The sequence below is a fragment of the Nelumbo lutea genome, chromosome 1 (assembly GCF_056320005.1).
Source record: "Nelumbo lutea isolate HS-2025 chromosome 1, American lotus-T2T, whole genome shotgun sequence".
Taxonomy (NCBI): domain Eukaryota; kingdom Viridiplantae; phylum Streptophyta; class Magnoliopsida; order Proteales; family Nelumbonaceae; genus Nelumbo; species Nelumbo lutea.
Window position 1 is genome coordinate 130,953,403 of NC_142684.1, and position 72,089 is coordinate 131,025,491.

The window sequence follows — 72,089 nt, forward strand, 5'->3', positions numbered from 1 at the left end:
CATGGGGTGCCTGGGTGTTACAAGGTGGCTTGGCCTAGGGACCATTTAGGGTAAGTGTTGGGTCCATAGAGCCCATATGATGGGTTTCAGGGGGTGCACTGTCCATAACAGTGTATTCGGTCAGGCCTTGTAACAAAGGCTGGGTCGAACCCATGTGGCTGATTTGTAGATTAATGCTTGGGTCCCACGCCATACAAGGAAGCCCAACTGGGCAACAGTTAGGAAGGTTAAGTGAGCACATAACCTTAATGGGCCTAAAGCCCTTTTTGAACTGGGTTAATTTAAGTAGTTAAATATGGGGCGAATTTTGGAATGAATTAGCAGATAGGATAGGGTCTTAACCCTATCTACTCAGAGAGTCTAGATCTGAATGTGATTCAGATATGGAAACCTCCTAATGAGATTAGGAGAAGGCTGATCTGATCTACAGATAAGATAAGAGTTTATCCTTATCACCTAAAGGGATATCTGATCCAAATAAGATTTGGATCAGCAACTCCTAATGAGATTAGGAGCTGATCCCTTAAGGTTGTAGAAGAAGGAAGGGGCGGCAGCCTTTAGATTATCACAAGATCATCAGATCACTACAAGTCTTTAGAGTTGAACTCATAGAAGAGAGAATTTAGCATACCTGCGAAAATACTCTCTTGTCGCCTCCTTCCTGCCGTTGCCTCACCTGCCAGTTTGACCTCCTCTTCAGTGGGAGAAATCAAGATTCGATCTTGATATCAGTTCCTTGTGAAGGGATTGATAGAAAGTTGTGCTCATGTGCCATCCTGCTATTTCTTGCGAAGGACTAGGTTTTTGGAGAAGAACACTACTAATTCTGCTCCATCCTACACTGTGCCATCTTCAGTAGAAGCAGTCTTTGGATCCTTCTTTGGGCGTGTACACCTTCGTTGGGAGATATTATTTCTCCATATCAGGTATAATCCTCTCCTATTGCTTTTGTTCAGATCTGGTTCAGTTTATGGTTCAAGATTAATCATTGAAAATATGATTTTCTAAATAGGGAATGCGATTCCCATTTGAAGGGGGAGAAAAATTTTTGAAATTCGCCCACCTAATTCCGCCACTTTTGGGCGTCCATACGATGGATCTCTCATCCCTTCATATGATTTCCAGTTGGAAGAAAGGCAAGAAATTTTTCAAATTTGCCCACCCATTCCATACCCTTTTGGCATCCATATGATGGATCTTACCATTCTTTCGGGGTTAACTCGATGTCATAGACCCCAAACAAAAATCTAAAAGAATTCGGCATCAACTACACCAACAATACTCGATACCATCCAAATACCCTGGCTACCCCTTCGTTTAGAGGAAACCTCAGCCCAACTTCCAAGCTGCTCTCATACACGCACACCTCACCTGGCAGAGCATCTGTTGGCCTCTCGTTAGCCTATGGACACCTCATCCCGAACTCCTTGGGGATGTCATAGATGGCCCGAATCCGAGCCAGGTCCCTAGGAGCCAAAACACAGGGGGTGGTCCTGAACCGACGACTAGTTTGCATGGGAAGCTCTACCTCCACTCTAGAAGGGAAACCTCAGCCTCCTCAACCTCGACGGACTCAAAGTCCCCGACCTCAGACTCATAGTTAGAGCCACTAGAACTAGAAGAGGAACTAGAAGAAGAAGAAGAGGAATGGGATGATGGAGAAGACATCTTACCGAACTTGAAGCCGCAGAATCAGAGTGAAAGCCAAACAACGCCAACAACCGCTCATCAAGCTATCTAAGCAATTCCTCTCGCAAATGGCGAAGGAGAAATTCCCTTCCACCCCTTCTTATAACCTTTAGAAGCGCGAACCGAAGCCAGATCAATGGTGGAGATCAAGCGTAGCTTTGAAGATGCTCGAAAAGATCAATCGACGCGACTATCATTGCACGCACGAAGCCTCGGGAACCGAAGCGACGATCTTGACAAGCAACGGTAAGGACATTAAGTGCACCGGTCCACCTTGAAGCGCTGGTCCAACCAACTCTACGGACACTTGCGATCTGCCTATGACCATCGGTTCAACTGACCCTTTGGGTCTCCTCAAGACGCCCAATGCGGACCCTGACTAAAGGAGCCCACGCTACACCCTAACCGGGCACTCCACTCTTCGACTTCGGAACTAGGGGAGTGGTGTTCAGATTCCGAAATTTCAAGCACAAGTTCCTCAGACGAAGAACGAAGAGCCTTTTTGCGGCGCAGCACCACCAAACATCAGAGAGGCCTAGACTTCGGAGCCCAACTCAACTCCTCGATGCTTGGTCGGACTAAATGACCGCACAATACCTCGGCCAAGCAGTCCCTTGATCGAGCACTTCATCCCTTGACTTCAGAACTGGGGGAGTGGTGTTTGGGTCATGGTTGAGCTGGCCTTAGGCGACACGTGGCCCGGCCAACTCCACGGCATACACCAACTCTGCGACCCCGGCCGCGCTATGCTATTACTCTAGCCCCCATCTTATCTACTTAGCCATGTCAGTTACACATCACGCGAATAAGCACGACCAAGGACAAGAGGAGGGATGATGACAACTCTGCTGGGAATAGGACTCTATCCCAGAAACCGCGGCGGTTAACCTCATCCTGACAACCCCGGAAGCCCAATCTGACTAGGACATGGATGTCTAGCTATAAAAAGGTATCTCCCGCTCAAGGTAAGGGATTTTGACTTCTAGCACCCATACTGTTACTTTGCTCGGACCAGTACCCTTATTACTCGACCTGACCATTCACAACCTTCTACTGACTTGAGTTTCGGAGTGCCTATCCGGGGATAATTCCTCGGGCCTCTGACTTTCCTTTTTGGATCACAAGTCTTGAAGCACGGCTCCGTCCTACCACCTCGACTCCACTTTGTTGACAAGGACTATCCAATTGCCTTTCTCGATTCATGCACCACCTTAGATCGAGCAACATCACATATAATATTGCAATGGAGGTTTTGATGAAATAGATATTAATTAACTCATCATTTTTATTTTATATTTATTACTTATTTATATTTTACACTCTAGATCTATTTAAATGTTGGTAGCTATATTCCATATGAGATTTAAACTTTAAAGCCACACTTGTAAGAGGGTCTATAGGAGATTTTTGTGAGAGCCACATAACAAACGGTAGCCCAAGTCAACCTTTATGGAAGCAAAATCATGTTTTCATTTAAAAAAAATTAGCATTTTCTTGTTTGGTTTAGAAATTGAGACTCTTTTTTTTTTTTTTCAAATCAAAATCGATTTCTTTTCATGTTTTTTAGAAAAAAAAGGGTAAAAGACTTAAACCTCCCCAAAATTTTAAAATAAATACTAATACCTTCCTTCTAATTTCTAATAGGACTTAAAGAGTCCTCCATTAAAATCCGAAGGAAATTACATCAAGAGGGACTAAAACTCATTCAAGACAAAACCTTCACTCTCTAAAAAAGAAACCAATATATGAGTAAGTTTATTGTATCATGACTAATATGATGAAAAACGCTAGCTACATAAAAATGATGAAACGCTAAACTGAGTAATAAGAGATTTAGAATCAACAAAAAGAACAATTCGATCACGAATATGCATACTCTTGCTTGTTTGAACCTGATAACAATATGATTTTTTCTAGTCATTAGAATGCATTTGTCCATAAACTTCTGCAGACTTTGAAGAGTTGTATACACTGCATATGCCACAACTACTTCTACATCAATCGGCAATAGGAGCAGGATGCACCCAGGACTGGCAGTTTTTCAACCCAATCCACGAACCCGCCCAACCCAACCATTAATTTACGGGTTGGGTTGTAACCATTTAGTCTCGGGTCACTGTGGGTTGGATAACCGAATAATGGGACATTTAATGGGTTGGGTGGGTTGGGTCATGGTTATCCAACTGTTAATCCAATAATTTTTTATATTTAGACTTCCCTCTTTGAATAATCCTAATTCGAACCCTAAACAACCAAATTTAGCAGCAGAGAGTACTGAAGCTTTTAGTGAAGGGATCAGATGAACTCTGCGACTCCTAATAAGATTAGAAGGTGAGTGTTTTTGAAAAGGATCCTTCGATGTTTTCACTGCTTCTCGGCATTCATGGTCTCTGCTCTTTGCTCTCACTCACATTCTCTTAGGCGGCAACGCCACCGACTTTGCCCAAGGATTAGAGCCTTCACAGCCTATTCCATCAACGTTGTAGTAGAAGCAATATCCAGAGTTTTCACTCCTTGAAGCTAAATCATGTCATCTTTGCCATATTGACAATTGTCTTGGTTGCAATTTTTTTTGAAACTTCATTGTGGTTGTCGTCCACCAAGCCTGTAATTGGCATCAAGCAATTCATCTTGCTCTAGTATCGGCGTCAAGACTGTAATCGATGGTCAATCTGTGAAAGGGATTGGTTCCAGGTTCATCTAGGAGTGTTATGGCATCAAGCCTGCAATCGACGTTGAGTCTAATCGGTGATAAACCTCAAGGCCAGGGCTGCATAGAACTAACATCGAGTTTAATGACTGATCGCTTGGTGGAAGAAAGCAAAGTCTGCATGCTAAGTGTTCGATAAAAGGCTTAACTTTAGGGCTGGAGATCAGCTGACTGTATGAGGCATGGGTGAGTCAACTCACCTACCTAACTCGAGTAGTGAAGAAAAATGATTTTGGTGTTGTCCAATGGTATTTCATGTTTCAATCCTTTTTTTTTTTTGAATTTCTTCATTTGCATTTAAGAAAATTAGCTGCTAAAATTTTGCTTGAAAACTCAGCTATGTTTCTTATTATTCTTTATCTTCCTTCATTATATTCGATCACCAAATCATGTTAGAATTTTCATTTTTCAGACTTTGTTTTGTTCTTTTAACCCAATTATCTTCTACTACGCCAGATGTAAAGGATTATTTAATCGTCAAATGAGTTGTCAATCTCTTTAACTTATTATTTTAGTCACAAAAATATCGATCCTACCTCATATTTTGTTGTGGAATGATTCTCAAATCTTGCTGAAAGCCAAAGTACAAGTGAAGAGAATTTCGAATTGCAGACAAAGTTGTATCTTCTTAAATTTTTGTTTTTTTAATATTTTTTTGTAATTTTTGTTGGTAATTTTCTGCGTTTTTTAATACATTTTCCTGTAATTTAAAATTTTTGTTATGTTTCTACGATTTGTATTTCTTTTCATTTGCCACATTTTCTATAATTTTTTGTTATATTTTATTGTAATTTTAAATATTTTTGTTCATTTGTTTGTATTTTAATAATTTAAAAAATTAATGGGTTGGGCCAAGGTGGGCTTGGACAAAATGAAAGCCGCAATATTTGTTTTTTCAAAATTTTATGTAATTTCTATTAATTTTGTGCATTTTTGTGTTTTTGTTTAATTTCTATTTTATTTTCTGCAATTTCTATTATTTTTGTATAATTTTCATTATTTTATCTAAATGAGTTAGATTGGGTTCAGGTGGGTTTGAGTTAAACCTAACACATTTAATTCTATCTAATTGGGTCATTAATGGATTGGCGGATTAGATGAATTGGGTTGAAACTCAACCCAAATCGAACCCAACCCAACCCGTCCAATTGCCACCTCTTGATGCACCCAACCTCCAAAAACTTCATCTACCAACCAATAATCACCCATGCAGTCAAAAGGTATTTCTCCATTCAATGAACCATCATATAGTAAACTGTTGTATCGGTATGATGTACAAATCCATCTCTTAACCTTTTGCCAAAATTATTCAAATTCTCAATCCTGGTACGTTCAAACACAAACTTATTTATTTATTTATTTTGGATAATGATTAAACTAACGGCATAAATCAGTGCAGACAACCTCCAAAATAGCGTTGTGCAGCCATTCTATCAACAAGCCAGATGCAACCATGTCTGGCCAATATCCAAGTCTCAACCCAAATGAGCAAAGCGGCAATACCGTGTGCTGGTGTTGCTGATGAGATGCAATTCTTTGTGGATTGCAGATGTTAGAAGTTGGGTGCAAGGTTTAAAGTATCATTACGTATTGGCCCGTATTGGTTGGTATGTATCATTCCAGGACCTTTTCGATACGCCCCTACAGTGGGTGTATCAGGGGTCTGACCGGTTCAAGGGATGGAGGGGTCCTAGACTGGCTCCCCTGAACCAGTTTTGAAAAAAAAAATAAAAAAATAAATAAAAAATAAGTAACAAAACTCCCGATATGCCCCTATCGGCATATCGGGCATATCAATATTTTGAACCTTGGTTGGGTGGTACAGAAAATGCAGACCTCTATCACGTTTTGGGGTATGTAACATACTGGCACACTGAGAACAGTGCAATGAACAATAAAAGACAGGATGCTTAATTGTTTGAAAGGAATACAAATATAAATATGTACAGTGCAAATACATACAAAATAATACAAAATTCAAGGTTTTGCTCTCTACAAATTTGCATTTGTACTCCTTCCAAACTGAGCCTAGGAAAAAATAACTCCCACTTGATGTCAAATGCTAATGGGTTTGGATATAATGTTAACATAGGGGAGTCTTTTGTCTTATGATGTCACAAAGCATGGGAGGTCTTAGTCCAATTTGAAAAAGGCAGGATGCTTAATTGTTTAAGTATTTGAGGATAAAAATGAAGGGAAGTTTAAATCATTTACAAAAAAAAAAAGGGTTTGATTATGATATGGAAAAGATATGATATCAAAAAAATAACTGACCAATAAACTGGAATCATAAACGTGATAGTGAATCAGGTGATATTTTTCAAAATCCATGGATGGGTTTAAATTGGTCAAAACTCTTTCCATATCATATCTTTTCCGTATCATAGATTTTCCCCCCAAAAAACACCAAAAACGTACTTTTCTTCATGGAGGCTGTGGCATTTGGTAACAAGAAAAGAAAAACGAAAACATTTTCAAGAGCACCCCCCTTAATTTGCCATCAGATAAAAATTGCCATCAGGTTTATGATTCATTGATCATCATTCTTTGAGAAATGACCAAAATTTAATTTCAGGAGAATCCGGATGCCAAAATATGATACCTATTATTGCATATCCAGGCCTATGAACATTGGCATCAATGTTAGAGCCACCTTACATTGTCAGTCTTATCCCAACCAAGGTTCAAAGTATCAACACGTATCGGCCGATACGTATTGTTTTGGGACCCCACCGATACTTCCCTATAATGAGTGTATCGGGGGTCTGACCAGTTCAGGGGATGGAGGAGACCTAAACTGGCCTCCCTGAACTGGTTTCAGAAAAAAAAACTAAAAAAAAAATAATACTGATATTTTGAACCTTGATCCAAACTATATACGGTTGGTGGGTTATAGGGTTAGGGTCAGGTACATAAATCATGTTTTGTCATTCTGTTTTGTGCTATATCCAAACCCACTGATTGGTTAACACCCCCTCCCCATTAAGATGAAAATCCACTGATTTGTTACCATCTTTTTTATCTGAAAAAATTGGTTATCACTTTTATGATGCCAGTTGATTGTTATTGTATCATGTCCTTTCAATATCATAGTCAAACCCTAAATTATGAGCTTTTAAATCATGGGGAAATCTATCATGTCAGAAACACGTGATATGAGCTTTAACCAGTCACCCCAGTTGAATTTTGATAAATACCACCTGATTTGGTTACCAGTTTTATGATACCGATACCCATTCATTGGTTATAAGTTTTTCTGGTATCATGTCTTTTAGAAAGGGAACCCTTAATCATGAGAACAAGAGGTTAAAAGTGAGTCTTTCAAGGTAAGAGCACTCCTTCCCTATTGGATTGTAGATGGCAATTTTAATATCAACCATTTATATTGCTTCTATTGAATACATAAGGATCCAACTAATGCAGGTTATGGTGGATGATCTTATCAACAAGGAAAATGATTAAACAACTCAATTAATGGTTCAGATTAAGGGCAAGATAGCATTTGGGGCAACAGACTTGGCGACTCTGAAATTTGGTTAATGCTCCAGAAAGGCAGGTGGCCGTTGATACACAACTGATGCAGCACGGATCAAGATCCCAGCAGTCAAACCCCAGATTACGTAATTCTTATTGTCCTCCGTTTCATAATCAAAGAAATGGATCAGACGCTTTTTACCTAACCATTGTATCTCTTGTTCTCTCCGGTTCTCATTCTGATTTCACTGCATTTGGTTAACAATTTCCATAGAAGAAAGAAAAGAAAAGGACAGACTAGAATAAATAGACAAGGAACACAGACACAACCTTGATAAACATTTCCAAGGGAGCATCAAAAATTGCTTCCGCATTTCGAGTGGGCTTGAATGCTTGTCTATTGTTTAGTAAACCAATCACAGGAACCACTCTCAAAAGGTGCTGCAAAGCAAACATAACCATCTTTTCAAGATCAGAAGATATAAATAAATAAAGAAAGCAAAGCAAAGCACATGCAAGGTGGAAAAGCAATCAATTTTATGCTTGGGTTCATTCTCCAATCCATGGAGGGTAAGGCCATGTTTGGTTCAATTCTCATTCTTTCTCATTCTTACCCAAGATGAAATTCCAAGATGGAAAAAAATAAGTAAAAATGGGAAGAACGAGAAAATATTGCTACGAACCAAACACTCTTTTTCCAAAATATGATTTTTTTTTATGGCAAGAATGAGAATAAATTTGTAACCTGTTTGGTTACAAATTTCATTCTCATTCATTTTTTCATTAATCAAAATAATAATATAAAGGTGTCAATGGACCGGTTTTAGATTGGACCCCATCCAATCCATAATCAATTTAGATGGGTTGGACGAACCAACAAAACATATTGGATCGGACCAATCTGGTCCAAAATATTTATCAAATTGGATTGGACCATCCAGGCCGTCCGTAATAAAATTTATGTTGGATTGGGTTGGATTAAGCCAATATCTGGTCCATCGATCTAAGGTAAGAATATAGGTGCCTATGGACCGAGTTTGGGTTGAAACCAGTCTAAATCAAAACGAATTTGAACAGATTGGACGGTCTAGAACCAGAACGGTCTATTTCCTTGTCTTCTCTCCAATGAATATATATGCTTTCAATACAACATAGGAAAGACCATGGTCATTCAGATTCCTGTTTGAGATAAGCAAAAGGTCTACCAAGTGCTCATTTAGATGAATTCCTTGATCTGCAAATTAAAGGTTATTTGCCCATTCCAAGTACTGCTCATTTAGATGAATTTCTTGGTCTACCCCTAGCTCTTCTAGATCTTCGATGTGTAGCAAACCACATTGAAAACATAGTCAATAGGGAAGCAAAACAAGTTTTGGCCTATACAATAATTCCTTGGTCTATCCCTTAAATTTTAGTGCTTAGAAATATATCTTCTAAAGCATTTATGACATTATCTTCTAATATCTGATAATCCATTGTTGATTAAGTTTGTAACATATATATCTCTTGTGTAGTGAGATCAAGTCTTGTGGTGGGAAAGGAATTTTTCTAGTTCTGCACCAAAGCTGATTAAAGTTGCGAAATTTTCAATATATGGATATTTTTATGTTGGTTTATGTATGTGGCTGCATTAAATTTCTAGTAGTTGATGGTGAAGAAGCCGTCTGCAATGAAATTATTTGCTCCTTGACCAAGTCTCTAATGCCAACTAAGAGAATCATATGTGACTATGTGACTGTGGTCAATTCAATTAAATGATTTAAGAGAGAGAAAGAGGTTAGGGTGGTGTAAGTGATTTTTGAACCCTTTATTCCTTTTATTTCTTTCCTCTAATAGAAGAATGCTTTAACCATCAAAATCACTAATTAACTAAATATGCTTAGCACCAAACATCCACACATTTAGTGGAGAAACTTGAAAGAAAAAAAAAAAGATAAATAAAATGCCTTTGGACAACAAAATATTACTCTAAATATAATAATAGGACAGACAAGAACCACAGCACTGTGCATTATATGAATACGGAGGGACCCATCACCCACTCATCAGTCATTAGTGTATGAACAAGTTACATAAACAGCAAGAATGGCAAATATTTATTTCTTTCTTTGTGCTCCCCAGGGAATTGCCTAAAAGAGCAAAATAAAAAAATCTTGGGAATAATGGTTTTCAGTCAATATATTTGGGTGAATCTAGCCACAGTCAACTATGGAGCTCAAATATTGAGAAATATATGTTTCCAAAATCAGTGTTTACTGGGCATAAGCGCGCGAGATTATAACAAAAGATGTAATCACTTCACAAAAAAAAAAAAGAAAAAAAAAAAGAAAAACGGTAAGAGATTTTGAAAAGATAAGTGACAATAAAAGTAAAAAGTTCAAGTTATATGGTGGACATAGAATAATCTAAGCGTAGTTGAATGCCATCAATCAATCAATATATCAAAGTAGGCATTCTGTTCTTATGAAGCTTCTGAAGTTTTTCAAAACTTTAGCTTCCTGTGGTTGTAATGTTCTATTTCTAACAAAATGTTGAAATCCATGAAATTAAAAATCTTAAATTCTTGAAGTGCCAATGGGCTCATCCTATTCTAGCCCAGTTGCCTAAAAAATTCTTAAAACTCAATCACAAGCAGATAGAGGAAATCTAATTAACAACCATATCGGAGATGACAACAATAATTAAATGAAAATTAAGAAGAAAACAATAGGGAAATAAAAGCAAGACTGCAGGAAGTAGCAAGCAATGAATTGGTGCAGATGGGACATAAGGTGATCTATGCAAGGTGGAGTCATGGGTATGGTCTTACTTAGATTCTAATCTGACGTCAGGAAAAAAGTTCCCCCTCATGTAGGGCCCATGTGAATCATTTTTCTGAAAGCAAATACTCAACTTTGCCACTTGGTTAAATTTCTATATTCAGAACATGTAGTAGGAAAACAGTTTTTATATTCTGAAAGGAACAAAGCATATTTTAGATGGGTGAGATGATGAGAGTCGTAAAATCTTGATGATCAAGCTTTGGTGGGGGCGGGGGGGGGGGCCTCCTCCTCGTTATAATTATTCGGATATACAATGCTTAATAGCAAAGCAGCTTATGAGGACCTTACCACAAATACCAATTAAACAGTACTGATCATTGTGGACATGCAGACTCCGGAGGCCCAGATCCATCTCTTCTTCATCTTCAATTGGGGACTTATCTTTCTCTCAATTTCTCAGTGGTACTACATCTACATGTAAATATGTAATGTAAGAAAAGAGAACAAACAGATGGCTTCAGACTGATCAGGCAAGGTAAGTTCCCTCATGTCTTAGTACTCTCTATGTAAACTAGAAAGGACAGATTGTTGGCTGATATCTAAAGGACAGATTGTTCCCTCATGCCAATATATTTAGGTGAATCTTTCCCTTGCTTAGTTCCCTCATTGTGTTCATGGTTATCTATACATAGATTGTTTAAGGGTATGCCCTACCATACCTAGTACAGTTCCTTGGTGTACGAAGGATCATACATACCTGTTCTGTTCAGATACACCATCCCATACCAAGGATGGTTTGGAAAAGAAAAGAAAAGAAGCTTCTTCTACTACCACCCCGGACCAAGGATGCTCTGCTGCTCCTCTATAAACTCCGCCTAAACCCAAAGGGCCAAGATCAGAATTGATCTAAACTTGGGCATTAAGTTAACATCAGAATTGATTACCAAAGAAATAACTCAACATCAGAGTTGGATCAGTGTGGTCCATTGAACAATGGGTGTTACTTTCTGCAAGTGGGTCATACCAATTTGGAAATAAACTACTATTTTCTTCTTAATGTATTACATACAGTCTCAGCTGCTCTCCAGCAATGATTCAAAGCTCTATATACGAATGGAATGATTTCTGCATGAAAGCTCAAGCCCACAAGCTGTCGCATTCCAATGGGCTCCAGATCTAATCTGTGTCAACCAAGTCTAGATTTCTATAGCTTTGTTTGTCCTAATTGTTATCATACCTATCAGTTCACCCAACTCTATATTAGCTTTGTCTGCCTTAGTTGTCCCATGTGTGTGGCTACAGATCAGTTTCCATCTACAGATAGCCAGTATTGTTTTAAACTTTTTATTCCCATGTCTATGTAGGAGAAACCATTAGTTCATGCATGTTTCTGTTTCTCAGTGCATTAATTGATTTGCAAAAAAAAAACAAAGAATACAGATCTGTAATTGCATGTCCTTTCATACTGGGAAAGTGATTTCAAATCTGTGGGTCTTGACTATTACCATCCATTGAATAAATTAACAAGGTTGTCTTCCCCCACTAGAACACTTCTTTTCAGATTGCCAATTTGCCATTTCATGAAATCTGGGCCCACAAATGGATTATTTAGAATCTAGTTAATTTATCAAATTGAAATCATATCAAGAAAATATTATGTTTTGTTCTTTAATTAGCCTAGGTTGACCAATTCTCTTGCTTTTTAACCAAACATCAGCGAAGCAGACCCTTAAAGAAGGAAATTAATTGATTTCTTCAATTCCATAATCAAAGGAATATTTATATTCTAGAAATTCAGAAACAAGGTCGAGAAATCAGATTTTAATTTGAAGATTTCCATTTTCTGAAATGGCACAAATCCGAATCAACCATATTAGCAAATACCTCTCAGAATAATTGAGCTCAAGCCTGGCTGATACAATAAAATATCAAAACTAACATGAATATCTGCGAAGCTTACCTTAGTTTTCAGCTGATCAAATTCATTCAACCATACCAGACTATAAATTAAAGGGCGGCCTACTTTTTAACCATAAATTAATCTCAGGAGCTGCCTAATGACAAAGCTAGCTCAGCGGTCAGCTCAGAGCAGACTGCTTAACTGCTAAACCACTTGAAATAAGCGTTAACTGTTTAAGTATGCCATTAATGGCAAAATAGTGGAAGGGCGACCTACTTTTTAACCATAAATTAATCTCAGGGGCTGCCTAATGACAAAGCTAGCTCAGCGGTCAGCTCAGAGCAGACTGCTTAACTGATAAACCACTTGAAATAAGCGTTAACTGTTTAAGTATGCCATTAATGGCAAAATAGTGGATTAGCAGTTTTCAGCGGCCAACCTAAAACCATGGGTACATCTTAAGCTTCCAGTGTCTTTCCAACTTCTAAATGGATGGTGAGGTGCTCACGATCAAAGAAACTCTTAATTGTATTAGTGCAAATTAACTATGGAAAACATCAAACATAAAAAAGCAAAGCAATAAGATCAAGATAAACGATGGCAAAAAAATATCAGCAAAGCAATAAGGAAAATAGCAACAACAATTTATACTTAAAAAAAATGTATAAATTCCATAAAAATTCGAACACACAAATACCAATAAGTAACATAATGAAGAGACAAAAATTGATCAAATACCTTAATCAATGCTGCTTTCTTTTAATGCTTATAGGGATGATATTGGTGGTCAACCTAAAAGGGGCAAAAACAGAAGAAGAAGAAGAAGAAGAATCGAATTGCCTTGGTTTTGAACTCTTTGGATCGTTCTTAGCTTTAGGACTTCAACAGGTCGAGATCGACCTCACCGTTACCTTGTACAGAGCGAGAGAGAGAGAGAATCGATTAGTTTTACCTTGTACAAACTTCAATAGATTGAGATACCTCAGTAGAGAGAGAGGGACGGGGGTTAAACTTGTACAGAGAGAGAGAGAGGGACGAGGGTTTACCTTGTACAGAGAGAGAGAGAGAGAGAGAGGGACAAGGGTTTACCTTGTACAGAGAGAGAGTGAGGGACGAGGGTTCACTGACTTCAAGTCGAGAGAACTCGAGCTCGAACGAAAAAAAAAGGACAGGGCACGAAAAATTTTTGTGCCACAAATTTTTGCCGAAACCCAAATTTCATTCTGGGAAGAATGAATCTTGCGGCAAGAAATGAATATCCAAACACCTACATCCTATTCATTCTTGCCCATTCTTTTTCAAAATCGGCAAGAATTAAAAGAATGAGGCCACTGGCAGCGAACCAAACATGGCCTAATTTGCTCCTTCATCTAATAATATAGAGGTATAAAGACCACCAACATGGGTTTCTGCATCTTATCATAATTCCAGCACAATGTATATCTTGTCCTATATTTGTGCACATGTCTTCTTCCATTTTTAATTCAGTTCCTTGTACTCAGGATGAATAATTGCCCAAGAGCTAAACCCCCTACCCTAATCCAGGGCCCTAGACTCAGTTTCTATGGACTACCCAAGAACCTACAATGGGAGAGTTCAGAGACTAATGTTTCCAAAGTGAATCACTTACTCCATGGGGTCATGCGCTAGCCTAGCCCAATCCAGTTGAGTAGTTGTAGATAACTTGTGAGCAAGGGGGTTCAAAGAAGTGAGAATACTGGTACATTTTTTCATTACCAATCTAAGGGATTTTCTTTGTACAGTTTTTGCATGGAGACCCATTGCCAAAGGTCTTGGGCTGCCTCAGATTCAGTGTTTAAAAGTGAGAGGTGTAGGAAAAGGTGCAAGGGCCTTTTAACACCCAAGGTGTGAGGTGCATGCCTAGATGATGCAAGGCACGTACAAATAAAGATATAGAACATATAAAATGAATTCAAAGTGAAAGTGAAAGAAAATAGATGTGGATAGTATTAAAGTGCTTTGAGCACTCATTAATTCAAGCATGTGAAACACTCAACATGTTTGTCTATCTTCAGATTACATCACTTCAAGTAGCTAGTGTGATGATAGACATCTTGCATTCCAAACACTGGAGGTTGGAGCCTTTAAGGAAGCTATGTGAACACAAAACCTAAGCCTAGGACTGGAAATTTGCAGAACGGGCTAAGAGTGACCACCCCTATTGTGAACTCTACCATCTGATACCTATAGAAAATGACTCAAGTAAATGTAAACAATTGGTTGATTGCCTAGGAAATTTCTATGGAACAAGATAGATTTATGTATGCTAGATGTTCATAAAATTCATTCATATGAAATAAGCAGGGGCAAAAAGAAAAAAGACTTAAACAAAGGAAATGATACTAGAAATGCCCTCAAGAATCATCCAGTGCTGAAATCCAACAGTTTCGAAAACCAAACAAAAAGAAGCTAACATGGCATAAGGTATAAGTATGAAGGATTTCAAGAATGTTTACTTTGCGAAAGAATTGAGAACCAGTTGAAAAAGAATTTCCCAAATTATGATCGTATCCACAGTCTCCTATTTCTTTCAATTATTTCTGCGGAATGTTAACAATCTGTGATGATCGAGATCTATCCAACTTCAGTTCCTTTTAAGTTCTAACTTGACTATGGCCTTAGACTCCTATGACAAGCAAAGAAACGCAATGCCCTACATGACTCATGAGCTCATTATTGCCTACATAAAGTTGGGATTTTTATCACTTGGTTCATGATTGCAAGTAATAGCTTAATGCCCAACTGTAAAACAGAGAAAACCTATGTTTGTATTCAATTTTTTCCTTTAAGAAACTCCACATTCACAGTAAATCCAGAATAATACCAAATTGAGCAACAGAAACCATTCAAACCTAGATGGCTAAATCTTAATTTTGTTTGGAGATCTAGCAAAAAGAAAATGTTTCAGGTTTTTGAATTTCATCCAGATTGATTGGGGACAGATGAATAGATCATACAAAATTGCAACTAAAAGCAAAATCCCCCAAAGGAAATCGAAATTCAACTTCCACCGTACCTTAGGCAGGAAGGGTTCAAGAGTAGTGACAACATTGACAAGGGAAGGATCTAATCCTATCTCTTCCTTGGCTTCTCTCAGCGCTGTCTCGCTGTCATTTGCATCACCCTCCTCCGCTTTCCCTCCTGGTAAAGCAACTTCACCTAAAACAAAGACATCGACATCATTTCATAAAATTCAGGAAGAAAGCCAGCTGGATCCGTCGCAATCTCTACGGATGAATAGATCATACAAAATTGCAACTAAAAGCAAAATCCCCCAAAGGAAATCGAAATTCAACTTCCACCGTACCTTAGGCAGGAAGGGTTCAAGAGTAGTGACAACATTGACAAGGGAAGGATCTAATCCTATCTCTTCCTTGGCTTCTCTCAGCGCTGTCTCGCTGTCATTTGCATCACCCTCCTCCGCTTTCCCTCCTGGTAAAGCAACTTCACCTAAAACAAAGACATCGACATCATTTCATAAAATTCAGGAAGAAAGCCAGCTGGATCCGTCGCAATCTCTACGGAACTACGAATTCATCTCGTATCCTCTGACCTGAGTGAGTGGAGAGTTTCGAAGAGCGTTTAGTGAGGATGACACGAAGATCCCCACCATCGCCTTCGAAGAGGCAAACCAGGACGGCAGCTCTCTTGGGTCTGAACCTTTCAGCTTCAGGGCAATTAATGGGGGCCGCAGATTCTGCAAAACCCACCTGAGAAATCACCTTTCCTGCGCCTTCTTCCATTCGTTTCTCTTCGATATCGTCGTAGTCATCGTTGGAGGGCGGAGGTTTGTAGAGACGGAGCTGTTGAGCTAAGTTCAGAAGCCTCTGAGAAGCTCTAAAACAAGTCGAATCCATGAGAAAGGAGGGAGAGTTGCGAGTGGGGAACGATGGAGAGGTGGCCATTGACATCCTCCCAATGGCAAGGACTGAAAATATCTGCCTGAATCGCATGACAAAAAACGTACCTCGGAAGCTGGTGATCGAATGATTCCATGAGAGTATCCAATGGTAGGCTTCCTACCTTCAGATCGGAACAAGATGAGTCGTTGAGGAAAGCGAACTGTTGAAGTGTTGCTAACATGCTATGGCTGAGTTTACATCGACGTCCCACTGTACATCTCAACTGTGTATTGGGAGACAAGTACGGAAAAAGTGAGATGTGCATGTGGGGCGTGCTGTGTGAGGCGCTGAAGTGCCTCGCTATGGCTGGCGAAAAAGGGAAATCGGAATCATTCGGTGCAAGGTCACTTCCCACAATCTTTATATTCTTGCATTCAAATATCTTTTGGTATTATAGTAGCAACTTTTGAGCCTTAATATCAATAAAATATTTTTAATAAAATTTTAATAATAATATCAAATAAGGACAAAATTATTGTTCATCTTCTTCCTCTTGAAGATTATTCATCAGCGCTGCCACCCGCTGTCGCCTTTAGCAATGCATCTGCCCACATTCACCTCTACCTCTACCCAACACCACCACCTCCGGAGGTAGAGGTAGAGGTGACGGCATTGGGCAAAGGCGGAGGCGGAGGTGTTGTTAGAGGTTGTTGGAGGGGGTGGCGGGCGGTGACACCAATAAAATGATCTGCAATAGGAAGAATATGAATAACGTTTTAGACCTTATTTGATATTATTTTTAAAAAGTTGATATATTTTTGAAATTTTATTAAAAATATTATTTTTATTGATATTAGGGTCCAAAAGTTGCCCTTATATACTATAATCCTAATATCTATCTTTCCATGAAATAAAACATAGAAGTACAGAGATATTCTTAATGCAAGGCTGTAATGGTTGTTCAAACGATATTCCAAGTTCCAAGGGGTCTTGTACTGACTAAGCCGATCTCACTTGAAGGCATCATTCCTTTTCACAGTGGATGTTAAAGTGACCTCAACAAAAATTTCATTAAGGCATAGGAAGGAATAGACAGTCCTAACAACTTTGACGAAACATCTCCTTATAGAGAAGGGATACCTGCCAAGGCAAATTCAGTCCTCACAAAATTGTATTTACATCGTGACTATCTTTTTATTTATATTCATTGGAGATATTCCTAATGCATGACTAAAAAAGAATAACGTGAGTACGGTATGCACGCAATTCTTTCTCTTGCAGATTATTCATTAGCGCTGCCACCCGCTGCCGCCTCCGGCAATGCCTCTACCCAACACCGCCACCTCCGCCCACCTCCAAAGGCGGAGGTAGAGGTGACGACATTGGGCAAAGGCGGAGGCGGAGGTGGGCGGAGGGAGGTGTTATTAGAAGTTGCTGGAGGTGGTGGCAGGCGGCGACACCAATAAATGATTTGTAAGAGGAAGAAGATAAACTGTATTTTAGACCTTATTTGATATTATTTTTAAAAAATTAACCTACTTTTGAAATTTTATTAAAAATATTATATTTTTATTAATATTAGGGTCCAAAAGTTGCCCTTATATGCTATATCCTAATATCTATCTTTCCATGAAATAAAACACAGAAGTACGGAAATATTCCTAATGCAAGGCTGTAATGGTTGTTCAAACGGTATTCCAAATTCTAAAGGGTCTTGTATTGACTAAGCCGATCTCACTTGAAGGCATCAGTCATTTTCACAGTGGATGTTAAAGCGACCTCAGCAAAAATTTCATTAAGGCACAGGAAGGAACAGACGGTCCTAACAACTTCGACGAAACATCTCCTTATAGAGAAGGGATACCTGCCAGGGCAAATTCAGTCCTCACAAAATTGTATTTACATCGTGACTATCCTTTTATTTATATTCATTGGAGATATTCTGACTAAAAAAGAATAACGTGAGTACGGTATGCACACAATTATGTGAGGACCAAATCCAATTTCCTAAAATGGATGGTCTCCTCCTTTATCAAAAGCTAATTGGGATCAACTCCTCACATTAAAAGCAGGGCTGCAAAGGGTTCGATTGAATTGGAAATAGCATGTTCGAATTTGATTTGTTTATATTCGAATTAAAATCGGATAATATCCATCTAATATCAAATGAATTCAAATCAAATTCAGATTATAATCGGATATTAAATAATATAAATAGATTACATTAAAAATGATCAAAATAGTATATATTATTAATAAAATAAGGTAAAATGATTTTCATATCATATTTTATAAATAAAATAAATTGAAAATCATTTGCATAAAACTTGAACATACGACAATTTAGTGGAAATACAACATTAAAAACAATATAAATGATAGAATATAATTTTTTAAGAGTAGATCCATATTTGGTCCAATTATAAATGGATTGGATATTGGCAGCCTCCAATCAACTAATTTTCAAAACATGCCTTGACTGCTAAACACGACTTTGACTCAAACGGCCGATGGAAAAACTCTCCATTCTTTTGCTGTCAAGGTCGTCAAAGGCCATGGCGTTCAAGGATACCCATGTACACTTGAAAAGTTGGCAGAACTCACAAAGATTGAAAAGGCGAGACTTGAATTGAAACACAAACACCCTACTGGTCTTAGGAGGTGCTAATATCCCGCTACTTGTCAATGGAGTGGTGCTCTCTTCTCTGTGAAAGAACCAAAGGTGCAAAATTGGGCTTTTGAAAAACCACAGCCTCACGTGATGTCACATGCAAACACATTTTAACAGATTGCTAATAGAGGGAGGTCTTTGTCCAATGAGTTACCACCCGACATGTGATGGGAGGTCTTTGTTTAATTTATAAAAAGAAACACCACCAAGGGTTTAGTCTTCTACTTTAAATTAGGCAATACAACGAACCCAAGGAGCAGATGTCCAGATTTCCCCCACCCAACCCTATTCAGAGATCTATCCATCTATCAATATCCAGGAAATAAAACTAGACAAAGTAGTTTTGATTTGGTCCAAAAGGTGCCAGCAAGCTCACAATCTCTCTTTGGTGAGAGAACAGTTGCTAGCAACGCTTTGAGTTGAACCTCTCTACATGGAACTTATAAACTAAGTTCTTTGTTCAAACACGAGAAAAAAATTCACCGCAACAAAACACTCGGCTTTTGTCATGGTCAATTTGTATCTCCTGCAAAAACCAATATGTACCAAGTGTTAGTATATAATCCATATAAATGATCCATCAAGACGAATATAATAAGGAATCTTTGGACCAAAAAATAAGGAATCTAATTTTATTTATGGATAACAGATTTCCACTTCATTAATATAAAGTTATAAACAGAGAATTATGTAGGTAGGATTACCTACCTCTCCCTATTACAAGGATTACAATTGTGCCCAATCACACCTATTTGCCCCTTGCTTGGCTAAGCTTCAGCCATGCCAACCATTAGCCTCCCTTGGCGCCCATTGAATTTTTATTGTCATTTCCCTTGTTAACCATTTAGGTGGTGTTCAGTGGTGTGGATGGGCCACAATATATTGCATTTCAATTCACACCACATCCATGCCGTGCATTCGGTTGGCCCGTGGTGTGAACCAATCCACACTCTCTCATAGATTGCTCCACACCACCGCCCAATTTCTCGTCCACGGGTTTTTCTTGTGGAACCATCTACACTACACTGTTTTATCTATGGAACAATGATCCCATGCTTCGCATGGGATGTTTTACCCTAATACAAGACCTCTTTTATTAATAATTGTTAACATTATTTTATTAATAATTAACTTTCAAATATTATTTTATTAATAAAAATAATTATATTTAATATTAAATATTATCAATGTTATTGCTAATCTTGTTAATTATTATTGATATTATTTTTATTAATATTAATAATTGTTTTTAATTATTATTAAAAACATTATTTATTATTAATATTATTGTTAATATTATTAATTATCATTAATATTATTTTTATTAGTTATTAAAACTCTTAGCAATTTACTAATATTTTTCTATTGTGAATATTACTAAAAAATAATATAAAATATATTTTTTAATGATTAATGACATAGATCATCTCAAATATTGTAGTTGAGATGCTTTGAATATTATTTTATTTATTATTAAGTTTTGAATATTATTTTTATTAATATTAATAATTGTTTTTAATTATTATTAAAAACATTATTTATTATTAATATTATTGTTAATATTATTAATTATCATTAATATTATTTTTATTAGTTATTAAAACTCTTAGCAATTTACTAATATTTTTCTATTATGAATATTACTAAAAAATAATATAAAATATATTTTTTAATGATTAATGACATAGATCATCTCAAATATTGTAGTTGAGATGCATGGAATCACACACAGGCTATGGACTGAAATGCGCCACACTTGGCAGAACACCCATGGAGGTGTGGTGTGGATGAAAACACACCACCCAATCTCTCATCTATCCTACAGAACACCCCCCTTAATCTTTTTAACAGCGCTTTTATGAGTCCAAGCAGCCTTCTTTTCATCCTTCAACCAACCGACCTCTACTTGAGAGTCCCCTTCAATGACCACCCTCCCAAGGCTCATTTATTTTGCCTTTTGAACTCCAAAAGGTACAGCTAGTAATTCAGCTTTTGTTAAATCCCCCATACCAACAGGACCAGAGAACAAGACTAGTAATACAGCTGGTAAAGGAATAAATCATTAGCATGAACAGAAGTACCATCATTAACTTGAGAGAGAATTATTAAGTCAAAATAAAGAGAGAAAAGCTGATTATAAACACTGAACCATGCCAAATTGATCAGGTTTTTACTAACCTGGGAATGATAATATGACTCACGTCACAGATACATCATACATACATACATATATATATATATATATATATATATATATATATATAATAAAAAGAGGAGTGTGTGGAGACCAAGGGTCTCTCACCACAGGCCTTACACTGAGTCTCCCCTTCTCTCCACACGCGTGAAATATTAAAAACCCTCGTGTCTTTTCATAAAACCCTCTCATGTCTTAATTTTCTCTATTAAAATCACTCATTTCTCTTCTCTAATAAAATCATTCTTAATCTCCCTCCCCCCACTCTTTTATAACCAATGTTTGTAACATCTCTCCAACCTCATTAAATTCCTTATTTCCCATTAAAAATCTTTGGAATTCTTTTGACCTTTTCTGATAAACTATGGATATAAATTAAATGGGCTCAGTGGGGTTAAGGGCCAACCCTAGACCAACCTTGAACATTGACCTTGGCCTAGAACCAAATTGATGTCAAAACTTAAATTTGCCAACCCAAACCTAACCAAATTTTTATTCAACCCCATGTATCTGCATGGGTTTACTTGCTAGTTAACAAAGAAACTAGAGCACTTATTGTGGGGAAAGCTGTTTAAAGTGATGCCCAATGTGGAGATCACAATGCCTAGAAGCTCCAACAAATTATTACACATTATCAAGAATAAGATGAACCATCAACCGTATGCACTATTGGTATCCAGTTTAACAAAAATATGGGCCTTCGACAAGCCAGAGACCAGAAGACAAAGACAAGCATAAATATGTTAAGATAAACAGATTTGCATGTGAAGAAATAGTTGGTTAGCCACGAGTGTGGGGTCCATACCCACACTCAGGCTCTAGTGTATGTGGTTTCATACCCACACCTAGTTGTTTCTAATTTCTTTTATTAGTAGTTTCTAATTTTTTTTATTAGAAGTTTCTAATTTCTTTTAAGTTGGGCCGGGTGGCCTCATTGTTTCTATTTTTTGTTTATTGACTATTCTTGTAAAGAACCTAAAGCTATAAATAAAGAAGTGTATGGGGCAGCAGATCATTAACTACTGAACCCCTTCTCTCTCTCTCTCTCTCTCTCTCTCTCTCTCTTTTTTCTTCTCTTCAAACCTGTATTACTTCTTTAATACAGCAAACAGTTCTTCTTCTTCTTTCAAGTGTATATATCTTGTTGCCTAACCATTTGAAATACATTGAACTGGCTTGATACAGCTGCCCAAAAAGTGCACCATGACCACTCTTTTTTTTTTATGAATATCATGACAACTCTCTACCCATGTAAATCACTCTCCCAGGGATGGTTGAAAATGTAAACTATGCCACACTAGTTTCTTTTGGTAATACATTTTTGCAATAGTTAGTATGATTTGGGAAAGAAAAAAGAATAAAAGAACTTTGTGAAGGGAAGACAAAAAATTAAACTACACTAGTACTGGTGTATATAAAGCCAAAATACTTGTTCTGTGTCATATCCAATGGAAATTTTTTATCAACAACAAAAGGAAATTTATTCAAGATCAATAGCAAGAAAAGAATACAAGGAAGAAAGGAACAGAAAAACCGAAAAAGGAACAAAAATCATCTAAGATGCCCCAACCAGTGCAACCCCAGCCAACACAAACAAACCAAAAACAGCAATATACCTATCATTAATTGATAGTTGCAACTAAACCAACATCATAAACAAGAAGCAGCAGGTAACTCGATACATATCCAAAAATCATTCTTTCAACAACTCCACAAAGAGAGATTCACCCAGAACTATGACTGAGAGTACTAGTGCAAGTCACCACACAAAATGCACAATACATAGAGAGGTTCACCAAGTGATAACTTAATATCTCTTCACATTCTCTGTCAGAATAGATCACATGCATTTATTTGAACTCTTTGTGTACCAATGCCTAATAAAGACAATGACATTATCATAGATCACAATATCACATGCATTTCCTATGAATTATTGGGTTGATGGCAAGAAGACATAAAAAGTTAAATACACGTTTATAAGAAGCAAACCAAATGGCTAACTTTGCAGACAGTCAAGAGATCAAGTGCTAAACATGGCCCAACCAAACCCAGTACATGAGCTATTTATGATGTTGTAAGGGAGTAGTTTACCCTTGATGTTTGATCTTTTTTAGAGCTTTAGATAATAAAGCTTTTACATAGATTTTATCGTAGAACTCGTATGAGATCCACTAGAGATGATTTCACTAAAAGCTCTACCTGGTACCTCTACCTATGTATATAAATCAAGAAATGTTAAGGAAAATGATTTTATGAAAGTATTAAAAAAATCCATAACACTACTTATTTGTATATGAAGATTATTAACAAAGAGTTGGAATGATTATACATGAAACATTATGGTGGTGTGATGCAAATAATACAATAAAAATATTAGAAATGTTGTTATCTTAAAAGTAAATTCTGTTAGAGATATATGGTTTGAAACAACTACCTAATAGGGGCATGGTGTGAAAATTCTGCAAACCCAACTTCAATGTAACCCATGTTAGAAGAAATGTTTTATTTTAAGGATTTTTTTTTTTTGGGATCAGCAGAAGATTTGTTTTATTAACTTAGGTTGTGTTTGGTATCGTTGCTGCTTCTACTGGAAACATTTGAGTAAAACAGGCCACTGTTTACATAAAAAATTACAATTTTAGTATTAAATGCAGGTAGCGTTGCCACTTAATCATGAAACACCAAATTTGATGTTTCTATTATAAATGCCAATACCAATCCAATGCATACATTTTTTTTAGTGGAAGTGGTTATCTGATGTAATGTGGCAAGATAATTTCCCAAAATTTTGTATTGATAAACCCCAAACGTTTCTGGTAGAAACAGCAATGACACCAAGCACAACCTTAGTTATATGAAATCAGTACACTTTGATGACAAGAATGTCATCCCAAGTATCAAAAGCTAGATTACAAAGAAGCTGAGTACAGTTGCTGCCTTGCAACCCCTTGTTTAGCTAGTGGAAGTGGTTATCTGATGTAATGTGGCAAGATAATTTCCCAAAAGTTTGTATTGATAAACCCCAAACGTTTCTGGTAGAAACAGCAATGATACCAAGCACAACCTTAGTTATATGAAATCAGTACATTTGATGACAAGAATGTCATCCCAAGTATCAGAAGCTAGATTACAAAGAAGCTGAGTACAGTTGCTGCCTTGCAACCCCTTGTTTAGCTAGGGAATCAGTCAGCTAACATTTGCAGTTTCATTTTAATGATTGTTGTAAAATCATATTAGAAAAAAATAAAATTTGTCGAATAATTAATACAGTTGTCCAAATAATTTACATGAGCATGATTTGAAATGGTTTTATATGGATTACTTCTATTTGCAACAGTTTGACTATTTTCCTCAAACCTTAGAACCTATATTATGAGTTTTATGAGAGTTTTAATACAAAATATATCAAAATTTAATACCAAAATTATCAAATCTTAATACCTGTGTGCATGTCAGAGAGTGGTCAAATTATTGTGCTTTTGTCTTTATCACCTTCTTCTTGGCCACAAGGTTCATATTCCCCCATCTCTACATTCCTAAGTCATAAAAAATTAATTAATATTTATTTTGATGATTTTCTAGATAAGTTGGAAAAAATACCTGTTTAGAGCATTTTTCAATAAATGATCCTTCTTCTATCTTTTCATCTTGGCTATTGCTTTTTTTTGAGGCATTTCTTGGCCCTTTCAAAGAGTGTATGGTGGAAACCTTGTGTTTAAAATCCTTTAACTTGTTTTGAAAACCTGCCTTCCACAAAACTAGCATCAATGCTACCAACGAGACCCCATGTTATCATTTTCAACTTGCATACCCTCCAATGTTATAGATGATTGATCAAATGTTGTTTGCTTTAAACACCCTGTCACATTTTCCAAAAGATTTTCTCCTACTTGCATAACCATCTTATAAGCATCATCATTAGATGCAGCTTTATTTACCACTTGAGTAAGCAAATGAAACATCTCTTTCCTATGTGCTGCTATCTTTGTAACTTGATCAGAATAGCAATTAGAGTCATGAGATGCTTCACTTCTAGATGCTTTCGCACCAATTGTCCATCTTTTCAATATATAGCACGAGGGTAACATCTCCACACGTCTATAATCAAGTATCTTCAATGCATGTCTGCATAAGATCCCAACAAATTCAAACTTTTTGCAACTACAACTGACTGAGTCATTTCTAGAATCAAAAATCACCTTAAACTGACGATTCACCCCATACACGCAAATTGTATATTCAACAATTGTTTCAGACACAACATGATCTTCTTCAATTCTGCAATTCAATTGTTGCAATACCTCATTATAAAACATAGAAAAAATAGGGGGTGTATACACATGGGCAGCAAAATCTAATATTCCTGTATGTGTTGCCATGGTTGGGGTGCTTTGTGTTGCTGCAAATTCGGCTTTTAACTCTTCATACCGCCTATCAGTAACAACTCTCTCAAAATGTTGAAGGAATCTTGACAAATCATATTTGATGTTGAGATATTTCTTGAGACAATTATTCAAATTCTCACTTCTCTGTATTGTGCTCATGTCGGCAGAAAATGTTTCTCGTTCAAATGCCAACGCCCATTTATGCCTTTTACTATACAATCTTTGCAACCAATTATTTTCTCGAAGTTCATACCTATTGATCATGTTCTTCCATGCATCTTCAAATTCATCAACATCCTCGCAATCATATACACAACTACTGAAATCCTTAGAAAATGTCTTGAACTTCTCAAATACACCACTAAGGTGTTTTGCAGCATTTTGGAACATATGCCAAACACACAACCGATGATGTGATTCTGGTAGTACCAAATTAATTGCTTTTTCCACAATTGCATCATCATCAGTTAGAATTGCATTTGGTTTTTTTCCTCCCATTGTTTTGAGAAACACCTTAAACAACCACTCAAATGTATCTATACTTTCATCATACAATAATGCAGCACCAAAAATAATTGTTTGCCTATAATTATTCACCCCCACAAATATTGCAAATGGTCTATTTTTCTTGTTTATTCTATATGTTGTGTCAAAACATACCACATCACCGAAATGGGCATAATCTACTATCATTTGTGCATCTGCCCAAAACAGATTTGTAACTAATTCAGCTTGGTCAAGTTGTATTGCATAGACAAAGGATGGATCTTGGGACTGCCTATCTTCAAAATATTGTAGAACATCACCTGCCTCCCCCTTATCCATTTTCCTAGTACGGTATGAACTTAAGTAATTCTTTAAATCTACAGAAATGAACCCAATATTTTCACAATCACCAGCTTCATTGACCGTCAAATCCATTGATACTCTTGGAGCTATCCCTGTATCTACCATTTTAGCTTGATCACCTTGTACCTTACCGGTGATTCTTTGTGATCTCAACATATATGGCATGCTAGGAGTTGCAATCGTATGATTATGAGTTTCATTAAAATCAATGACACGATAACAACCATCCTTCCCACGACTTATCTTCATAACTGCCATACATCCGCATCTTGTCTCTGCTCGGGGATTCTTGACATTGATCCTACGTTTATCTGCAACGCGCTTCCCTTCTCTAGAACAACAAAACTTGCAGAATCTTATTTGGCAAGTCCGCTTGCATACTACTTTATTATCCTTTCGGATACTGAATCCCACCCTTCCAGCATATGTATTATAAAAATCATATGCTTCATCCACTGTTTTAAAAGTCATGCCAATCTTTGGGGTCCACTCTTCAGGAGTAACACTTGATTTTTCCTTGAGTTCATTTTGCATACTTGCATCAAGGCCTTTCCTTTCTTCAGATGTAGGCACATCATCAATCGGTTTCACCGTTTCACTAATGTTAGGTGAAGGATTTACCTCATTTGTATCATTGGTAGTGTTAATTTGTCCATGTTCATCTCCATCAAGTTCAAAAACCAGCCTTTGCATGGAGTGTGGGCTACCCTCCATTCTCTTTTTGATTATCCTATTACACACAACAAATTTTAATCAACCATTAAAACATTATAACATCAAAAATAAAAAGAGAAGAAAAAAATTAAAATCAACATGATAAAAGGAGCAATAGAGTAATTTGGGAATCCACTATGCTAGAGATTAAAAATAGCTTCAATTAATTATCTAACTAACAATTGGACAACCTTTCCATCCAACAAGTTTTTTTCATAATTTTCCTTTTATTTTATTTTTCTCACTAAGAAGTCTTTTTTTTTTCATGTTAACCAAATACAACACAGATCCAGGCATTGAGATGGCAAGAATGTGGAAATTACAATAAAAACTGAACCATCTAAGATGGGAATCATTGGTTTACATGATGGGTCTGTAAAATACTAACTAGAGGAAGGTGAGACAAACAAAACTCTGAAAGCTGCACTGATTCTTAATAGGAAAAAAAATCAAATAACTTATATACGTTATTGGACATCCTTGCCATGCAAACAACATATATAGAGGATGGAAAAGAAGTCAAAAATAGATCAATATTTATCAGAAATATAAACTTAGAAACATTGAATGCAAATGTCTGATAATTGAGAAACAAAAAAGATAAACAGAGGAAGACTAAAGACCATCATATTTGATAAACTAAAGTGCAGAAGGTCACAATATTTTCTGAGCCTTCGCTAAACTCTGGAGCATCTCTCAAATGCTTAAAGTTGGAATTTAAAGCAATAAATATACACCAAATAACCTAACCCACTAGATAGCTAGATGCATACTGACACAAGTGGGGAAAAAGGAGAAGAATAAGATTAGAAGAAGAAGAAACGATATTCCGAAATCTTAAACATATTTCCATGGACTGGAATTTGATTTGAATTTAATAAATTCTGATTACCTAATTAGATAATCGGCATCATGTATGTAACAAAAAAATAGTAAAAAATATAGAAACAAAAATTTTCAAATTTGACATGGATCGGCATCATGTCTGCAACCTCAATTATCTTGAACTGTTCTAACTACAAGAAGTTAAGAAAAAAAAAAAAAGAAACTAGGGTTAGGGTTCTGAGCAATCTGTTGAGCGGGTTCCAGGTAAAGCCATGGAAAATCCCGTGCAGAAAAAGAAAATGAAAATGAAATATGCACCAGTATACCTGGTTTGGCCGCCGGTGAGAGTGAACTTCCGGTAAAAAGAAAACACGAAAAAGAACTTAAGAAGCATCATGAAAGAGAGAGAGGAGGTGGGGTTCAGGTGGCGCGCTTGGCCACCGGTGAGAATGTGGGAAAATTTTTACCTGGTTTGGCCACCGGTGAGAATAATTGCCCGAAAAAGTGGACGCCGTCAGAGAAAGGAGGTGGGGTTCAGGTGGCGCGCTTGGCCTCTGTTCGTTCTGCAAACCCTGAGTTTGTTCGGTAGCTTGCTTGGCCTGGTTTGGCCGCCGGTATGTGAGAATAATGGACGGAGAAAATGGACGCCGGCGGAGCAAAGGAGGTAGGGTTCAGGTAGCTCGCTCGGGCGGGAAGGGAAAAATGAAAAAACACAAGTTGGTTTCAGGGAAGGTCAGATTCGCACATGAGAAGCCTCAGTCGTGCTTCGTGTGGAAGGAGAGTGGCACCGCACCCACAGCATATTGGAATTGTGTTGGGAGCTAAAGTGCTACCAGTAGATCCGGACAGTCGCTTGTATTGGCATGACACATTGACACCGTGTCGGAAGTCGAGACTTCGGATATGGTCCCAATACAAGGTCCTAACAAACAACGATGCATAATCGTGGTAAATACAAGTACGATCCGAAAATTCATATGATCTGAATTCGAATTTAAATTTATCAAAAATAAAAGTATTTATCAACCGAGGGCTGGTAAATTGGTGTGTTCCAGCAAAAGTTGAATTTAAATTTTTAAGTAAATTACAAACTCTCTGAATTTTTATATCGTGACAAATACTTCGTCAGCCGTTAAAGTTACATTATAGAAGGCACTAAATTACCAAAATATCTCACTAATTTTTTTTTTATTTTCATTTTCTTATCATTTCTTAAAACTTAACTGATCCAAATGGAGATATGTTGCTTTAACAAAGTGGCCGGGAAAACAACATACTCTGATTTTCTGGTTTCATATTGTTTATGTTGTTTATCTCTTCTCTCTCTTTCCATAAATGAATCTTCTCCATTGGAGAAGGCAATGAATAGTACAAAGTGTAAAAAACAAGGATAATTTTATAAATTAAATAAAAGGATAAAATAAATTAGAAAATGATAGCTTGGGTACTTGGAAAACCTTAAATAGTTGAATGAAAATCTTTTTTGAAGTTAATTGATGGAGCACTAACGAAGGGGTCCTTGTCTAACGGCTAAAGTTCAAGGAGGTCTTTATAATTTACCCAATTTATTTATTGGACTTTTTAACATTTTATTCGAATTCAATTAAAAAACTCATATGATCTAAATTCAAATTTGAATTCAAATTTATTTTTTAGATTTTCTAACCCTTTATTAGAATTCAATTCGAATCATTTTAAAAAATATTCAATAAGGATCCAATTTGATATAGTTGGATTGGGCTTGTTGGTTCATAGGAATAGAGATTTGGAATGGTCATTTCAACTTCCCCTTTGGGAATGAAAATCTCATTTCAGTTGGTGAAACCAAAAAAAAAAAAAAAAACCTCCCCAAACACTATTTTTCCATGGTAGTCATGTATATTTTATAAAATCTTATTATCATAACCAAAAAGGTAATTTTGTTTCTAATTCCAATTCTAGGGATGAAGCAGAAAGACTCTCATAGGCTAATAGGATTCAAATAAAAGCACATGCATCATTGAGGTGCGTATCTATCTATCTATCTATCTATCTATATTTGTCAACACACATTTCGTGTACAAATCCAAATACAAAGAAAAATGAAGACAAATTCAAATAAATTGATTTTTTATATATTTAAAATAAATCGGATACAAATTCTTTGGATTTGAATTCTCTTACAAAAGAGATAGAACCTCTGATTCTCTCTCGATGGTGCTTCCTGCAACTTGAGGATTTGTGTTTGAGTTGAAACCGAAGATCAGATGATGTTTTCCCGTGCTTTAGAAAACGATGGAGATTTCTTCTTTCAATTGGGCTTTGAAAGCTTGAGTTTAAGAAGGATTCTATGAGACTGCTTCTTGCAACTTGAGAATTTGGATTTAGTTTGAAGCCAAGGGTCAGATGACGTGCTCCCATATTTCAGAAAATGGTGGAGATTTCTTCCATTAATAGGACTTTGAAAGCTTGATCAAGAGAATGATTCTGCAAGACTTCAAGAGTATTGTTGTTTCACTCTCAAGAAGATGGTGTATGTGCTTCCTTTTTCCCAAGAGCCTTCTTACTTCACTTAGCTTTTTTCCTTGACCAAAAGTCTCCTCCCTCTTGATGGAAACTCCTATTTATAGATTTTCTGGTCTAATATTTTAATCCCCTTAATTAAGGATTTGATTAGCTTTCCTTACTCTTTTTAGAGAGTGAAAGGCCATTCTTAGAGAATAATTTATCATCTATTATTCTCTCTTCAATCATTAGATAATTTCCATCTATGGGAACATATGGCTTCATTGACTAGAGATTTGATTGATTCTAGTTACCTTTCATAAAGAAGAGAGCTGGCAATTTACTATTTGTGGAGAGAATGTTTTTTAATTAATTATCCTCTCTTTAATTATTGACTAGATTTCCATTTTAGGACTTGAGATGGGTTCTAATTGGATTATTTTCATAAATCAATAAGATTTGTAATTCAAAATTGAGTTTGAGTTTGTCTTTAAGTTTGACTTCAAAGTGGATCTCACATGGACCCTTCCGCCATGCTAATGGATTTGTAATAGGAAAGCCCAAATGTTAGGCCCATGCACATATTTTAGAATATGGGGTATGATCCAAATAGAATAACTCATACTAGGGCCCATGAGCAAATTCGAGTTATGGGGGTAGGGCCCATTTAGGAGCCCATGAAATTTTTAATGTTTACAAATGCCCCCCAAGTCAATGCTAATGTTAGCATCAACGATATGAGTGTAGACTTGCCTATTTTACTCAGGGACTATTTGGCAAATCTTTCTAGGTAGACCTCTCCACAACCCTGTAGATAAGAAGATGGGTTGAGCTTTAGGAGTTCTGTCTTTAGAGATTAAAGTCGCTTGAATCGAGTCATGATCTACCGAGTTGTTACTATAGTTGGCTATTTTTAGCATGGAAAGACCAAAAGTTCATTTAAAGCTTCCTTTTTGGTCCTTTTGTATGCTCATCATTATGCCTTCTGGTCTTCATGCTATCAGTCTTTTGAGCTTTCCACACTTAAAAGACGTGCAAGACACCAACTTAGATAGTTGTTGGATAGTACCTTTGGAGTTTCATATGCGATGGGCTCTGAAGATCATGAGTCGATATTTGTATGGAATAATCCTACTATGAATTTTCATGGGGTAAATCCAAATACACAAAATTTGGTCTTTTTACATGCTATCTTTATGTCTTTTATTGATACCAAATGGAAGAAGACCTTTTTTTTTTCAGCCTTTTAGCTTTCCGCAAATGAAGAGATGTACAAAAAGGCACACCAAATACCACCTTAGATAAATGTTGGGCAGTGTCTTGGTGTCTTGTATACGACCTCCTCCATGATCCAACATGCTTTTTATGATGATAAGACCTGGCTTGCTATGTATATTTGTATATGAGTTTTACATTTACTTGAACTTATGTCTAACATACTTGGACAAACTGTAATTGTACTTCATCTGTGAGACTATTAGAGGGATAACAACATCTACAAGGCATGCGATTCATGATGCTATGGATGTTTTATTTAGCCAACATTTATAGCATGATCCTTTATGGTTCCATACGATAATTCGCATGGTAATAGCACCATAGTACCCCAAGTCTCTTGCTGAGATTTCAACATATTTGATTAGCTACAGAAAAAAAAAAAATTGATTTCCAAAAGAACATATTTTTTGGACTTCATATGTTGGTACCCCGGAATCATCAAAGACTTCAAATAAAGGATGCATCATCGACTTGAAAGTCTTAGATTTAGAAATCTATGATTATAGGGGTACACACTAGTGTCACTTTATGCATATGCACTTGCTTAGTTGACACTCTGCAAAGAACGTAGATGAATTGATCCTTAGTCCAAGAGGAATATATGAATAAGGGCTGAAAAATGTCTTAGGACCATAGCTATCTAACTATTTATTATTATGTCTTGGTCAATGAATATTAATCAGCATGGATATTTATCCTCTTCTCAAATCTCGATTGCTTGGATATTTCTCAAATAAGACTCATAGAACAATTTAGATAAGGTTGGTACAATGTTGTAAGCATGGTAAGTGAGTACTTAGAATTTTTTTTGACACATATCCCTTAAAATACCCCCAACCTACCATTGAAAAAGATTAATACCCACTTTTGACATTTGTCAAAATATTTATTAAGTGTTGATTTAACGTGCTTAATAGATTTGGTCCTTTTATTTCATCATTGAACACTTTGCATTTGCATGCATTGGGTGCTACTTGGTGGCCCCATAATTATTATTCATAAAAAATATATTTTCTTACCCAAAAAATGAAAGATATCTTTTTCACCGATTTGGTATCCCATCACTATATGCATTTATTTGGAAACCCAATATGGCTTTCTTATTTTTGTTCTTTCTATATTCAACAACTTCCTTAATTCTTCATTTTATATGTTATAATTTATTTATTCCATTAGTCCGTCCCTCATCATTACAGTACCAGTTTCAAGAGTCTCAAGAGAACTCAATATATATATATATATATATATATATATATATATATATATATATATATATATATATATATATATATATATATATATATTTGGTTTTTGATTGATGGTTAAGACCCTGTGGCATCAATTCTTGTGCAAAAATAAGTTATTATACAGTTGATTACTCACCTCATTACACATTTTGTTTCTTCTTGAATGCTTTGAATAGAGGTAAGTTAATGCATCGACCATCATTTATCTTTGTCTTTTATGCATGAGATCTCCCTCTCTCTCTTTTTTTCAATATTTTGTTATCTCTACTTTGAATAATACCAATGGTTAGGGGTGTCAAATCGATCTAATATACTTGATCCCTATACATTTCTTTGGCATTACAATTTGAGCTTTCTTGTTTCTTCAACACCATCAATTGTGCTTGTGATGTGTATAAACTTTTAATTTTTGCTGTCATACCATCATTTAAGTTTCCAAATCACTTGTTTATTTCATAAAATGATACTTGAGGTTATCAATCATAATTTATGACTACATCCTTTTATTTTTGATGATTTAAACCATGTGAATGGTTCTTATCCAAAAATGATTGTCATATTGCCACCTTTCCCATTGCTTACTCCTAAAAAATGTGCATCGTTTCCATTTGATTGGGGTTAACAAAGGCAATCATACAAGGGTCATGAGTGTGAAGCTAAGCATGGCTCATAGAGACCTTGGTGGGTATCATACACCCAAAGGGCTTATCACCTATTTTCACATGATAGTTTGTTGACATTTAAATGCTCAACCTAACCTTTTTGCTTGAGATTTTCTTTTCTTTTCTTTTATTGATCTTAATTAAAATGTCTAAACGTCATTGCAGTGATATGATGTTGAGATTGCAACATTCTTGATAGAAGGCCTAAAGAATTCTTGCTCAAATTAGAGATCCTTGCTTAGACATCAAATTTGATCTTGTCTTACTACTATCCTCATAAGAACCATCTCAAGCAATTTTTGCTCATGTTCTTTGTCCAGTGGTTACAAAGGTACTTGTGATGTAGGATTTAAATTACTCTCTATCATCCTTTTATTTTATCAAGATGAGGTCTAGTCTCTTCTTGTAAATTTAACTAGACAACTACACAAGGTAGAGAATTTAATGCCCAATCTATTTCTCTTTGCAGCAATCCAAGCCTCCATGACTACACACAACAATGATGTTTGACTTTCAATAAGGACACGTGTTCATTCTTCGAATCAATCATGTGACACTTTCTTTTTTTTCAAGGTTTTGTGCTCCTGGAATGAACATATTATTAGATTAACTTCTCTTAACTTCCGTAATTTGTTACTTTGATCATGATGATTTGTTGTGATTTTTGTATAGACAATTTCATTTCATTAAGCTCTAGGAGTTTTGTTTTACTTCATAGTTGAGAGATAGAATGACATTTTAAGCTATCATTCATGGTATAAGGACAGTCGAATGGCACTCCAATAGTTTTTTTTACACAGATTTTAGGTTTCCACGGGGAAATACTTGAAACACTGAATTTTAAGAATAATTTGCTATTTTTTTTTGGGTTTGTACACATGTTGCACATACGTCACTTATGTTGCATTGCATTTTGTCATTCCAATTCAATTATAGGCAGTTCCTAGTGTGATTGCTTAGGGAATCCAAGAAAGAGAATGACCCTTTTCTCGTACCTCTAGTACATCCAACCACCACTTGAATAAGGTTGGGGGCTCTAGAATGACAAGGTGAGGCCTTAGTAGTGTACCCAAGCTTAGCCTTGAGGTATATGGCACTACTAGAAAATTTACCTACAGAGGCAATAAAAATGCCTCTAAAAATAGAAAAAAATGCTTCTAAAAAGAATTAGAGGCACTCAGGTGATTGCCTCTTAATGTCTAGCCTCTTAATGTTATAGAGGCACTTGACTGATAATTAAAAGCACATATGATAAATGCCTCCAAAAATAAGATATTGAGGCACATAATTATGCCTCTAAAGTGTTGTCGCTAAAAAGCATTATATTGAGGCATGTATGAATGCCACCAAATGTATATTTTTAGGGGCATTTTAATTAAATTTGAGGCAAATTTATTTGCTTCTAAAAAGTAATTTTAAGAATCCTATTTATGCTTTATACTAACACTTGTAATTGCCACTAAAAGTGTTGGTTGCTCTTATTTAGAGGCACTTGCAACTGCCTCTAAAGATCACTTATTTGTGTTTTAAAAAGCTATTTTATCATATGCAAAAGTTATGTAAACCTATATAAAAACATTTAATTTGATATCTAAAACATTTCACATATCTATTAAAAGGTAGCCATTGCTTTTAAATATTATTCCATATTAATTAATACAAATTTAAAGAAAAAAGAACAATCCATCTACAAAAGCATATAGAATAAAAAAATATAAAAAACAATTCACTTCCTACTCTAAGAAAAGAAAAAATGTATTTCATCTCAACACCATCTACATTCTCTTTCTTCTACAATTTGCAAGAGAAAAATAATACAACAAAAGGCAAAAAAAAGTCTAATTAGTAACTATAATTTTTCAAAAGTAAAAACCCTCATGACAACCTGCTCCTCATGACACCATCTTCTTGATGTAGGACCTCCTTCTCAAGCAAAAGTCCAACAATCTGAGCAACTTGCTCCTTATGCTCCTCCATCATCTTTACTTTATGTTCATAGGCCTTGGCAACCCATTCTTTCACCTCATTGTCAATAATTGCCCCAATCTTGCTACTACAAGGTTTTGTCATCATCCCTTTGTGGGAAAGATAGGAGATATACCTTGTCACTGAAACCATAGATTGCTAGTCTACTACTTGGATGTAAATCATTTTGGTTATCTTCTTTAAGTCATTCTGGGCACCTATTGAGATCTTTCCCAACAAAACATATACCAAAAAGAAAGTGGTCACTATAACAAATAAATAATTTGGATCACATCATGCATAAATAATAATAACTTTTCTGCAATACACAGGATATAAGTTAAGAAACTATAGTCATGGTCCCATTACAACAAGAAGTTCAAAGTCCCATGGGCATTTACCCTATTCATGAACCTTGAAAAGCGTGAAGTAGCAAAATTTTGAAATTCTTTATTGCTGATGAATGATTGTAATTCATGGATCAAAAGCTATAGAAATAAAAAACATATTAAGTACCTACTCTGAAGTTTGACCACCTAGTGTCATACATGTCATATCAAATAGTTGCTCTTTGGTCATTAGAAGGTTTTCATTTGGAACATACTGAGCAAACCCAAGTGCAGCAGTACCACGTGGAACAATTGCCACTTTAAGCAAGGGCTTTGCATGCTCCAGGAACCACCCAACAATAGCATGACCTGATTCATGGTAAGCAACAGTCCAACATTCCTGCTTGCTTCTTACCTGCTTAACCAAATAGGATCAGAAGTTTATGATTAGACTCTTGGGAGTAAATAAGAAATTTATTCATTTCTATTTGATTTCTGATACCCATAGGAATTATGTGATTTAAGAAGAATAAATAAAGACACAAGGGAAAGTTTAACAAACAATGAAAATTAGTATTAAAAAAATCCTATCATCCCTTAGGGTGGGGTGGAGGGATATCTTTCTCCTCTTGCAAGTCATGTATATCATAGTGAACATCTTAAAGCATTAACCAGCCAAAAGTATTTCTCCCATTACTATCATCCAACAAGAGGATTCTCCTTTTATTTGAAGAAAAACTTAAATCTATGTTAAGACTTAAGAGGAACAAAAAGACATTATCTTGTCTCTTCTCTCATTTTGTGTAAAGGATCAAATGCATTTATTGGAAAAGCAGATAAAAATAGTATATAGTTCCTTATTCTTTGAGTGTCCAATGAAACATATAAAAAAGAAAAGGAAAAGAAACTCTTCATATTCCTCTAGAAAAGCCATCTACAAAATTCACCTATTTGGGTATCCATTAGAACAACCTATTCACTTAGAATTACCTTAAAACATTAAACAGAAGAAAATTCTTTAAAGTTAATATATGCCTCAAATCACAATGTCTCCTCTAAGGGAATGCTTGGTTTGAAGGAAAAGGTAGGGAAAGATAAGGAAACCTATGCAGGGTTTGTAAAGGTTTCCTTACTTTTTCTTTCGAAACAAACACAACCTAAAAGAGAACATCCAATCTAGAAAAACTTGATACAAGAATCAACAAATTCCAACTTTTACAAGGATTACTAGTGAGAAGTTACTGGGAACGATTTTATAAAAGGAATCACAAGATAATAGTAAGGCCACAAAATGAATCAGGCCAAATGGATGGGATGGATTTAAAGAATACTTTTCAAACATATGTTGTCATGACCAAATGGAATGGTTACACAAACATATTGTACCAAACATGATGCAAATCAAAAAATGAATAAGAAACTCTGCAGTGGGAAACAAATTTAGGAAACTTGCTTTTGTGGAGCCTACAACCCCAGCTGCCATTTTGGCACATTCCTATAGTAATCTATGGTTGAATAAACTCAATTAGAAATATTTGTGAAGACTTAAATTAACTCTATCTTTCTCCACTTTGTGAAGACTTAAATTAAAAGTGCAGGGGTACTTTTTAGGTCATAGTTAAAGTATCTAGTCTATGACGATACTAATGTTGACGTTAAAATATTTGTAATATTTATACCAAATTGGATTTAACATTAGTCCACCATGTAGAAATCCCTGAGGTGACAAGCAGGTGATGAGGCATAATATCAACTGGTTGCATATGGAGGTGAACAAAAAGTGATGAGGTGTCAATTATTGAAGTCTATATATGTTGATGTCTTTACATCCTCTTCAAGAAATCCCCTTGATGTAAGGGTTGGGGTTCCTGAATCACCATAGATGGAGGCTCATCAAGATGAATTGTGTATGGATTAAACAAGTTAAGCCAATTAAGAAAAAGCATTGTATCCATCCTGATGCCGCTAAGAACCATGGTAGATACATCTGCGGGAACTGTATTATTTTTGGCTACAGTATGCACTAATTCCAATACTTTTTCAACTCTAGAGCCATCAATTCCCTGTAGAACAAAAGTCCCATAGTGCTCATGCATTCTTATTTTATGCTAACAATAATACAATTTCCATTCCAAATATTGAACTAATACCATAACTAGTATTTTGCTAAAACTATAAAATGACTTGACATCAAGGTTCTATAGTAGAAGAACTTACCCGGACTTCACAAGTTAATCAAGCACCCATATCTGCCAAGAGGATAGCCTTCTGCTTGTCACAGACCTATCAAAACATATGAATATTGCACCCTCAATTGATTTTTCTTTTCCATTTTGCTTTTTCAAGTTGTTAAATTATGTGAAAATAAAATTATAATTTGATGTTGCCTTGACTTTAGTTAATCTAAGGATTTTACCTTGCGAATGTGTGCATAATCATAGAGACAAGCATAAGCACTTGCACCAGCAACAATTATTTTTGAACTGAAAAGTGTTTCACTTTTCTCCAATTGTAATTTACAATTTCTCACAAGTCATAACTTCATTACTTGTATACCATCTAAGTACGTATAATTGTATAGGCAATGTATGGATTAACAAATTAATTGTGTAGTTTATACATATTGCATCCAAACAATGGAAGTGGAATCCTAAGAATACAACATTAGCATCCATACAATAGAAACACATTATCAACAAAGTTGTATTTTATGGGTTTTGGAATTTGCAAAAAAGGATTCCCCTGGTCAAATTCCATTTCAACTAACATAAGGTGGTCCAAACACAACCTAAATAAATATCAATTGAAATTGAGATAAAATTGCTAAGATTTCCTATAGATCTTTCTCTTCAATTTATTGTATGTCCTTGCCTACCAAACGAAAATAGATAGATGGTTCATGTTTTGGACAAAATGAAACTAGCTTTTTTATTAGTTAATTTTAGTAGAAGGATGAGATAAATTTTGGAGTGAATACTACTCACTGATGAGCATGGCCCTCAGTAATGGCTATTACTTGGGAGGGGAAGATTGGGTAGGATCCTACATTTTTGCATTTTTTTAGTACAAAGTGGCCATCCTCAGATTGGGATCCGCATTCCTATGCATGCCAGCCTTAGAATTTACCACTACACCAAGTAAAATTCAGCAAGACCAATGCACTTTAAGACCTATTTGAAACCCTACTCTGTTTGATTAATTGCCTCAAAACTAGGGCTCTGAGGTGGTTAGTCTAGGGTTTCTAGGCTGAAAACTAAGTTGTTGTTGCCAAACATAGAACCAACACATAGTGATAAAGTTGTTGAGCCCAAACTTGAACCCATACAAACTTTGTATCACATGTCAAAAGGATAGGGATCCATCATTCACTTTATCATTTTCAAGAGACCAAAATGTTATGACACTTCTCTCATATAATAGAACTGGAAAGGGCGTCAAACCAAGGTACTTGGAATGTGGTCTACCAATGGAAAAGGAGATGAACTCAAAAACTTGGGCAAGATTTATTGATCTCCATTATACATGCAGTTATGTGGATATTTACAGAAAAGAAAAAGAACAACCACATTTTTCAGAACAAGATAGCATCTTTAATATAGCTACAAGAGGATATATGCTTTTGTGTTATCAAAATCAGTCATAAGCTGATTCATTGAGCATACCTCAGTGAATCTACATATGCACAGACATATACATGTTGATCAATTATATACACTTCAAAAATTTGGAGTTCTTAATTTTCACACTCCAACAGTTGGATACTACTCAACACTCCAAATTTACTCCATGATATGGTGACTTATCATATTCATTTCCCACCCCACCCCAAAAGAAAAGGGAAAAAGAATTAAGAATTTAATGGGCCTAAAACAACCTATCAATTTTTCCCATATATTCTAAGTTATAACAACTACTAATGTTTTTCCTTCAAGGAAATATTTTTTCAACTAAAACTTTGAAAGCTATTCAAACTGTCTATTCCTTTCTCAGTAATTGGATCCTGTTCAATCATGATCATAGTTAGTTGATGGCCAAGATTAAGTTGATTGGATGATCATAACTGGGCCCCTTGGCCCCTGTTTGCCAGGTTCTAGAAGGTTGGACCTATTGGATGGTTGATCCGGTTTGAAGCCTGAATTGAATAGGGAAATTGAACATTTGGGTCAACCATCATGTAGTTAACCAGATTCACGCAACATCTTACTAGTGTAAATGCAAAATAATTGAGTGTTTAAAATGCTGGGATTTCTTGCCCGCTTTCTACTCGCCATGAATTGGAGCCACACATCTCTATTATGAATTGAAAGATGTGTGACTCCAATTCACTGTGGGTAGAGAGTGGGTTGAAAAAGTGAGTAGGAAATTTGGGCTCTAAATTCTGGTTTGCTTTTGCTTCAGGCTAAGGTTTGGAATTTTTTTAATTGTTTGTGAAGAATAATTTGAGTAGTAAAATGATAATATATGTTCATTTCGGTGGAGTGAATCAGTAAGTAAAATCATGTGGTCCTCACTTTGTTTGATAGAAAGTCAAGGTAAGAAGAAGGTGGTCTAAACTCCAAACTTTGCATCAGTTTCTAGGACACAAAATTTATATTTCTAATGATTTCATATGAGATAGTAAAAGTGCAATTCATAGTCACAAACAAAAGAATGCAAGTCTGAACTAGGTGCAAAATCTGTTTCAGGTTCGCTTTTGCACTACTAACAAGCAGAGCCTCATATGTGTTTTGGCATTTATTGGCAATTAAGTGTTTAGCAATGGCATTTAGAGGTTTGGTATTTGCTGAACAGTGTCCAATCTCATTCAATGAAAAAATAAATAGTAGAATCATTCATCCAAGTATTTATTTTTATATATTAATATGAGGAAGGTCAACCAAGCATGATGATGAATGGATGAAAAATTTGAAACTGTTTATCAGGTCATTGGGTGGCCTGAACAGTTTTAGTTCACTAACAAATGATTATATGAAGAAATTGGGATAAGAATGATCATACCCTTGTATCAGTTCCAATAGTTGTGGCTTCAATTCTTCATCCCTTAAAAAGTTTCAATTCGTCTTGAAACTGCTTCAACATAGTTTATTGAGACCTTGATCTGTGTATGCAAATCTCTTTTAGCTTCTCTTGTTTTGTCCACTATAAAAGGGTCCTTTCCTTTCACATCCTGGCTCCTAAGTTGCATGCACTTCTTCTCATAGGCAATGTGAATCCGTTCTCCAGACTGTTGGTGCAATGTAAATACATTAACATGTTTCAAGAATTTTTTTTTATTAGAAACTTGTTTCAAGAAACATTACAAGTGCTAACAGAGGAAGGAAAACAAAACTTCCACATTGCTTCAAAGAAGCAAATAGATGTACGGACACTCGAGCAAAACATGTTGTATAATAAGGAGAAGGAAATATCTTTATTGCAATTATCCATACAAAGCTCACCATATATATAATTTAGCTATGGATGTGTATGGAACAACTACTCCTAGGATCTATATGTAGGAATGTTTTATAATCTAAACTCTTTTTTCATCTAAACTATGCATGGAAGTTGTAACTAATAAACTATTCATCATCATTATCGTTTAAAGCTTTCTACTAATCAACTGCTCTTCATCAAAATTCATGAAGGGCATTTTGATTGATCAAAGTTCTTTTAGTATCATACCCTTCCAACACTTTAAAAAATAAAGTGTGAAACAATGCCAACGTGTTTTCTTATGACTTGCTCTTTCACAGAATAGTAAAGGATACTCCTCAAAGCATACATTGAGCCATAGAATGAACTTAAGTTCCAAAAACTATTACAAACGAAGAAACAACAAAATAGAATGACCAAAATAGACTAGTAGAATGAACTTAATAAAACCACTGGTGGTTGTAACTATGGAATTCACATAAACAAACAAAGACCAACATAAAAGTGAGTGAGTGAGTGAGAGAAACATTCTAACCTTCAGTCAGCCACTTCACGCCAACAACAACCGGGTCAATAGAAATGTTGACACCAACACTAGGCCATGTCGCTTGGGATAACAAAGGAGGTGTTGCCGCTGCCGCCACTGTACTGATTCTGTCGAAAATCCTGCTTGTAGAGAAGCCTCCCGCCCCGCCAATTCCGCTAATGTTGTTGCCTGAGAATCTCAACGCATCGTTTTGGTACAAAAACATCGATGAACCTTGATCAATAACAGAGCACTTGGAAGAATCAATGGTAGATAGAGGATCTGAACTGAGGTATCTCAAGGAACTAACCAAGGAAGAATTAGATAGACAAGGATATGAACAGATCCTGGAGATAATCTTGAAGGATAAATAGTAGAATGACCAGTTCTTCTGTAACTAGGGTTGTAACTATAAATTAGGTTCGCCATAAAAGAAACCTAGATATGGCAGGGTAGCCAGAGAAGAAGGCGGGATGTAAAATGGAATAACAAATGAGGAAGTTGAGGGTCAGGGATGAGTGGGACTAGGTTCAGTGATTAAGTTAGACACCAAACGAAGTAAAAAAACAGAAAATGCCTCTAAAATAATTATATAATTATATATTATAGAAGATATAGGACTGGGTTCTAATAATTTTTCTAAATGTTAGGCTCAATTAAAGGCATGTATTAACTGCCTCTAAAATAATATGTCGTTATTAGACATCTACAGAAGCATTTTTCTTTTAAATGCCTCTACCCATCGCCTCTAAATGTATAATTTTCTTGTAGTGTGGGTTGTCCAACCCAGCTAAGGTTCCCTATACCCATTAGGAGCCTATTAAAACAAATTTGAACTACTGCATATAGGGCCTTAGCAACTCCCCTTAGGTGTCCAACTACATTTCAGAGCTTTTAGGGAGGGAAAAACTCTTTACATGTCATGTTATAATTTGACTATACACCATAATGCTTGTAATTCTGATAATTACACTTAAAATTTTTTAGGAATTTTGCCTTTAAGCGAATTGTCTCTTATTAGATAAGCTTTGTGATCTGTGATTTACTCACTTTTGAGAAGAATTTGGTGTCCTAAAGATGACCTATCATCTTATAAGAGGTATGCTTTTGGTTCAATTGTAACTTAAATGATATCTTATAATTTTCTTTGTTGCAACTAGATATGGTTTCAAGCAAGAAATTGCATGAGTATGGGATTTTTGATTCAACACTAAACTTATGGCACTTCTTGAACCCATGTCACCTATCTTGGCACTTGGATTGAAATAGGTGACCTTTGAGGGAGAAAGGTTTTCCTTGGAGGCGTACCAATTTTCATTACTTATTTGACAAGATGGCACTTCTTAAACTTGTCACCTATCTTGGCACTTGCGCTAAAATAGGTGGCCTTTGAAGGGGAAAGATTTGCTTTGCAGGCGTATTGTCTCTCATCACTTCCTTGAAAAGATAGCAATTCTTGAACCAAGTCACCTATTTTAGCACTTGGAATGAAATATGTGGCCTTTGAGGGGGAAATATTTATTTTGTAGACATATCGGTTCTTATTATTTACTTAACAAGATGAGAATTCTTGAACCCGAGTCACTTATCTTGGTACTTGGGCTGAAATAGGTGGCCTTTGAGGGGAAAAGAATTTGCCATAAAGTTTAGCATTTGTGCATTTGGTGGAGAGGCATTTCTCGAACTTGTATCATTTATCTTGACTTCATGTTAGAATAGGTGACCTTTAGGGGAGAGACTTGTCATTAGTTTCGTTATTGGTAATGGTGATTCCCTTTATTTCTTCTTCCTTTATTTCTTTAAAAGAATGAAGAAATGCCCCTATTTAGTCGTTCATAGTTTATGCTCTTGCGGGCCAGGAGTACATTGATAAATTTTTTTGGGTCGTATATAGTTTATACTCATACATGCCAGGAGTAGTACATCGATAACTTTTTGTTAGACAGTTTTGTATGCCCTTAGCTTCAATCAGAATAATGTACTTTATGAGTTTATTGCAAATGAATAAAAGTGCATATTTGATTCATGTTCCCTTGGTATGTTTCTGTGTAATACCCTTAAACTAGACACTTAATGAGACTCGTGTTAGTTTAGAATGTTCACAACCAGTGGGTCGGTCTGGGGAGACCTATCCTGACGAGGCTGACACTGTGGTCCCACCAAATCGGTTGGGGTGGCCTGTCTCAGCTGCTAGGGTGAGACCCTAGGCACATACAGTGTATGATTAATTGAATCTTTGAACTGGACCAGATTTCTAGTATTGCCTTGGACCTTGGAGATTGATGGGCAAAACTGGAAAGTTTCACCCGACCCCTAGACTCGATTATGATACTATACTAGGTGTCGGATTGGGCTGTCTTTGATGTACCAATCAGTGAGATCCTTAGCAGGGGTCAAAACCTAGGTATGTTGGGACAGTCTGAGAATTCATTTGAGTGGGTGATCATAGTGACAGGATCAGCCCCTTTGTCGGACAAAGGTAAGGATCGGAGATGCACTCTCACTGATGGAAACCAAGATTGCCGGCAGCCGATTTCAATCGTTGAGATTTGTTTTGCAAAATATATTTTATATGAGATATAAAAGTATATATATTATGGTTTCTAAAATGTTTGCAAGAAGGTTTTAATTCCTGGGATCCATATAAGCAGAGAGTGCAACACTGTTCCTTGCAGCCGAGGGAGAGGTCCTCTCTTGTCGGGTAGTGTATGATCATTATGGGCTGATAGGTTAAGTGTAAGACCATTGAGGATAATGCCTGATTGGCTAATCTTGCATCTGCCCACAGTCCCTGGGTGTTACAAGGTGGCTTGGCCCAGGGACCACTTAGGGTAAGTGTTGGGCCCTTAGAGCCCATGAGATAGGTTTCAGGGGGTGCATTGTCCATAACAGTGTATTTCGGCCAGGCCTTGTAACAAAGGCTGGGCTGAACCCATGTGGATGATGTGTAGATCAATGTTAGGGTCCCACGCCATACAAGGAAGCCCAACTGGGCAGCAGTTTGGAAGGCTAAGTGAATATATAACCTTAAAAGGGTCTTAAGCCCATTCGAATTGGGCTGATTTGATCAGTCAATTAAAGGGGCAAATTCTAAGATGGATCAGCTGATAGGATTGGGCCCAAACCCTATCCACTTAGAGAGTCCAAGATCTAAATAAGATTTAGATCTGGAAGCCTCCTAATTAGATTAGGAGATGGCTGATCTGATCTATAGATAAGATAAGGGTTATCCCTTATCACTTAAAGGGACTTTTTATCCAAATATGATTTGGATTAGCAACTTCTAATGGGATTAGGAGCTGACCCCTTTAAGATTATAAAAGGAGGAAGGGGTGGCAGCCTTTTGACATGCAATACACAACTCCTATTTTCAGAGTTGAAATCACAAGAAGAGAGAATTTTGCACCCTGCGAATATTCTCTTGCTGCCTCCTTCCTGCAGCCGCTGCATCCAGCAGTTCAATCTCCTACTCTACAAGAGTAATCAAGATTTGATCTTGATAACAATCTTTTGGAGAAAAGATTGGTTGGAGCTATATTCACAAGCCATCCAGTTGATTCTTGCGAAGGGTCAAGTTCTTTTGGAAGAACACTGCTGATTCTGCTCCACCCTGCCCTGCGCCATCTTCAGTGGGAGCAGATTTTGGATCCTTCCTTGGGTGTGAACACCTCCATTGGGAGATACTGTTTCTGTTTATCAGGTATAATCCCTCCCTACTCCTTTTGGTTCAGATTTGGTTCAGTTTATGGTTCAAGAATGATCATTGAAAATATATTTTCTAAATAGGGAATGTGATTCCTTGTTGAAGGGAGAGAAAAATTTTTGAAATTCCCCCCTTATTCTGCAATCTTTGGGCATCCATGTGATGACTATCCTATCCCTTAAAGGACAATGGGATAGTATCACAACTTAATGGTATTTCAAAGAGGAGGAATAGGACCTTATTGAATATGGTCTGGTCCCTTCTCATACACTTAGAGTTACCCACATCCTTTTGGGGTTACGCATTAGAGACTTTGATTTACGTGCTGAATCGGGTTCCAACCAAATTGGTTCCGAACACTCCATATGAACTTTGAACTGGAAAGAAACCAAGTGTCAGACACTTGAAAAATTGGGGTTGTCTAGCACACGTTAAAAGAACGAGTGCAGACAAGTTGGAATCCAAGACCAGTCGTTGCCTGTTTGTAGGCTACCCAAAAGGCTCTGTAGGTTACATATTCTATGACCTAAGTGAGCAAAAAGTGTTTTGCAGTCGAAATGCACAATTCTTGGAAACTGATTACATTTTAGACACCCATCGTCAGGAAGTTGTTTCTGATGAGAAGAGCTCAGGAGCAGTGGGAGATGTCCCACAAGTTCCAGGTAGTGACCAACCTAGAAGATCCACTCGGGTATCCAGGCCACCAGTCTGTTATGGTTATGACTAGGATAGTTACCTGGTGGGAACCTTGACTAGTGAGAGGATCCCGTGACTTACGCAGAAGCTATGTTGGACATAGATTCCCAGAAGTGGGTGGAGGCTATTAGAGCAGAGATGGACTCAATGGAGACCAATGGAGTCTGGACTGTAGTAGATCCACCCTTCGGGGCAAAAGCAATTGGTTGCAAATGGATTTACAAGAGAAAGAAGGGCCCTGATGGTAGGGTTGAGACCTTCAAAGCTCATTTGGTGGCGAAAGGGTACACTCAGAAAGAGGGCATCGATTATGAGGAAACCTTTTCACTTGTGGCCATGCTTAAATCCATTAAGATCCTGCTAGCTGTAGTAGCATACCATGATTATGAGATTTGGCAGATGGATATCAAAACTGCATTCCTGAATGGAGATTTTACTGAAGATATCTATATGCATCAGCCGCAAGGCTTCATTGCTGTAGGTCAAGAAAACATGGTATGTAAACTTAATAGATCCATTTATGGACTTAAGCAAGTTTCTAGAAGTTGGAACATCCGTTTTGACTCTGCTATCAAATTGTTTGATTTCGAGCATAATTCGGATGAACCCCGTGTCTACAGGAAGTACAGTGGAGATAAGGTTACTTTCTTGGTTCTGTATGTAGATGACATTCTACTAATTGTGAATGATGTAAGAATGTTAACTACGGTGAAAGTATGGCTTTCACGGCAATTCTCCATGAAAGATCTTAGAGAAGCCTCTTATATATTGGGTCTTCGACTCTATAAAGATAGATCAAAGCGGATAATAGGATTATCCCAATCTGCTTACATTGACAAAATAGTCAAAAGATACAGCATGAAGAACTCCAAGAAAGGAAATGTTCATTTCAGGCACGGAGTCACTCTCTCCAAGAAGATGTCTTCCAAGACTTCTGAGGAGATTGATGGCATGAAAGACGTTCCCTATGCCTCTGTCATAGGAAGCGTCATATATGCCATGCTGTGCACTCGTCCTGACATTGCTCAGGCTGTGAGTGTAGTAAGCAGATTTCAGGCCAACCCATGGCAGGAGCACTGGACTACTATGAAAAACATACTTAAGTACTTTTGAAGGACAAAAGAGTTTTGTCTAAATTCGATGGTAGTTCACTACAGATCCATGGGTATACAGATGCCGATTTCCAATCGGATCCAGATGACAGAAAGTCTACATCTGGATATATTTTCACGATAGGATCATGTGATATTTCTTGAATGTCAGCAAACAGGGGTCCTTAGTAGCAAATTAAAAGTCCACAACTGAAGCCGAACACGTTGCCATAAGTGAGGCTACCTTATGAATGAAAGTGTTCATTCCTGAATTTAGAATTCAGCACATCACCCATTCCACTATTGTGTGACAACAGGAGGTTGATGTTGAGAGGTAGCAGCAGCGGAGAATGTGGCAGACCCATTGATTAAGCCATTAACACAGAAAGTGTTTGAGAAACACGTGGAAAGCATGGGACTCCGGCTAGTACCTGATTGGACCTAAGTGCAAGTGGGAGCTGTTAGACAGTTTTGTATGCCCTTAGCTTCAATTAGAATGATGTATTTTATGAGTTTATTGTAAATGAATAAAAATGCATATTTGATTCATGTTCCCTTAAATTGGACTCTTAATGAGACTCGTGTTAGTTTAGAATGTTCACAGCCAGTGGATTGGTCTGGGGAGACTTATCCTGAAAAGGCTGACACTGTGGTGCCACCAAGTCGGTTGGGGTGGCCTGTCTCAGCTGCCAGGGTGAGACCCTAGGCACATACAGTGTATGATTAATTGAATTTTTGAACTGGACCAGATTTCCAATATTGCCATGGACCTTGGAGATTGATTGGCAAAACTGGAAAGTTTCACCCGACCCCTAGACTCGATTATGATACTGCACTAGGTGTCGGATTGGGCTGTCTTTGATGTACTAATCAGTGAGATCCTTAGCGGGGGTCAAAACCTAGGTATGTTGGGACAGTCTAAGAATTCATCTGAGTGTGTGATCATAGTGACAGGATCAGCTTCTTTGTTGGACAAAGGTAAGGATCGGGGATGCACTCTCACTGATGGAAACCATGACTGCCAGCAGCCGATTTCAATCATTGAGATTTGTTTTGCAAAATATATTTTATATGAGATATAAAAGTATATATATTATGGTTTCTAAAATGTTTGCAAGAAGGTTTTAATTCCCGGGATCCATATAAGCAGAGAGTGCAACACTGTTCCTTGCAGCCGAGGGAGAGGTCATCTTTTGTCAGGCAGTGTATGATCATTATGGGCTGAGAGGTTAAGTGTAAGACCATTGAGGATAATGCCTGATTGGCTAATCTTGCATCTGCCCACAGTCCCTGGGTGTTACAAGGTGGCTTGGCCCAGGGACCACTTAGGGTAAGTGTTGGGCCCTTAGAGCCCATGAGCTGGGTTTCAGGGTGTGCACTGTCCATAATAGTGTATTTCGGCCAGGCCTTGTAACAAAGGCTGGGCTGAACCCATGTGGATGATGTGTAGATCAATGTTAGGGTCCCACGCCATACAAGGAAGCCCAACTGGGCAGTAGTTTGGAAGGCTAAGTGAATATATAACCTTAAATGGGTTTTAAGCCCATTCGAACTGGGCTGATTTGATTAGTCAATTAAAGGGGAAAATTCTAAGATGGATCAGATGATAGGATTGGGCCTAGACTCTATCCACTTAGAGAGTCCAAGATCTAAATCTGGAAGCTTCTTAATTAGATTAGGAGATGGCTGATCTGATCTACAGATAAGATAAGGGTTATCCCTTATCATTTAAAGGGACTTTTTATCAAAATATGATTTGGATTAACAATTTCTAATGGGATTAGGAGCTGACCCCTTTAAAATTATAAAAGGAAGAAGGGGCAGCAACCTTTTGACATGCAATACACAACTCCTATTTTCAAAGCTGAAATCACAAGAAGAGAGAGTTCTGCACCCTACGAATATTCTTTTGCTGCCTCCTTCCTGCAGCCGCCGCCTCATGCAGTTCAATCTCCTACTCTACAAGAGTAATCAAGATTTGATCTTGATAACAATCTTTTGGAGAAAAGATTGGTTGGAGCTGTATTCACAAGCCATCCAGTTGATTCTTGCGAAGGGTCAAGTTCTTTTGGAAGAACACTGTTGATTTTGCTCCACCCTGCACTGTGCGATTTTCAGTGGGAGCAGATTTTGGATCCTTCCTTAGGCGTGAATACCTCCATTGGGAGATACTGTTTCTCCGTATCCGGTATAATCCCTCCCTTCTCCTTTTGGTTCAGATCTGGTTCAGTTTATGATTCAAGAATGATTATTGAAAATATAATTTTCTAAATAGGGAATGCGATTCCCAGTTGAAGGGGGAGAAAAATTTTTGAAATTCCCCCCTTGTTCCACAATCTTTGGGCGTCCATGTGATGGATATCCTATCCCTTCACTTTTTTGGGTCATTCACAGTTTATACTCATGTCGGCCAAGAATAGTACGTTGATATTTTTTTTTTGGCCATTTACAGTTTATACTCATGCAAGCCAGGAGTTTTCTTTTTTTCTTTTTTTTTTGTTTTAGCGAATGATTGTGCCTTTCAAGCTGCCCACATACCCAAAAGGGGAACAAGTCTTCATGTAGTTTAGAACAAATGATGCTCCAAAAAGTGTTGAGAAACTTTTGTTTTCACCAAGGAGTTTGGTAGATAGTTTAGACTCATATCTTGGAGTAGTTGTTGATAGTTTAGGATCATATGTAGGAGTAATTGTAGATATTTTAAGCTTACATTTAGGAGTGATGCTCCAAAAAGTGTTGAGAAACTTTTGTTTTCACCAAGGAGTTTGGTAGATAGTTTAGACTCATATCTTGGAGTAGTTGTTGATAGTTTAGGCTCATATCTAGGAGTAATTGTAGATGTTTTAAGCTTACATAGCAATTATAAATATTTTTTGCTCACATTTAGAGCAATTCTAGATAGTTTAGGCTCATATCCAAGAGCAATTATAGATAGTTTATGCTTATATCTATGAGCAAACTTTGTGTAATTTACGCAGTATCCAAAATCTTTGGTAGATGGTTTAGGCTCATATCTATGAGCAATTCTAGATAGTTTAGGTTTATATCCAGGAGAAAATTTTGAGTTATTTAAGAAGTTGAATAGTTTATACTTGTACTGAGGAGTATTGCAAATAGTTCATATTTGTATTTGGAAGCAATTTTGAGTAATTTATGATGTGTCTGAAACATTGATAGATAGTTTAGGCTCATATTTAGGAACAACTCAAGATAGTTTAGGTTCGTATCCAAGATCAAATTTTGAGGAATTTTCATGGGCAATATTTTTAAATACTTCCCATTAATAAATTCATCATGTAACTGTCATTTCACAACATCAAAGGATATTTCCTTGAGTTCATCTTATTGAATACTTGGTCTTGATTTGAAAGTTCTCATGCCATTACATGATTTATGAAGACAATATTATCATCATTTTTTAACTTGCTTTTTTCAACTTTAGATTGAGGTACTTGATTGGTAAACACCAATGTTCTTTGCTTTACTGTCAAAGCATCACCCAAATTTATTTCAAGAGCTACATGGCATTTCATATATGAATGGATAGAATTGTGGGGGTCATCACTTCCTTTTCCCACCTACAAGTGATTGTCCACTTTTGCTTTTTTTTTATTGTTTTCTCTTCATGTCCATTCTTCCTTTTTTTTTGAATAATAGTTGGGGTTGACGTTGATTGCCCTAATCTATCAAACATCGAAGCGTGAGATGCTGACATTCTCAACCTAACAAATTCTAATACATGCGCTACTTAATTAGCTTTTTAGGTTCGTATTAAACAACTTCAATTGTAATGTGATTTACACTTGCCTTTTTACTTGAAACATGCACAAAATTCCTTGGTCAATGAGAATGTAGCAAAATTTCCTTATGGATGACTTGTGTGGAAGATGTAGCTTGGTTGTCTATTCTAAACCATTCACTTTGAAGGGGTTTCCTTGGTTTCACTTGTTGATTCATTTGTCTTGATCTCAAATTTGAGATCATGGGTAAATGCTTAACATGATGTTTATGTTGAGTAACCATAGTCCACCCCACATCTTTTGAAAATATCACCTCTAGTTTAGATAAAAAAGTTTCTTTAGGATAAAAGATTTGTTTTTGTGCTTCATTTAATAATATTTCAGACTTGAAATCATAAACAATAGGGTTAAGACCCAAAAGAAATTTCATTTGTTGAATGTGTTGCCCCCATAGCTTTCTTATGTGGGGGTAGATTTTTACAAGGACTAGAGAGAGGTGTCGAGTCACATGATCTGAATGCAATAGTAGTGGGATTTGCGGTAGCAATGTCATTACTTAAGTCTAACTCAATCAACCCCTTCTTTGTTAATTACATGATTTTTTATCTTTGAGAATGAAGCATTTCTTAATTGGATTACTAATTATTCAATGGTATTGACAATATTTTGGATAATCTGTTCGACCTTCCTCTTCAGGGTGCTTGCAATTAGGAAGCTCTATGAGTTTTTGAGCTATGATAGCATCTAACATCCCTAGAACATCAGAATCTGGGAATGGATACTCTTTCTCCTCCATTTCTTTTAAAGTGAACTTTTGTTTCCCTTTATCTTGAGGGACATTTTTTCTTATTTCTTCCTTGCTTTTCTTATTTCCTGGGATCTTGATAGGTGCAATAATAGTAGTCATGACTTCCATTGACTTAGAGAAATTTCCTTCTTTTTTATGTCCTTTGCTTTTTGAAAGGCATGAGTTTGTTACTCTTTGAAGGCATTTAGGCTTAGCTCCATGTCATGAGCATGAGTTGCCAATTCTTCAAAACTTTGAGGTTTTATTTCTTTGAGGATATAGTGCAAGCCCCAATGCATTCCTTGAATACAAGTATCAATAGCTGAAATTTCACTAAGCTTCTCCCGACAATTTAGATAGAGATTTCTCCATTTATCAATGTATTCAATAACATGGTCATCTTTTTTCTGCTTTGTCATAGTTAGTTCATACATGCTAAACGTACGACGGGTGCTATAAAAATGACCCAAAAATTCTCTTTCCAATTGATCTCAACTATCGATGGAATTTGGTTCAAGGTTAGTATACCAATCAAAGGCATTTCCCCTTGATGAACATACAAATTGCTTCACCATCAAGTTACCATAGGTTCCTACATTGTTGCATGTTTCTAGAAATGTGCAATGTGTTGTTAGGGATTACCCTTTCCATCAAACTATTGGAACTTTAGGGGTTGATATCCCCAGGGCATGGGCATGTTGTCAATACGCTTAGTGTAGGGTTTAGTGTAGACTGTAGGTGATTGTTGAATCCCTCCAGAGTTGTTGCATAGATAAAGATGCAATCGAATCGTGTTGGGTGTCATTGTAGCAACTTGTTCTTGTGAGCCCTTGTGTACAAGATTCACCTATGGGATAACCCTAGGTGGGTGGGAAGGTGCTTGTCTAGATGCCACTCCTTGAGTGTGTTCTAACTTGTTCATAAAAGAAGCAATTTGGAAACCCTTCTCTTCCACGGTCTTTGTTAGTTTCACAATAGTTGCAGTCATTTTAGCAAGTTGCTCTTTAATAGTGGCAGTCTCTGCCATCATGATAGGCATGGCAGAAGAATACCCTAAGGATTTAGAAAAGATTTGGTTCTGAAACACCCCTTGTGATGTGACAACATTGAAGGTCTTCCGGGCCTTGATCCAGTGCTAGAGTGTTCATCAGAAGATGCATATGTCTCCTTTTACAGTGGAGCACCTATCAAACTAACATGTCTTGGGGATGCACTTTTTCCCCCTATATATGTCATGAGTGTAACCAATGAAACGAATGGCTTTGGTTGAGTAGATTTTCCATGATTCGCTAGAGAAGTACTCCCAAATGGTTGGGCAACTCCAACCTTAACCTTGCCTCAGGTTGTTAGGCTGTATAGTTAGTGCCTGTAGAGGTGGAGTTAAGGCCATTCATAGCATTTTTCTTACTGCTAATAGCTGTAGAAGACCTCTTCGAAGCCATTGATCAATTGATAACTTTGAAATAATTGCTAACTCGAGATAGATGAGAGGAAAGAGTGTCCCACTAGGCATGCTAGAAATTTGTTGACACAAATTTTGTGTATAAATCCAAATAGAAGAAAAATGAAGAAAAATTCAAATAAATTGATTTTTTATATATTTAAAATAAATGGGATACAAATCCTTTGGATTTGAATTCTCTTACAAAAGAGATATTCCCTCTGATTCTCTCTTGATGGTGATTCTTACAACTTGAGGGTTTGTATTTGAGTTGAAACCGGGGGTCAGATGATGTGCTCCCGTGCTTCAGAAAATGATGGAGATTTCTTCCTTCAATTGGGCTTTGAAAGCTTGATTTTAAGAAGGATTCTATGAGTCTGCTTCTTGCAACTTGAGGAGCTAGATTTGAGTTGTAGCCGAGGGGAGGATAACGTGCTCCCATACTTTAGAAAGTAGTGGAGATTTCTTCAGTTGGACTTTGAAAACTTGATCATGAGAAGGATTCTGCAAGATTTCACGAGTGTTGTTGTTTTACTCTCAAGAAGATGGTATATGTGCTTCCTTCTTCCCAAGAGTCTTCTTACTTCACTTAGATTTTCTCCTTGACCAAAAGTCCCCTCCCTCTTAATGGGAATCCCTATTTATAGATTTTCTGGTCTAATATCTTAATCCCCTTAATTAAGGATTTGATTAGCTCTCCTTACTCTTTTTAGAGAGTGAAAGGTTGTAATTACTACCATTTTTAGAGAGAATAATTTATCATCTATTATTCTCTCTTCAATCATTAGATAATTTCCATCTATGGGAAGATATGCCTTCATTGACTAGAGATTTGATTGGATCTAGTTACCTTTCATAAAGAAGAAAGGTGGCAATTTACTATTTGTGGAGAGAATGATTTTTAATCAATTATTCTCTCTTTAATTATTGACTAGATTTCTATCTTTAGGACTTGAGATGCGTTCTAGTTGGATTATTTTCATAAATCAACAAGATTTGTAATTCAAAATTGAATTTGAATTTGAATTTAAATTTGGTTTCAAAGTGGATCCCACATGGACCCTTCCACCATGCTAATGAATTTGTAATAGGAAAGCCCAAATATTAGGCCCATGGACATATTTTAGAGTGTGAAGTATGATCCAAATAGAATAATCCATACTAAGGTCCATGAGCAAATTTGAATTTATGGGGGTAGGGTCTATTTAGGAGCCCATTAAAATTTTAATGTCTACAATATTATCTTTTTTCCCTAAAATTTTGCACATAGTTGCAGTTTATGGTACTCCATGAATGACTATAAACCAAGATCGAATTCAAACCTACTCAGGGAGTGTTAAGTGCTTAAAACAAACAACATTTTTAAGTTTCCATACCAATAATAAAACAAACAACATGAACATTATCGTTGGCAAATTATGTTCAATGTGTTTTATACCCACTTAGGGGGTGTTTTGTAAATAAGTGTTTTTGTTTTTAAAAATGCCACGTCAGCAAAAAATTGAAACATGTTTTTTAGCCTTTTTTTTTATTATTTTGAGAGGCAAAAATAAGTTAGTTTTATTTAAGAAAACAAAACATATTTTTTGGAACCATAAGTAAAAACAAATTTTGGAATTCAGATATTATATAATTTATAAAACATGATACTAGGAGATGGTTTTGGTTTCTAAAATAAAAAACAACTGCCACATAGCAAAAACTATAAAATGGTGTCTGGAATACAGATAATTTATAATCTGTGGAGATTGCAGAAGATCGTTGAGGAGTGTCATCATGTTCTATCTCATTTGACTCAAGTATCTCTTTTTGTCATGTTTTTCAGGAAGCAAATCACACAGCGGATTGGTTGGCCTGTAATGCTCATACCGGAGGTCTTGTATGTTTGGATGTTTTGCTTTGGTCTCTTAATTTTATTTGCTTCTGTGATGTTTGGGGACTCCCATCTTTATAATCCCTTCAATTCCGATCTATGCCAGTTGCCAAGCCAATGCCAAATAAAATAGGCATTTGTTGCAAAGGAGCCTCACTTAGAGGGTGTTTGGTTCTGTGGGCAGTTCGGTTTATTGGAAAAACACTTGTCTTGGGTTATGGGAAAAACGTCCATTAGGAAAATGTCAAAATGACGTTTCTTGAATGATAAAACTTTTCACTTTTTGGCTTATGTAGTCCCTCGTTGCGCCCAACTGTCATAAAGTGTGAAAAATGTTGTGTCATCTTTCAAAACAAATTTCATGTAAAATATTTCAATGACAGGGCCCAACCATTCACACCCCCCCCCCCCGTAAATTGTCACATGAAAATATGGTTTTTAAACAAAAAATTCATTCAACAACACATTTTTTGTATAATTAAGAACATATTTTCTGTAAATGCCAAAAAAAGAACATATTTTATGTTTTTTTTTTGTTTTTCAAACCAGATAGGTTTTTATTTATTTTTTTGAAACCCATAAGCATGGTTTTAAAAAGTGACCCGAAAATGAAACCATTTTGGCCACTAGTTCCCAGGTCTAATGGTCTGATTGTTTGGTCCAAACCCTGATTTGATGGTTTTGAGGTCCAAAACCAGACTCAGTGCCATGACCAGTTCCTAAGTCAACCGGTCCAATCATTTGATCCGGTCTGATTTTCAAAACCAAAACCACAAGAACAATAATTCACATTGAAAACACCCTCTTAGGCCCTGTTCGCTTTTTGGTAAATTACTTACCCAAGTAAATAAGGTAATGACTGTTTTAGTTATAAGAATCCATTATTAAAAGGGGCATTTTTTGTTCCATTCAAGTGTTGACAACTTTCCCCCAAGTAGGAAAGTTATTTACTCACCCAGGAGATGAGAACCACTTACCTAAGTATGTGGTGCCTAAGAAAATAAATTTTCCCTGATCCTCACATAAATCTGAAAAAAGAACATGGTCTTCTTGGACAATGGGAGCCAAAATCCCATTAACCAACTTGTCCCCTCTCAAAATCCAAAAAATGAACCCCCCTTAATGTTACTGGTTGGAAACTTGGAGGCCTTCACAATAAGATGCATCAAATGCTTGAAAGTCCTAAACTGCTTTATGCATTGTTCTAATATGCAGTGAACTCTCCCATCGCTGAGCAAGGCTTCATCAAAAGGCTCAGTTTAGGTTGTCTTACTCTTACCCCAGGTCCCCATCAAATCTTTTGTTGGGCTCATTTTCTTTGGCCCTAGCCCAACTTGAGCCCGGATCTTCTGCTTGCACCACTGTGCATCATTGGCTCATTGCATCACTTGCTACACGATCAATCACAAGTGAACGTGACAATGTTTCATATGAGACCGGATTTGGTCCTCACAGAGTGCACCTTACGCCAACCTTACAAGCACATCCCACCATGTACCAAGAACATCTCCCGTACTTGTGTACCGGATCTGATCCTTACAAATCACACCTCACACCAACCTCACAGGCACATCTCACCATGTATCAGGAACACCTCCCGTACTTGTATTATTATTCATGGGAGATGTTCCCAATACATGGGTTGATGTGCCTGTGAGGTCGGTGTGAGATGCGCTGTGTAAGGAGCAGATCCCAATTCGTTCTCTACATTGATATGTGGGTCCCATGTGTATAGAACATGGAAAGTGATATACAGCCATGCAAGCAGCAGATTCCAGTGGTCCAACTCATATAATATGCATCTCATACACATGCTACATGAATTTCATGAAAAGAATTGCCATACATATATACATACATACACATCAAGACTACAGACATCAGTACAAATTGGTATTGAACATGAAATCTCTTGAGATCTCCTAGTCAATCGCTCTTCTTTCTCTTATTTCCATTTTTTTTAGTTCAACTTCTGGTATAGTCTTACATCCAAAGTAAAAGCTTTTTTTTTTCCAACATCCAAAGTAAAAGTTGAACTTAAATTTTAACTGTCCTATAAACAAAAATTCCTATCGCATTCAACTACTTTAACCCAAATGAATAACAAAAAGATATGGGTTTTGGGTTTTACATAGAAGTTTAACTGGCGGATAGTGCAGAGCTTACCATCTAGGTTGTTCACAGATTTAACCAGTTTGTCCGGTCTCAGATTTTGAAGATGGATGAACAAAAGATTCCCCCTGAGGAAGGAGATATCTCCTCCAGTACCTAGAGCAGTTAGTAGAAATTCCCTATAAGCATAAGCTGAAGCGAAGTTTCTACTCTTAGATATCATTTAAAGTCGTCCTATCAAAGATCCAGTAACTGCACAACCAAAATACTGACAGCAGAATGCAGTAGCCTTCCAATGTCTATTCTTACTAGAAATGATTAAAACAAGGCTTGGTTGATGATTATTACAAGGAACATTAACAATACAAAACTTGTTTGTGTACTTCATGGAAAAAATCAATAATCATAGCGAAGCTGAACTGCATCTCAAGTCAACTTCTCAAGACTGCAGTAAGGCAGTTTTCTTGTTCCCAAGTGGTATGCTTCCAATTTGCAGTTTGGATGCTCCTCAGTGTTGCTACAGATCACAGAATGACATGCTGCTTCTCAGACACACCTTTGCATCTAGGTAAAGACAAACTTTCCACATCTATATACACCATATGCTCAAGTTAATTCTACAAAATGAACATGTTCTTTTATTATGCACACTGAACGGCACACCACAATACTTCACACCATCCACCATAAATAAATGAGAGGATCTACATAAAGGCCTTTGTCTCACTTCTCTGCAATTGGCCAACTCAATACCAAAGAAATGTTGGTTTCATCATTTTGATGATATCACTTTTTCACTACGACAGAAGCTGTTCTTGATTGGTATTTGTTTCTTCAGCTTTGGAAGGAGATGAGCTTACTACCTTACTGTTTGCTTCTTGCACAGATGGTTTATCAGCAGTTGGGTAAGACAATCTTCTTGGCTTTGTAACTCCTCTCCCATTAGACACAATAGGTTTAACTGAAACAGAGATTTTCACTGCAGGTGAATTTGGACTTCTACCAACCTTGCTCACCTGCTTACTCTGAACCTTATTTGGACTGACAGACTGAGAAGGAACTCTGCTTTCCCATGGACGAGCAGCAATCCACCGATCCATCCAGCTCCAACCCCAGTTAGCATTTGCAAGTCCATAAGGAAACTGTCCTTGGTTCTGATTGGAATTAGCCCTCCACTATAAAACACAGAGATCACAATTCTTACCTTCCATGTAACCATTAGAATAAAAGATAGAATTATAGAATTTATATTCATAGTCAACATACCTGATGAGAGAAGGCATATGCCATAGCTCGTTCACGTTTAACTGCAGCTTCTTCTCGCTGTTGAATTCTAGCAAGAATTTCCTCCATTGTATCAGAACCACCAGACCATTCCACCTGTTAGGCACACAACCCATTACTGAAGGTGGAGGCCATATTGTCCAATGCATGGTTCACTATCCACAGTTCTAATCAATTGAGGATCTTTTCATGATTCTATTCACTGACTAACATTTCAGTGAAATATATTCACATGCATCAATTGAAAAAAGGATGAAATAGTAATAAGCTACTATGTTTTGCATTCTCAAACAGATTAAAAGAACACATTTATATCTAGAAAGAAACAAGGCATGGAAGAAATGTATTTCCATAAATATAGATATGCACTAGTGCGGGTAATATTCTATTGCTTCCTCAATTATGATCCTGAAAACCAAAAAAAAAAAAACTATGATCCTGAAAAGGGCAGTGAGTTTATAATCAAGATGGGTTCATATTGAATGGCATAATAAGGGCATGGAATGAAGTAGCACACTCTTCTAAAGAAAGAGAAATAAAGGTGATGGACTAGAAGCCCCCAGCTAGCAATAAAATCAATCTGAACTTCGATGGGAGCTCTATAGGAAACCCGGGACTGGCAGGGATTGGTAGTGTATTTAGAGATTCATCAAGAAAAGTGTTGACAATGTACTCAGGACCTTTAAGGGTAGGAGACTTACTAAAGGCTGAGCTGTTAGCACTGCTACAAGGTCTAAAACTTTCTAAGCAAGCAAACCTTCAAAATTTGGAGGTTGAAGGGGATTCAAAACTGGTTATCTCTTGGACTACCACAGGGTGTAAGGTTCCCTGGATTTATGGACACGCCCAGGGAGAAATAGAAAGCCTGGCAAGGGAACTGAATTCCACTTCCACTTGGATCAGAAGGACTGCAAATGGAATGGCCAACTCATTAGCCAAGCAGCGGGGTCTATAGGCAGAAGTTGCTTTGGGCACTATTGTAATTTTTTTGGGTTTGATTGACAACTTGGGTTTTATTGTAATTTGGTACTTGTTTTCTCACTCGTTAATAAAATTAATCTTTCATTGCTGATCAAAAAGAAAAAAAAATAGGTTCATGCTGACAAGTAACCAGAGTGGGGAAGTAGCTGTGGTATTGACTTGGCTAAGTATATATTCCTTGAAGAAACTACCATTTAGGACTCAGATCTAACCTCCTTTTCTTCTTTTCTGTGCTTTATTCCACAAATCTCCAAGCATGCACAAATCGAAGCACCATAAATATAAAAATAAAATGAATTTATTAAATTATCAAGTGATGAACCTCCAAGCGATCACTGACTCAGTCATCAACAAGAGGAGAATAATGCAACCTTTGGTTACAAAAACAAATGAGCAATGGTTGTCCAAAATAATATTGATTTTTTAAACTTGGGTAATTTTTGCATATGGGATCATGAATCATTCATACCTCTAGCTCATGAAGCTTTTCTTCCAGTTTTAGTTGATTCTCTAGTTTCTTTAGTCTAATGCGGCCTTCTGTTACCATGCAGAGTCTGCGGGCTTTAATCTGGGCCTGTATTCTGCTCCATGAATGAAGGTAACTTAAAGTAGTTGAGGCTTGTTTCTTAACATCATGGCCTTGAGTAATGGATTGTAACCTTACAATCCCTTTCAAACGGCGTAGAGCTTTCCTTGCCTGCCACAAGTGGGAACAAGTATAACAAAAGGAAGCACCAGATGTAGTACAAGTGGGAACAAGTTAACTAATACACAAATTGCATATTAAACAGTAAGATGATAATTGGTGGATTCAGACTACCATAAAAGACCCTGATCAAGCTCTGTTAGATTAAATTCCATGTTCCAAAGTAGGAGGTGAAATAATATAATATAATATATACTTAACTAGTAATATATTTGTCTTTTATTCTGTCTTGAATTTATCATTTAGAACTCAAAACTGCTGATCTTATCTGTGGACCATAGTATTAGCTCCTAAATTATACACTTCTCTATTGCAAATTTAGGATCCAATTATGAAAATTAGAAGTTCACAATTAATCAGGGATTGCTTATCATTTTCCGTTTTGCATCATTCACTGAAGTGACATGGGTAAAAGTGTAAACAGATCCAAAATTTTCCTTATATTCTTTTCTTTGTTTCTCATGCAATCCTTTCATTGTGTTGAAGTCAAAAGAAGGAAGAGAGACTCAAAAAACAAAAAAAATGGAAAGAAAGGAAGGAAAAAAAAAAATTCCCAAAGAAAATATTAACTGGCTCATCAAGGAGGTTGACTTGATATTCATTAATAAAACTGTAAGGAGCCAAAAACACAAAAAAAGTCAGAAGAGTAGCCCCATAACTTTTATACCCCAAAGATCTTATTTATTTATTTATTTATTTTCTTTTGTAAAGCATATCTCAAAGAATTCTTATCCTCTTTACTTTACATATAGACATATAATAAGAAACTCTTTATGATGCTAACTGAAAAGGCTGGAAAAACAAAAGGGACAAATGAGTTAACCATGAAATTAATGTCTAATAGAATGTACTTATGTATACCATATATGCCCGAAATGCAGTTTGAATTCGAGTTGCTGCTATATCCTCAACTGGTGCACTGAGTGCATTGGGATTTCCACTAGAAGCACCACCGGAGAAATTACTTGTCTCTTTACGAGAACGATGCTTCCACTTGAACCCGTTTGATTTTTCAGTAGTTGTTGGTTCCTGTCTCATTGGATAAAAGCATATTAAAGAACAGTCAAATAGCATATGATGTTCCTAGATTATAGGAGATATTACAAAAAATTCTAGATAAAATAACTATCTAAGTAGAAACAAATGAACTGAACTAGGTAATAGATCACTTTTTTTTTGATAAATAAGTAAAACTAGGTAATAGATCATAGTGTTGTCTTAACAAGGTGAGGGACTATTAGCATTATGCTCTACATATGGTTCACCTGTGACCAAAAGGATTATATAGGTGGCCACCTCTCAGTAAGTGATAAATAAATTGCACTGTTCATAATCTCTCAATTGTGTAGTGGTTTTTTGTCATGATCATTAAACTATGATACCTGGAGACTTGTAGATACCTATTAACCAGTGTCGGACATGATATTTACCCAATGTGACACAGGGTACTGCATGTACAACTCAGAGTATACTCTATGGAATTAACGCTTTTAAAACGTATAAAATGGTAGGTTTAGAAAATTATGCTATAAAAAATCTAAGTTAGGATCTTAGGTAAATGCACAAGATATAAGTATTGTGAAATGACACAGCTTAAAAAATAGACAGAAGCATGAATAAGCATATTAATGGGATAGCCATACACATACCCATGTCTGAGATGTTAGGAAATAGAGAGTCATGTTCAAATTTCCCATCTCAGGAATTAAGCAAGACTGAAAAATTGAATGGCACTAATTACCCAATGTGGAAACTGTTCGGGTCATGGCTGAGATGGTCCTAAGAGACACGTGGCTGCCCCATCATAGTCCAGTCAGCCCAGCCACGTCGGCATACCTCGGCCAGCTCCGCGGCATACATGGCCTCTGCGACCTAGGCCGGGCTATGCTATTACTGTGGTCCCCCATCTTATCCTCTCAGCCACATCAGCTACATGTCATGTGGATGAGCATAACAACGGACAAGGAGTAAGGAAGACAACTCCGCTGGGGAATAGGACTCTATCCCAAATACCTCGGCGGCCAACCTCATCCTGACAACCCCGGAAGCCTAATCTGACCAGGACATGGACCTTCGGCTATAAAGAGATACTCCATGCTCAAGGTAAAGGACCCCAACTTCGGACACCCGTATTGCTAATTAGCTCGGACCAGCACCCTTATTGCTCGGCCCGACCATCTACCACCTTCTACTGACTTGAGAGTCCTTGAGCATCGGAGTACCTACTCGGGGATAACTCCTCGGGCCTCTGACTTCTCCTTTCTTGATCACAGGTCTTGTAGTGCGGCCTCGTCCTTGTAGCTTGGCACCGCCCTGTTGGCAAGGACTATCTGGTTGCTCTCTTCAATTCATGCACCACCTCGGATTGAGCAGCATCAGATTGATGCCGTTCGTGGGAAACACATAAAAAGCCTTTCCTGTAAATATTTCATTCCTCACCGCGCAATCAAGAAAGCGATCAAGATGCCCAAGAACTAGTCCGAACGATCAATAGGTCGAGCCCCATCTCGGGAATCTCGGCATTGCAGCCCTCCACATCAAGAAATTCCATAGCCTCCAGCCATGGTTGATCTTGTACAGTTTCGAGCAATGCAAGAGAAAGTCGATAAGATATTTGAGATGATGCAAACACTAGGATCCGCAGCACCGCCCAACCGGGCCGTCCCCCCCCCCCACGCCCCGGCACGCACGAAGGACGATCCTCATCCTGAGGACCCCAAAACGCGTTGACCGGAAAGGAGGGGAGCGCGGCCCGATCATGAGAAGCAAGACACAACAAGGAAGTCTGCCTCCACGGCCTGCTCCCGCGAGCCCGACAACCGCACACATGCACCACTGCACACACACCGCGTAAGCCGCGCTACACAGCCACGCTACACCGTAGCTTGATGCACGTCACCGATTCGGCTGATCTTTGAACGACTTGAGCCCATGACGCATAGCTTGACAGCGTATTTCCGACCAACTTGACTCGACTGTCCACGGCCCGAGCCTGAGGTCGAGAAGAACGCCCCCGCCCATCAAGGCCTGAGGACGGTCATTAAACTCCACTCACCCACTGACTAATAGTCGGTCAGAGCTAGCTGAGCAATGGCCAGCCCTCAAAGGGCCCCAAAAGCTCCCAAGACCAGAAACTGAGCATCCCAAAGATGAGAGCTCAGAATATGCTCTGGCCCCACTAGCCGGAGACTAAAGATCTCGGTCAACCCCAGACCTCAGCCAAGGTAGGGCCAAGGAACCGAAAAAAAAATGATGTATGTATGCACACAAGTTCAGACAAAAAAAGTTTCATTAAGTTAAACCATCAGTACAACAGGTTAAAGCTCAGCATACCTAGCTATTACAAGAACAGGAAAAAACATAGAACCCCGCAGCCATTCAATCCTCGACGGGGGGATCAGTGGCCTCGTCGCCGTCCTCACCATCTTCACCATCCCCGTCCCCATCGACCTCCCCATCAACGAGATTGTCCAAAGTAGGTGAAGTGTCTAAGTCATACGCCTCCCAAGTCTACGCAATCTCGCTTAGCTCTGGGCAATGACGTAGAGACTTCCTACAAAAGGCATTGAATCTAGCTTCAAAGGAAACTAAGGCATATTGGTCCATCTCTTGTCAGAGCTCTACCGAGGCCTTGTATTGATCTACCGCCTCCTCGGCAGCCTCCTGCCTTAGCCACTCCTTCTCTGCCTTCAGCTCGGCGATCTCCTACCTCAGGCTACGCACTGCGTTCGCCTGCTCAACCAATTGGGCCTTCAGCTCGGCCACCTACTTCTCCAGCGCAACTAACCACTTCCTTGCCGCCCGAAGCTCGGCCTCCCATCAGCATCAGAAAGCCCTTCCTCAAAACCCGACCGAGTTATTCGGAGCTCGGCACACCATGGCCGAGCATCACAATGGCCTCAACACCGAAGCTCGGCCTCCCACTAGCATCAGAAAGCCCTTCCTTAGCACCCGACCGAGCTAAGTCCCCAACTTCGGAGCTCGGTACACCATGGCCGAGCATCACAATGGCCTCAACATCAAAGTTCGGCCTCCCATTGGCATCAGAAATCCCTTCCTCGGCACCAGGCCGAGCCAAGCCCTCCGCTTCAGAGCTTGGCACACCTTGGCCGAGCATCATAGTGACCTCAACACTAAAGCTCGACCTCCACCAAGAATTGAAAAGACCTCCCTCGACACATGGCCGAGCTAAGAAACTACGTAGCATTTCAGCCAAGGAACGAAAAGCCCTTCCTCGGCTCCACCAGGAAGATAGAACTCGAAGCTCAGCTCGACACTTTGGCGAAGTTAGAATTCTTGGAGTTTTGCAGCTGACGATTGAAGGACTCCCCGGCCACAGCCCACATTACGTGGATCTCACATTCTGGCAAACGCCGAGGAACATCAAGTGGATCAGACTCTCAACCACACTTCATGCCTCAACTTCAGAACTGGGGGAGTGGTGTTCGGGTCATGGTTGAGTTGGTCCTGAGAGACACGTGGCCGCTCCGTCATCGCCCAGTCAGCCTGGCCACGTCGGTATAGCTCGGCCAGCTCCGCAGCATACCTGGCCTCCGTGACCTAGGCCGGGATACAATATTACTGTGGCCCCCCATCTTATCCTCAAAGCCATGTCAGCTACACATCACGTGGATGAGCATAACTACGGACAAGGAGTAAGGAAGACAACTCTGCTGGGGAATAGGACTCTATCCCAAATACCTCGGCGACTAACCTCATCCCGACAACCTCGGAAGCCTAATCTGACCAGGACACGGACCTTCGGCTATAAAGAGATACTCCATGCTCAAGGTAAAGGACCCCAACTTCGGACACCCATACCACTACTTAGCTCAGACCAACACCCTTATTGCTCGGCCCGACCATCTACCACCTCCTACTGACTTGAGCGTTAGAGTACCTACCTGGGGATAACACCTCGGGCCTCTGACTTCTCCTTTCTTGATCACAGGTCTTGTAGCGCGGCCTCGTCCTTGTAGCTCAGCACCGCCCTACTGGCAAGGACTATCTGGTTGCTCTCCTCAGTTCGTGCACCACCTCGGATTGAGCAACATTAGAAACGTAGCATTAGGCGTATTTTGGAAGAAGAAGAAAGCGTTGATTATATCCTACATAAAACTGCTCTTAATGTGTTTATCGATGCTACTCCTTTAACTAAGATACATGAATATAAAAAATGGGAGAAAGATAATAAGAAGGTTAAGTCTTGTTTGCTAACATTTATGGAACCAGATATAGAAATTATTTTTGAGGATTATAAGAATGCCAAAGATTTGTTTGAAGCTCTCAAGGAATCATATAGGAAGGTAAAGAAACCTATGTGCAATTACTAATTGAAAGATATTATGGATGTAAAATAAGAGAGGGAGATTCTATAGTTGATCATATCAATAAAATGAACATAATAGCTAAAGAGTTGGCTGCTACAAATAACCCCATTCTGGGTAAAATTCAGGTTTCTACTGTCTTACATAGCTTTCCAGATTCATGGGAACCTGTAGTAATTGCCTTAAATCTGAAAAAGCAGTAGATATGAAAAATTTGCCCACTCTCCTAGGATTAGAAGCAAAAAGAAAGAATAAAAAGAATATGAATAATCCCATAGTTGCGAGTTCTTTATTAGCTGAAACCTCCAATGAAAGTGAGAAGTTCCAAGGCAAAAGCTTTTTTTTTTTATTTTTATATATGTTCTAAGGCAAAAGCTTTTGTTTTTTTATAAATGTTCTAAGGCAAAAACTTTAAACCAAAGGGCAAGAAGTTTCAGAAAAACAACAAATTTAAACCCTCAAATAATTACAAGAAAAACAAAAGGAAAATGCTTTGAATGTGGAAATCCTAGACACATTAAATTGAATTGCCTTGAATAGAATAAGAAACATAACTCAGAAAATGCTGTTCAGACCTCGGTCTTAGCCATGGTAGCCGAGGTGCCCGAGCTGACCTGGCTTGCTGAGGTGTTCGGAAATGCTGAGATGTCATCTAATCATCAGGCCACTGTGCATGTCCGCATGCTAACAGGTCGGGCCAAATTACCCCTCATCAATTATTATTTTCTTAAAAATGTTTGTTTGTTTTCCTTAATCGTGTTTTCAGCAAATCACATGTGGAAATGTCTTATGTGAATTGGACTCTTGCCAAGTCATTTATATTATTAGTTTGACTTGGATAGAGTCAATGGGTAATTGGCAAGCTCTTAGGAGAGAATCCTGCCCATAGAGACACTTGTCTCAACCAGGAGGAGTTAAAACACAGCCTAGAAATAGTTTGGAATGTTTGGAGAGAAATGAAACCCCAACTAGTGGCTCTTCTAACGTTTTGATATTTTTTGGAATAATAGGAGAGTTGATTCAGTTTCATGTGCTAGTAAGAGTTAAGATTCAATTCTGGTTATATCCTAGTAGCAAACTTGTCAACAGTTTACAATGTTTTCCAAGAGCCAACCCCATATGATGTATTGACCTTAAAAATACAGCACTTGGAAGAAAATAATAGGCTGGTTCCTCTGAGAGGGAGGTGCAGAGGCAAGGTATTATTACCAGACGTCCAACTAATGTAGCCATGATGGACTGGGACCCCTAAGCAGGCCCATTATCAGGTTCCTTGTTTTTATGCTTTGGAGAATGTGTTGGGGAGATATTTTGCAATTTTTATCTTTATTGTGGCAAAAATTTCTTTGCAAGAGAAGGTTCCTGTCGTCTTTAAGAAACCCTAGACGTGCTTATCTAACATGTTCCCTCTCTATAACCTCTGGCTGTGGGCTGCTGGAGTAGGTCTCAAAGTTGAACTGAAGAATGAGCCATGGACCATGGTATGGTAGGCTGGGTTTGAAATGAACCAGACATGCTCTCCTTTCTTGGGATGCAGACCTACCTCTTTACACCTTTGGAGCTCATTGACACTATAGGGGATTTATAAGCTTATGCATCTACGTCTAGGGAACTCCCCTTAAATGATGATTTGTTAAAGGGATAAGTTTTTCAATGATATGGTGGAACAACCTTCATGTAGCTGATCCAATATAGTTGGGATAAGGCTTGATTGAGTAAAGATTACTCAATGGCCTAAGGCTTTCAAGCTCTACATTCCTCAACTTATAAGTGTCTCTAATGCCAGGACCAGGAGTACTAGGGGAAAACATTAAAGTTGAGCTTCTGATGTCCATAAAACAGAAGGGGAATCCAAAACCTCTGAAGATGAGCTACTTATTTTACCCTTAGATATAGTTCCCAAACAGTGGTCAACATGCATTGCTCTAGATAATGTTATTGACAGATTCAAACTTGTCAAGCATTCAATAACATGCATTGCTCTAGATAATATTAGTCCCTCATATTGCATATATAAATGTGTAAAGTGATGATGCCCTAGATTTTCCTTTTTTCTTGTAAAGAAAAGAAAAATAGGAGCAGAGGAATCACATATAAATCTTGTCAAGGAAGCTTGCTAGAAGGGAAAGTAACCAATGCTTTGAAGAAATTTTTAGAAAACCATCCTAATTGCAGAATAAACATAAACATTATGAAAAATTTTCAAGTCCATTCTTTGGCAGAGCCTAGACATGAAGGACTGCCCCGCCCCCCCCCCCCAAAAAAAAAAAAAGGAAAAATAAAAAAACGAAGGAAAAAGTTTGCTTATAGCAGTATTTCACATCCTTATAGTGTAGATCAAGATCATATCTATTATAGGATCATGACTATTATATTTTCTTAGAGTGTAGATGAAGATTATTCTATTATAGGATCATGACTATACTTTCTGAGGTGCTATAAAGTAATGTTTCTAGACCTGAATCAAATGTCAAACTGCCAAAGTTAGTAGTCATATCCAAACTGGTTGGACTATCCAATACATGAGAAAAAAACTAATAAGCATAAAAACTAATAAAAACTATAAACAAATATGAACTTGTTGATTTCCTTTTGATTTATAAATGTTTTCAAGCATTTAAATATCTAAAATAAGTAATGTTGAATCAAGAAAGTGCTCACTGGATTAAACAAAAATAGCCTGGTTTAGTGTCAGGATGACCATTAAAGAAGTTCAACATTTTGTCCCATTACAGGCTTCAAACATCTAAAAGGGTTCATCATCAGCCTACATCATATTATGGCATTAATTTGTGGCCTAATAGAAACAATATATTATATTGGCACTTGGCATACTTATTTTGTGTTATAAAGGCAATGGATACAATTTTCTGCAATTTTATATTCCAAACTTTATATAAGGATTTATTTATTCATTTATTGGATAGGAAATAGGAACATTTATATCCATTTACAGTTTAATGTTCTAATAGAATCAAACAGGAATGATACTTCATTTCTTTAATTGTACATAGTCTCTCCATAATCATCAAATTAGAATTCTATCACTGGAACTTAGTATAATAGAAATACTACAAATTGGAGAATTATAAACAAAATATTTGTATAAGAAACAGAAAGGCTGTATATCCCTTAGTTACTTACAGCCTGTGGACAAGTACTGCTGACCAAAAGACATCTCAAGTAATGGGGTATTGTCAACGTTTGCAAGTTAGTTGGTTAGGTAGTTAGATATACACAATCAAAAGATAGATAAAGATAGACCAGTACTAGATTGTTAGATAGACCTAAGGGAACAAAAGGGAATTCATTCAAATTAGAGAATTCATGTACAATCGAACCCTGCTAATTTTCTCAGAGAAAAAGTGTTTCATGTCCCATGAAAACTTAATCTTCTTGATAATCTGATTTACTTAAAGCAAATATCTATTCCATTAGCAATGTTAAGTAGAGTACCAACACTTATTTCCTTATAAAAATAATGGCCTACCAAAGAAATAAGCAACTTAAGTGTCATAATAGCATTCCAAGGAAAATTTACCTTGACTTGCTTCAATCTGTCTTGCTTCTGCTTTCTTAGGCTAATTATTGCCTTAAACCAGTATCCAGAACCCATTCCTATCTATCTGGTGTTGGATGAGTACATACAACCTAATATGAACCAATGGTCAGTACACTTCTCTTGGGCTATAAGTGGACATTTGAAGAAAAAAGGAAACCAGTTTACATGAATAAATAAGAGAAGTAAAAGTTGAAGGTTGATGGCTAAATAGATAAATGCATATCAAAGTCTCCCTGACACTTAATCACACATAAGTTTTCCTGCTTTGTACACAAAGAAGTGATTTTTGTGAACTTAATAATAGGTAAAAGTATGCATATCCCTTCACTAGAAGAAAGAAAACTAATTCATGATTATGAGAGAGGAAAACTGGTATATTAAAAAGAGATGACATAAGAATTACAAACTCATGAAAGAGGTAGGCATTCGGGACTTCAAAATTTATAGGCCCATAGTTAAATTTTTAGTAATTTTAAGAAACAGTAAAAGAGACACTGGGTCTTAATATCCCAACTGTGTCCAGACAGCAAGTACCGAGAAAAAAGTTCCCCCAACAATCATATATGCAAGGATCCAAAGAAGTCTAAACAAAACTAGTTGCAGGGGTTGGGAAACACCGTTGTCCCTATTTCCTTCAAGCAAAAGAAAAATGCCAGGAAGGCAGTTGCTAAATGCAGCTCTATGTGGACAACATACCTGAGAAAAATTATCAAATACAGCAACTTTTATCAGCCCTGTGGATTATATATTCCATGTCTTTCAACACTCAATTGAATTTATAGAAAAGGCAAATGAAAACAGAAGAACATGTTGAATGAAAGACTTTTTCTTTTTGGGATAAGGCACAGCAACCTAAATCACTAGTTGTCACTTATATTTGGAATAGGTTCAGTTTGACCCAATTAGGAAGTTGGTTCATGATAATTCACGCAAACATATTTAGCCCAACAAATATGCTCCTTTAAAGAAAGAAAATTCTAATCAAGACATCACCAATTAAAAGGTATATGAGACATGATTCACAAAACAACAGATAGAACCTAAAAGATGGGAAACTAGGAAGTAAGTTCCATAATTTTTCCTAAAATCTTTCACACACACATGTAATCAAAGAAACCCTAACCAAATGAAGGTAAATCATCTACTTATGCATCCATAAAGACCAACCAATGCTGATTCTAGCTATTTTGGGGCCTTGGGAGGGGTATTCAATAAGGACATAATCTCCAGCAATTTTGTTCTCAGTGCAAGGGCATAGACATGTAAAAGGCCATAGACCTGGTTCAACCCATCTTGAACCAAAACTGAGTCGGCCCAGTCCAACCCGGGTCACAGAATAGCAAACTGAGCCAAGCCTTGAATTAGACATATGGACTAGTCACTAGTGGCTGACAACTGGCCACCTATGCTGACATGGCATAGTTAGAAGATTCTATAAACCATCACAAATCATATTTAAGAAAGAGGAGAGAAGTATATAAAGAAAGCTCATTCTCAAATCCGGGCTTTAAAAGGCAAAATTTATAATTTATTTAAAACAAGCTTATTTCCTAAAAAACATTTATTTGGATTTATTTCTCAAATACATATGTGTTTATTGGTGTAGCCCCGGCCTAAAATAAGTGTTTTTTTTTTCTAATATGCTTATAAGTACTTCCAAAGAAGAGGCAAAATGGGCCAATCTTTTGGAGGGGACAAATGCAGAGTTCCTTCCATGGAATATGTGAGGCTCGTTTGATTGCCGAGCGGCCATTAATGATTTAAATTAATCCAGTAATTACTGCTTGCTTCTAAATCTTGCATTCTTAGTATGCGAGGCTTTTCTTTGTAAAGATTGACAAGTAGTGCTATACGTCGTTAAAGTTATCAAATGTTGCTCATCCTTTGGCAGAGGCAGATCTGATTTCCATTGCACGATACTCCCCACTGACTTTCACTCTCGCTCTAACTACAATCTCTGCCTTCCCCACCACTTCACCAGAACTATGACCAGTCTGATCCCTCTCAAGAGGGCATGTAAAGCAGCCCATCAAAGGATCTGGACACTCCACTTCTTCCTCAACCAATCCACCAAACTACCGCCACTCCTTGGACCTTTCATAGATCCAACCGTTATCTCCTTGTCCATGGCCAAACACTCAAATTTGAACCTGCATTCTTGTGAATCTTAAGTATCAATGCAGCATAAAAGGTGTAAATAACATACCTAGCCTGAGTATCTCTATAATATGTAACATGTATACCAAGAAATCCATACACTAGTTAACAAGAACATGAACCTGCAGTGAACCAAAATAGAAGCCTACCCCAGCTAATTATTAAGTATGGTCACAAATCAAACCACACAAACTCAGAAAAATAGGTAACCATGAGATAATAAACAATGCCTTATACTTGTTTTTTTTTTTTTAAATGATGAAAGAAAGAAAAAGGATTATCAAGAGTCAATAGTTGTAATGTTATCAGTTTGTTCTATCATGGAACTAATAAACTACAAGAAATGGATGATCTTCACAGTTACCAAGTAGATATTTGGAGCAACACAAGCACCAAAAGGAATTAAGCAAGCTTTCAGTACTTCAGATGATCAAACAAAATGTCTAATCAACATGATTTTCAATTGCTGTCTCCTTATCCCCTATATTTGATGATATAGGAAGAAAATACTGCTAATTTGATTATGCATTCCAATTATATCGCTTGTAAATCTCTGAAAGTTACAAATGTAACTGGATTCAATGTAATATGCAAGGGTTTTTCTGAGACATGTTTATGTCCATATCCACCAATAATCTACTTTTCTAGCAATATCCTTCCTTTTCTTGTCCAATGAAGCACGTA

At 37.2% G+C, this 72,089-nt stretch overlaps 2 protein-coding genes and 2 pseudogenes across 9 annotated transcripts in view; all 4 read right to left on the minus strand.

Moving 5' to 3' along the window:
- Positions 1–7,763: 7,763 nt before the first annotated feature.
- LOC148877584 (nudix hydrolase 15, mitochondrial-like) lies at positions 7,764–16,509 on the minus strand (annotated as a pseudogene). Its single transcript, XR_016097546.1, has 4 exons — positions 16,110–16,509; positions 15,864–16,006; positions 8,204–8,314; positions 7,764–8,112 (listed from the first exon to the last, which is right to left on the minus strand). The product of XR_016097546.1 is annotated as a nudix hydrolase 15, mitochondrial-like (transcript).
- Positions 16,510–19,206: 2,697 nt separating this feature from the next.
- LOC148877585 (protein FAR1-RELATED SEQUENCE 5-like) lies at positions 19,207–28,867 on the minus strand. 3 transcript variants are annotated; one of them, XM_088942185.1, is made up of 4 exons: positions 28,507–28,867; positions 24,867–27,230; positions 24,708–24,794; positions 19,207–19,595 (listed from the first exon to the last, which is right to left on the minus strand). In XM_088942185.1, exon 2 carries the CDS (start codon positions 27,212–27,214, stop codon positions 25,037–25,039), a length of 2,178 nt encoding a protein of 725 aa, XP_088798311.1. In that variant the 5' UTR covers positions 27,215–27,230; positions 28,507–28,867; the 3' UTR covers positions 19,207–19,595; positions 24,708–24,794; positions 24,867–25,036. The 3 variants fall into 3 exon arrangements, with proteins under 3 accessions (XP_088798311.1, XP_088798310.1, XP_088798312.1); XM_088942184.1 differs by having other exon boundaries at positions 24,708–24,802; XM_088942186.1 differs by lacking the exon at positions 24,708–24,794.
- Positions 28,868–30,468: 1,601 nt separating this feature from the next.
- On the minus strand, positions 30,469–38,100 carry LOC148877586 (ATP-dependent zinc metalloprotease FTSH 3, mitochondrial-like; annotated as a pseudogene).
- A 19,557-nt stretch (positions 38,101–57,657) lies between these two features.
- Positions 57,658–72,089, minus strand: part of LOC148877587 (protein IQ-DOMAIN 10-like) — a 16,322-nt gene continuing 1,890 nt past the window's right edge. For 4 of the 5 annotated variants that reach the window (XM_088942187.1, XM_088942190.1, XM_088942189.1 and 1 more), the window contains 5 exons: positions 69,228–69,337; positions 61,221–61,388; positions 60,123–60,350; positions 58,655–58,768; positions 57,658–58,563 (listed from right to left, as the gene is read on the minus strand). In XM_088942187.1, the coding sequence (XP_088798313.1) occupies positions 58,186–58,563; positions 58,655–58,768; positions 60,123–60,350; positions 61,221–61,388; positions 69,228–69,302 (963 nt within the window). In that variant the 5' untranslated portion in view covers positions 69,303–69,337 and the 3' untranslated portion in view covers positions 57,658–58,185. Of the gene's footprint in view, positions 58,564–58,654; positions 58,769–60,122; positions 60,351–61,220; positions 61,389–69,227; positions 69,338–69,865; positions 69,945–72,089 lie in introns of all 5 variants that reach the window. The other variant, XM_088942188.1, reaches the window with a different exon arrangement.

Coding starts and splice junctions, on each gene's coding strand:
- LOC148877585 (XM_088942186.1), bottom strand. CDS start 27,214: ATGGAGGGTAGCCCACACTCCATGCAAAGGCTGGTTTTTGAACTTGAT.